Source organism: Macrobrachium nipponense, chromosome 13 (assembly GCF_015104395.2).
Source record: "Macrobrachium nipponense isolate FS-2020 chromosome 13, ASM1510439v2, whole genome shotgun sequence".
Classification (NCBI taxonomy): Eukaryota; Metazoa; Arthropoda; class Malacostraca; order Decapoda; family Palaemonidae; genus Macrobrachium; species Macrobrachium nipponense.
This window is the reverse complement of record NC_087206.1, coordinates 26,147,905-26,209,344: the sequence shown is the minus strand read 5'-3', so window position 1 is coordinate 26,209,344 and position 61,440 is coordinate 26,147,905. Positions and strand designations below refer to the sequence as shown.

Genomic DNA, 61,440 nt, shown 5'->3' with positions numbered 1-61,440 from the left:
GCCCATGCTGGCACAAGGTAGTTGAAAATTTAATCAATCAATTGTGTTACAGATGTGGAACTTTATAATGAAACTGAAAATCAAAGTAAATATAAATGAATCAGAAAGCGATCACTCAGTCATACAAAATCTTTGGCAGATGCAGTATTTCATAAAATACGAACCATAATTTTACAGGCAATTAAGAACTACGAATACTTAATGCAGTTTTCTGGAAAAGTTGCTATCCGCAAGAGGGGAGTTGGCCATCACACAGATTTATTGCTACAACTGCAAAATGCAATGCCATACCTTACTGTCATGGAAAATGGCTCACTGGTACTGAGTTGTTATACGTATGATTTGGATAACTGGGATTAAACCAAAGACTTATTAGGACCTTGAACCTGACTGCATGAAGCAAATCGGTATCTCATATGTGATTAAATAAATTTGCTTAATGAATGTCATGATACTTCAGAAATGTCGTCGAATACAAAATGGAGTGTGAAATAATGGTATTGGCAACTCCGTTTTCCAGGTGACATTATTCGTCGGTGACGTTGAGGAAAGGACAGAGGAGGCTTCTTGGGAAAGATCTCGTAGTACAGATTGAGATTTGATAATGCTCGTCCAATATAAGAAAGCAAAGAATCAGTTACCGCCTCATAGAAGCAACGATAGGAGATGGGCGATATGTTCCAACAAATATACTTAAACAATATCAAGTTGTGATAGAATGACCTGGACACACAACGATAGGGATATCATACTATCATCTCTAGACCTAAGAGTAGGGTTGTGTTTCCACTTTAGGGTTAAATACCTTAGGATAAAGCATTACGTAAAGAAAAATTGTTGGAAATGTAGTGAAATCCTTGGATCATCTAGCAATTTTCTCTCATATTTACAGCTTTCGCCTCCCATTATGTTTTATTGATGATCACTATTAGCATTTTCTGTTCATTTTTATTTCGACATGGGCGGATGCTACTGTGTACGTTGCTTTCATGGTAATAACACATCACTCTCTCCCTCTCTCGTTCAGATATGTATTCCATTAATTGACCGGACTTTGCCCATTAAAATTGGCGTTACTTTTATTCAAGCCGGTATTGCATTAACATTTGATTATGTTTTGGTGAGTTTGGGAGATGTGGCTACATGCTAAAAAAAAAACATGAGAAAATTAGCTGTTTGCAGATTATTTCATTCTTTTTCTTTTTTTCCATACTTCTAAGTTAATTTCTACCTTTTAATGTTTTTTAATGTTTCTTTATTTCTGATAATCATGAGAATGATTTTAACACCAACCATTTTAGTTAAAGTTCATAATATTTCCCATGTGCTCTCGATCAGTTTGCGGAGTTGATTTCTCATAATATGTGTGAACATGATCCCTTTTACAGTACCAACTTTTTGGAGTTATAAATCTATATTACTGCATTTTTTTTTTTTTTACGCAAAACGTGAACAGATTTTCTCTTTTTATATTTGCTGGAAGGTAGAACGAAATTAAGTGACTGCAACCATACACAACTTTATTAGTTTGGTGATTAGAATGTCGGGCTGTTGTAGTGTTGTTGGTACCAGTGGGGATTGCTCTATTGGTTCTCTTCGTAGTGGGTTAAGGGTTTCAAAACAGTCAAAACTCAAAAGCACGGATGTTTGTGTGCTCTTTACCTTGGTTGTGTGTATGTGTGACGGAGGGTCGTCTGTGTGGTGCGGAGTGGACAGTGGTGTTTATCACAGCCAAAAGCCACCTGGTTAGTGTAAAAAGCATTGAGAACCCTGAGGATTTTGTGTGAAAGGGAAGTGCCGTGGAGTACGGGGTGGAGCACAGAAACTCCATTGCCAAGTACAGTCTTTACTGTGAACAGGATTAGTAATCCAGTGATCCGCAAAGAAATCTGGGTTTAATTAAAGGTTTTCTTAAGCCAAGTACCATCGCCTTCCAGTGTTAAGATCAGACTTTATCTGCAGACAAAAGGTAAACTCGTCCGTTGGCAGGCACCGCTTCTGATTACCATACACGTCCAAATTGCATGGGTATAGTGGGCAGAGTAGTAAACTTAAAATGTACTATCGTTTTTGCATTTAGGTTGATATCCGAGATAATAACATAGTACGTAAAGCTATAATGTTAGGTTCTTAATGTGTCGCCGATATCATGTGCTTGCCATTTTAAAAGTTTTATTTCAGTGACACGTGATTTTTAAAAATTATATTGTATTCTTGAAGCCGAAATATTTTCTGTCTATATACACAGATTTCAAAGTCTTCCCCCAGAAGACCCTGTCTCTGATGAATTGTTGATCGTGTTCGGACTCGAGTCTGTCCCCGTCGGGCAACGCTCAGTCCACAGAATGGAACTAGGAGAGAGAGGTCAGTCTTGCTTTCCAAATTTTAGTTACTTAGGTGACTGTATATCTATTATACATCACGGGGAGTAACCGTGAATTATATAGATATCTTCTATGTAATTCACGGTTACTCCCGTTAAACCCTTGCGAAGATCTTTCGTGTTTACTCATATTAAAGTTTGGAGATAAAAAGTAATCATTGCTGTTATTTAGTACAGAGGAATCAATCGTATCAGTGAGGCTTTGCATTTTTTAAAAATACCTTGGAATAATTTCATTAAGCTGCTGAAATGATTTTTTTCCAGAGAACCTACAGATATTTCCTGATACGGTTTTTTTGCAGCAAGATTGTGCAGGGTGTCGCAAGAATTATAGTGAAATAGTTGAAAAGGTAACAGTGTGTTCCACCGAGGATAGTGAATTTGTTAAGTAAATCTTTGTAGGTTGCTGTTATGGATATTTGCACTGTCGTAGCTGACCGGTAAAGGGGAAAAAACTAATATGGATAATGTACGTTCTTGTAGTTTCAACGAATTTTTATTGAGCGGAGACAGATTTATTTCTTACAAATCTTTGCGGACTCTCTTGGACGATCTTTTTGTGATGTCTTGAGCAGAGTTCCCCACTGAAGCTTCAGACGAAGTTTGTTGAAGCAGAGGGATGTGCTGCCAAATCTCGTCTCTGCAAAAGGCTTGTCCTGAAGTTAACAGGCATCTCCCTGGAGGAGACAGGATAGTTTACCCTACGTCTTCGGGTGTGGTCCGTCCGGAGGCAATTGGCTGCAGGCTGCAGGAATACCTGCTGACCATTGAAGCCTTGAAGGCCCAGGTGCGCTGGCACTGGGCACAGGTCGTCGGCCACAATATTTCGCAAAAAGCAAAGCCTCACTTACACGATTGATTCCTCTGTCCAGAATGATTATTTATCTCCAAACAGGAAAGCAAGACTGACCTCTTGTCTTTCTCAGGTTCCCCTCGACGGACTGAGCGTTGCCCCTGACTGGTACAGACACAAACGCTTTCGACAGTTCAACAGACAACAGCTCTGAGGAAGACTTTAAAATCTGCCTATCAAGAGAAAATTAATATAATTTTGGTTGAAAGGATAAAATGTAAACTTTAAAAAGTCCTTAGTCACTGAAATAAATTGTTCAAATGACTAGCACAACCAATTATCGACAATCTAAGAATCTAACTTTAAAATTTGGTACCATAAATAGGACGTAATGAGTTTACAGACTGAAAAATCAATAGGGGTACTAATGAATTTTAGAACTACTAACTACTATATCTTCAACACAACTTTGTTCATCATATCTCTATGAAGAGATAACTTTTTGCATATTTAAAAGGCATCATCCACTAAAGTGATATTTCAAAAATAAATAATAAATAAAGCTGAACAGGTAGCACTACGTAATAAAGGTTCTTCACTGTCTTGTGAGGGAGATAATGTTTCTTTAGGAAGGTGTCCCTTCGACGGAGAGCGACGGAATTTCTGTTTGTAACTACGATCTGGACAAGGTGCACCTGGGCCTCAAAGGCTTCGATGGCTACCAGCAAATCTTTCATTCTGCCAACTCCTTATATGCCTGGCAAAACCAGCATACCCAGTTTTAGAGGTTGGATAGAACAGAGCCAGTGGCAGGGCTGATTGAGACTCAAAGTTGAAAAATGAATACTATCGGGAACCTTTTGTCATACAAAAATCAATAATTGAAGATTAAATTTTAGTTGAGACTAAGAATGATTATTATAATCAAAGATTTAGATACAAATAATAATAAAGACTAAGTTAAAGTGATAATTATAATAAAGATAAAAGAACCCTAGGCCTGTTTTCAACTGAGGGCTGAGCCTCGTAGTAGGCTTAAAGATCAGTCTTAAATATTATTATACAGGTATGGGTCTGTCCAGCACTTGGCCCTTTCCTATGAATTGGCATTTTTTATTCAACTTTCTGCTTTTAAAACCAAAATGTGAGGGATGATGAAATTTTCTTGGCTTTAAGAAAGGAAGGATTTGAACTTTGTCAGTGAAAAAAAAAATAACTATAAAAGAAATTTTGTTGTGGAAAGCTTTATCTCCCACTAGCTTTACTTGAAAGTAACAAATATAATAAAAGGTTGAAAATTGTGTGGAATTATCCTCCTAAAGGCAATTAAAAATTTTACAAGTTGTAACCTGCTCCTAAAAGTGACCTCAGAGAAATGGCTCATGAGGTCTGTGACAACTGCAGTATTTCATACAATATGAACAGTAAATTTACAAATTAAGAACTACAGATTCTGCAGTTTGCTGGAAAAGTTCTTATTTGCTAGAGACCCTGTGGGGGGGGGGGGGGGGGGGGGGGGGGGAGGGGGGGGGGATGTTTGCCATCAGACCTCACCTGGTACACTGTAGGCATTACTGAAGGGTCTTGGCTGCCATGTCTTATATTCCTTTTACTTTGCTTCTGTCCATATTCTCTTTCTTCCATCTGACTTCCAATTCTCTAACAATTTTTTCATGGTGGAGCTGTGGGGTTTTCCTCCTGTAAAGCCACTCAAACCACTTTACTGTCTTAACTATCATCAATGAATGACCTCATAGGTCAAAGCACTTGGCCTTTGGCCTAAATTCTATCTTCTATTCCAGTCTATCCACGAGAGGAGTTGGCCATCACACACAATAGCTTTATTTATGTTACAACTGCAAAATGCGATGCCAGACCTTATTGTCTTTGAAAATGGTACTCTGTACACACTTGCTATTTGTATGGTTTGAAAAACTAGATTAGGCCATTCGAAAAACCAACAAAACAGTAAATTACAAAAAAATCCTGTGGAAATAGCCCTTGGTCAGTTGACAAGTGGCTGAAGAAAATGGGCAATGCAAACTTCCATTATGGTAAGTTAATTTTTTCAAAGTAGTAGTTTTTATTCATAACTCGGACATGCTTTGGTAAAACAGAGGACTATTCACACATCAATAACTATTCCCAACAAGGTATTGGGCACAAAGACTAAAGCTCCTTCCCAACGAGGGGCAAATGCACGGCGGGCGGGCAGACACTGGAAAGTCCTGTCCACACTAGTGGGCAAACACTGTTTCCATATTCCGTTCCTCTATACCGAGTGACCAAGTATGGAGCCAAAATGATGTGATTGTCTGGTAACACTGCTTCAGAAGTGAGAGAAAATATAAATGGCAGGAAGTGCCTGACTAACTTGCCCGTTAGTGTAGACAGGTCACTGTCAATTTTGTGGGTGGGTGGCGATCATGAGTGTGGTCCAAGTCATAAGTTCACCTGCCTGCTTTGGCCTGTTTGACCTGGCAACACTGTTTAAAAGCAAGAGAATTACAGGCAGATACGAGTGCCCGTTGTGTCTTTTCCCCCTCGTGGAAGGAGTGTAATGCATACTCTTTAAGTTTACTATTCTGCAAATTATTGACTAGAAATCCTTGCTCATCTTTTCTAAATGTATGCAAATTTTACTGAATGTATGCATAATCCCTTATGGAATTGAATATGAAATATAGCTTGAACCAAGCACTGGAATCATAGGGATTATTCAGCGTTATAATGCATTTGGTTTGAGATGAATAGGTATGTCAATGAATTTATGAATTAAACAAAAAAATGACTTTAAAACTATGGTAACCATTTATATTTGGCAAAAACTGATATTCCTCGTGAAAATTTTCCCATTCGTCACCAAAAATACTGAGAATTGAGATATAACATCCTTATCAAATGTGGAATTATTATATAAAAGAGGTAGGTATTCTTATTTTTTTTTTATTAAGTCCTGGAATATCAATTATGATCAAAGTACACAATACCTGAAGTTTCAGGATCACTAAACAAAAGTGGCAGCCACCTACAAATTAAATACTAGAACTATTTCACATACAGTTTGACAGGAAGGAAACAATGTATAGCTAAAAAATAGTGCTTACACTACACAAGTCATTGGTTCCACTCAAGTCCAAAATAAATAAAAGTACAGAAAACATAATTGTGAGTGTAATGACCCAGTTTAAGTATTTCTAACAAAAATGATATTGTTATGATACAATAAAGTTTCATACATACTTACCTGGCAGATATATACATAGCTAAGACTCCGTCGTCCCCGACAGAAATTCAAATTTCGCGGCACACGCTGCAGGTAGGTCAGGTGATCTACCGTCCCTGCCCTGGGTGGCAGGATTAGGAACCATTCCTGTTTTCTATCATATTTTTTTCTCTTCCACCTGTCTCCTTGCGGGGAGGCTGGGTGGGCCCTAATCGTATATATCTGCCAGGTAAGTATGTATGAAACTTTATTGTATCATAACAATATCATTTTCATACAATCAACTTACCGTCAGATATATACATAGCTGATTGGCACCCTTCGGTGGAGGGTAGAGACAGCTACTATATGGAATAGACAGGTAAACAACATATGTTGTAGGTATAAATAAAACCTTGGTTCCTACCTGATAGGTGGTAGACTTCGTGGGTGTTTGCCCAGTAGTCTGCATCACCTCAAGAAACTTTAGCGAGATATGTGATCTATGGCCAAGAGTTCTTGTGGGTCTGCCGAAGGGGTCTTATCCACTTACATCGGCAGAGCCTGAAAGGACTTTGTCAATGGGTGCTGATCCACTTATATGACAATACACCTTATGAAGGAGCGCAACACCGATCCCGATCACCTGATCCTAACACGAGGGTTCGCGCTCAAATTGGAAAGAGTTATCCCCACACTCTTTCAAAAACCCAATAATTTCACTAAGTTAAAAAACTTTAACTCAAAGTTAAGATCAGTGTCGGCTCCTTATCCCAGTAACGTATCCGCAGAAACGTATAAACCAAACCGAGAAGGATCTCTCGTAGGTTAACTTGACATCCTTGTGTAAGAGAAGTCAACACAGAGTTGCCTCTACCGTACAACACAGCTAATATGTCTTATATGACATATTGGTATGTAAAGGAACAAGAATTTGCAAAAGCGCGCACTTCCTGCGCTTTAATTCTCAGCTGTTTGAAGGAATCAAGTCCACTAATGAAGTGCTTAGGAGATCTCCATGTTTCAAAGAAGACCAGGGTGGCTTTCTTGAAATGGATCTCACCCGACTGAAGCCTGAAGCCTGGCAGGAACCTGCCGCCATGGCTGGTGCTTCGCTCTTGGTTGGCGCCTAGCGCTTGTCTGGTACCTTTCGCTTGACTGGCGCCTCGCATCTGGATGACGCTTCGCGTCTTAGTTGGAGATTCGCGCCTAGAGCCTGGCTTGCGCCTGGCTGGCTGCTCGTGCCTGGCTGGCGCTTTGTGCTTGCCTGGCGCCTCGCGCCTGCCTGGAGCTTCGCGCCTGGCTGGCGCCTTGCGCCTGGCTGGCGTCTAGCTCCTGGTTGGAGTGGCGCCTTGCGCCTGCCTGGAGCTTCGCGGCTGGCTGGCACCTCGCGCCAGGTTGGCGCTTTGTGCCTGCCTGGCGCCTCGCGCCTGGCTGGCGTCTCGCGCCAGGTTGGCGCTTTGTGCCTGCCTGGCGCCTTGCGCCTGCCTGGAGCTTCTCGCCTGGCTGGCGTCTCGCGCCCGGTTGGAGTGGCGCCTTGCGCCTGCCTGGAGCTTCGCCGCTGGCTGGTACCTCTGCAATGCCTGCCTGGCGCCTCGCTCCTGCCTGGCGCCTGGCGCTCCTGGGTGGCTCCTCCCCACTTGCCGGAGCTTCGAGCTTGGTAGAGTCTCGAGGATGTCTGGCAATGTCCACATCGACACTCTTATCTGTCCTATATGTTCGCATCTCGCACATCTGTGTCAGGTTGTAGGCCCGGTCTTTCTCCTCATCAGACAACTGACATGTTCTTGGGGCTGTCTGCAGGTTTCTTCTTCCTTACTGACTGTGTCAGAAGGTCTTGAGTCGCCTTCTCAGTTAATGAACGAGAAATGTCCTTCACTACTGAGAAGGGAACAAAAAGTCAGACAAAGGCGAGTACAGAAGCGCTGCCCTCTGAGCGTGGGAGACCGCTTTGGTTAAAAAGACACTATATACTGTCCTCTTTTTAACTTTTTTAAGAAGACCTGCTCCAAACAAAGAGGAGATCCTCAACCGAGCCATCCTGAACCGCTTTGTCTATACAAGACCAAATACACAGAAGGACTTCTGGTCGAGTCCTTCAGAATCATGGGCTTTCTTGGACATCACCCCAAGGGACCAATCTAAGAAGTTTAAAAACTTCCAATACCTGAAAGAGTCCCTTGAGGAGATGGTCCAGTTCTGAAATGCCCAAAGTTTATACGGGCAGAGTTCAAACCTTGTCTACGTGAAGCGTCAACTCAAGGTCGAAAAGTCCGCTTCTGACGTAGACGGAAGAGAAATACCCATATTCTCTCCCGTCTGATATCAAATGCCTCTTTTACCAGCTAGTCTCGCTGGAGGCATGCAGAAGACCGTTCTAACTAACTCCTTCTTCAACTTCATCCAAGAGTCTAAGACTGAAGAGCCCTCTTCATCGAAATGGCGGGCTTTCATTCTAAGAAAAACGAAGATTCTTCGTCTTTGCACTCGAAAAGAAAAGAGAGCGCGGAGAAGGAGGAGAGGCAGGAGTCAAGTCGTCTCCATACTCCTTCTAGAAGCAAGGCTGTCAAAACATTATAGTTCGACAGTCCTTCTCTTCCTTGATACTCCTCCTCGAGTTTACTTCTAACTCGGGGGTCTAGATGAGTCTCCGCTGCTAATTCAGTACGTCTTCCTCTGGAGGAGACAAACTCCTAATAGGAGAGGGGCTAATGGGAATGATATTCCTTCCTCTTCCCCGCTTTAATAGTCCTGGAAGGCGCCAACAGCCCAGGCTTCTCTCCATAATGGATGACGCTTCCCCGCTTGGATGACGCTTCTAGTCAGCCAAGCGTCCTGGCTGACGCCTCCCGTTTGTGTGGACTGCTGACGTTGGATGACGCCTCGCGCCTGGAAGACGCTTCGCCTTCTCAAAAGGCGTCCTAACTGGCGCCAAAATTTTGGGGTTGGAGCCTCGCGAAAAGTCTAAAAGCAGTTTTAAATGACTATTCATGTCTTGACGACGTCTCACGTCTCTCTGGCGTACGTGTCTTCCGGTAAGATTCTCCCAATCTCGCTCTCGAAACCGAAGCCTCTGCGATATGTTTGGAAGCTTCACGTCTGCATGACACCTCTCGCTTCGAGGGGGAGACGAGGAACGGAGATTCTTGATTGGAAGCGCAACGTCCTTCTACGAGGCGCTAACGCTCCACCAACGAGGCCAGTTGCTCTTGTACTGGCAAGATAATCTTCCTTGAAGCTTTTCCCACGCCATCTTCAATCGGGGGGAGAAGTAGGAAAAGGAAGCAGTCTATAGGAAGCCTGTCGTCTTCTCACAACTCTTTCAATAAATGTTAAACATGTTAACAGTTATTATCGTCGATCGAGAAGGATCTCTTTGTTAACGCGAATAGGAGCGAAAAAGAGATTCTCGATTGCTCTATGCGATATGAGAGTGTCGTGGAACTGGCCTAAGTGAATAAAGGGTGGGGTAACGAAATCAGAACGAATCTTGCCGTTACCGAGCTTGGTGTCGAGAGGTCTACTGGAACTCCTAAGTTAATAACTCGCTTAAAACGAGAAAATCTTGGATGGTGCTCTTGGCTCACTGCGCCAGGCTGGCGCTTCTAGCGCAAATTTAAATTTGCGCCAGGCTGGCGCTTCTGGAGCATTGCGCCAGGTGGTACTTTCTGGCGCGTTGTGCCAGACTGGCGCTGTCTTCTTATTCTTTCACATGTTAATTCCGTTTCTTAGTAGGAAAAAACTTTATATACGTAGTATAGTCCATTCAGGGAAACAAGTTCTGCCCCAAAAAAAAAAAAAAAAAAAAAAAAAAAAAAAGAAAGAATAATGTTTCCCATCCGACTCATCCATCTTCTTCTGAGCAGGTACTCTATAAGCTATGCTTTCGTAAGCCTGAGAGCATTACATAATATAATGTTCTGCTGCGATAGACCTTTAATAATGTTACCTACGGTAAACCGCATTGAAAGGTTGTACTATCTCTCTTATTGAAAGCTTCTTAGCAAAAAAGGCATACAATATATTTATATTAGCTTAATATCCCCTCAATCCGAGGTTAAGACCGCGATGTAGGGGAAGAGATACGGAAAGAGATTCCCATCCCGCAGAGAGAGAGATTCGCCCGATCCGCTCATGGACTGACACTACATGGTACTGACAGTAACTGGCATAGGGCGTACTGCGTTGGTCTCAGGCTCTCAGCGAAAGCAGTCCCCGCTTACTCTTCCAGAGTTGCCAGCTACTCCAATTAATAAAAGGAATTTAATAAAATTATTATCGAACTTCAGGAAGTTCTTATTAAAGCATATTTAACGCGAACAAGACTTCGATAAATCTAGAAGCTAAGTAGGTGTAGTCTAACAATCCCTTTAAGCGTAGTCCTTCCTAGGAAAGACGTAGAAGGATACTTGTAATTGAGTTGCACAGAAAAGAAGTAACTACGGTATGTGTGATGAATTGACCGTATCGTATTCTCATACAGCAGAAACTCTACTACCTTCTACTATCTTCGTTCTTTTTGTTAATAGAACGATAGAAAGAGATACATACATATATATATATATACATACATATATACACATATATATATATATATATATATATATATATATATATATATATATATATATATATATAGTATATATATATATATATATATATATACATACATACATACACATACACATATATATATCCTTAAGGAACGAAGTTAATCAAGGAACTCTTTAAATCTTCGTGATTTCTTCATAAATCGCGGAAGAGACAGAATTCCTGTTCATCACTAGGGTTTACGGAAGAAGTAGATATTCTATCCGCCATCATACCCAAAACATCGATGAGATCTTATTAAGAAAAACTCCCAAAGCTCTTGCCTCCTCGAAGGGAAGAGCATGGAGGAAGGAGAGAGTCCGCATTGAGAGGAACTGCCTAACAAAGGAGTCTTCTGAATAATGAAAAGGGCTTCTCTTAGTATCAGAATCCTCTGACAAAAGCAACGGCCGCCTGTGCGACATCTTGCACATTTGCCAGGGGAAAGTTGTTCAAGTTAAAAATTCAAAGAGGAGTCTCGCACTGACCTCTCTCTCTAATGAAGATTTTTGAAATCTTCTGACGCCTGGCGTCTGGATCCTTGCGCCTAACGCCTAGCGTCTGGATAGTTCCGCGTGATAGAAAGGAGACTCGCTCCTGGAACGTTCCGCTTGCGTGGAAGGTCCCGTGCGCCCATAATAGATCCGAGCGCCTCTAGTCTTGTTATACGAGCCTCTTGCCAGAAAACGTTCAATGGAAGCATCCTTCTTATTGCCATTCTACTATAAGGCTCCTTAGTTAAGCGTCGTCTCTTTGAAGGCGCCTTGCGCCAAGAAAAAGTTCTGGAACGCGGCTCGCACTCAGTTGCTGGAACGCGGCTCGCGTTTATCTGTATGAAACGAGCTCGCGCTAGTCTGTTGGAACGGGCGGCTCGCGCTAGTCTGTTGGAACGCGGCTCGCTGTTGGCTGTTGGAACGCGGCTCGCGCTAGTCTGTTGGAAACGCGGCTCGCTGCTGGCTGTTGGAACGTGGTTCGGTCGCGCTAGCTTGCTGGCTGGCTCTCAGCCTCTCGCTCAGTGAGTCAGTGTTCTCTTATTCAGAGAACGAGCCAGATCGTCCGAACTTCTAACATGTACATTTCTTCTTCGTCTTTTCGGATGGAAGATGAAAGAACGAAGAACAGACGCACTTTTTAAAGGCTGCCTTGCAATGGCTATCCCTGGCAGTCTGGGACGTTTTACAGATCCTGCCGAGGGAACGCCCGATCGGTGGGGATTCTCCATAACCTCCGTAAGGCTTTCGACTTTCCTTCTCCTCTGGGCTTGTGAGTTTGGAAGAGGTCTAGGCCTGAGAGCGAGACAGAGCCGATCGAACGCACCCCCTACTAATTAGGACGCCTTTCCAATGGCGAACTTGGCAGTCTGGGACGTTCTACAGATCCTGCCGAGGGGACGCCCTGATCGGTGGGGATTCTCCATAACCTCCGTAAGGCTTTCGACTTTCCTTCTCCTCTGGGTATGTGAGCTTGGAAGAGGTCTAGCCTGGGAGCGAAACAGAGCCGAACAGAACGCACCCTCCCTGCCACTGCACTAACAGTAAAAACACTTCTTACCTTTCAATAGCTCGTATTTTGAGCTACATTCCTTTGTCTTCAAATTGCAATATGAATTTGAAGATTCTGTGAAGTAAGAAGGAGATGAGGATACCACACTACTAGTAATGTTAATGCTCTAACTGCTCGTTAGTACGAGAGCTATATAAACTTCTAAAGGAAGCGTAACTATTCTTTCCTTACATCGTCAAGAAGAAGTTAGCTCAATCAATTCTAAACATTTACTACACGTTATTATGAATAAATATTAAAATTTTCCTTCTTGCAAACTATGTGATTGTCTACCGAAAAGTTCGGTAGTTACACGTAAACCATTCTTCGAAATTTTCGAAGCCAAAGTTATCAAAACAAATTAATATGCGTATGCCGAACCAAAGATCCAGTAACTTACCCTGCAAAAGATAGCCCAGAATATCGATGGCGATGAAATCCAAAAATCAAAGTCAGGAGGAACTGCAAACGTTGTTTACGTTCCATGCGACAGAAAAAAAATATGATAGAAAACAGGAATGGTTCCTAATCCTTGCCACCCAGGGCGGCAGGACGGTAGATCACCTGACCTACCTGCAGCGTGTGCGCGAAATTTGAATTTCTGTCGGGGACGACGGAGTCTTAGCTATGTATATATGACTGAGGTAAGTTGATTGTATGAAACTTTAGGGTTTGTAACATTTCAGGTTCTAAAAAAAATTCATACACCAAGTACTTCCATGCAGAAAATACCGACTTTCCTAAAATTACGGTACAAAAAAAATATTCTGCATGCAATGTGTTTTTGATCTCAGATAATGCTAGAAAGGGTCAATACTGAAGTAGAGTTTAAGTATTATAAAAATGATCTATGTAAATATTTCAAAATATACTGAAGTGTACTTGGAATAACTACTGTCCTTATAATCTTTGGCTTCAAAACAATGCCTAGTAATTTCATAAGAGGGTTTGGAAATGACAACTGTAATGGTCATTTCAGCCTAAAATATTGAAATATAAGTTTAAATTACTTTTTCTCTAAACTTTTAAATTTTGCCTCTAACCTCTTAGAATAAGCATCAAGTTTATATGCTGCTGCTTCTAATTTTGTCACACTGTCATCAATCTGGTCAATTTGGTCAAGATATGGTTGAAGAGCAACATATTTTTCATTGAGATCTTTCAGTGCTCGACTAACGCTGCCTCCAATTTGACGCATGTCTCCATATTTAGTGATGGTGGAACGGTTCATCTGCTCCAGCAAAGTATAATCTTCTAAAACTGCTGATAATTCACCCTGAAAGTAATTATAGGAAGGAGCATAAAATCATAAACACAACAAATATCAAAATAATACAAGAAAAATACAACTTAGGTTAACAATAATTGTGGGTTCACATATTAATATGAAAGGGTTATTTTGTACCCAGTAGAATAAAACATAACGTAAAAAGTATCATTATAATTTATATATTTACACTTATTACATAGATAATTACTGAATCAACTGCAAAGAAATCTAACTATAGTGGAAATTTAATAAGGTCACTAAATCCTTTTAAAAAATTACATAGATCTACAGCCCTTGGAGGTCCAACTCATCTAACAATGAAAACTGAGGGATGCAATGATTGTAAGGATTTAATTTAATTCTGGTACTCATTAACACACCTCTGAGTTACAGAAAATTATTTAAAGCATTGTTTTAAACCAATCTAAAAAAATTTGTTGGGGAAAAATCTACAGTGTCACATATAAAATGAAATACAAAAAGTCAAGATCTCACTTCCAGAGTTACATTCTGTAAAGCAACAATTTAGCAGATTTCAGTTTTAAACTACATTCATGCTAATATTTACAATGACAATAACTAAAGACAGTGCAAACCTGTAAATAATTTGATGTGTGAGAAAACATCAAAGTTGCCAAATGGCTGAGATTGGGATCATGGGGATCAAGAGCTTCAAAGCTACTGGTGCTAGTTGATAATGTTGGACCTCTTTTTGGGGAACCAAAGTCACTCAATCGCTCGTCCTCTTCAAAGCCTCCTCTTGCAGTAACCTCTTGAGAGTCTGTATCTCCCTCTACTTTTTCTTGTGATTCCATTTTTGTATTAGGCTTATTGACTGAAATAAATCAAGGGATCATCAATGATATACAATTAATACCATGTACATTTTCAAAATAAAAAACCACTACATATTAGCTATATAATAATATATAATATGAATATTCTATGTTAATAAAAACATTGGCTATTCATTACATAAGAAAAAGTTCCTTAATCTATCAATAACAGTGATGCAGGGAGTAATCTAAAATGACACAGCTTACAAAATAACAAGGAACCCTATTTAATATCTCTGCTGACATATCATGTAAGTGTTTCAATTCCACTCTTGTACTAATAGGTATACTGTATTACCCAATTTGAGCTCATAAGTCTTCGCTATAACATTTAAGGGTTGGTGTGTTTCCCCTACCAGTATCCCAAGAATGACAACTATTCTCTCGTTGAATGCTGGCCATGGAGAGACACGCAGGTTGAATCTGAAATTTTGTGTAAACGAGAATGAAGCGTGTTGAGAGACATAACATATTGGTTTTTTCCCCAAAGAGCTCAACAATATCATACTATTATTCAAGAAACCTTAATTTCTCTGCAGTCTCTCATTTTGCCTTCTGGAATGATTGAATCTTTTGAAAATGAAAAAGTGACTGTCCCATTATGGATGCTTGTTTTTGCTATTGCTAGGCTAACTTAAGAAACTGCTGGCTATTTTAGGTTACCATGGACTAGTAAAATTTTACATGTGATCATAACAATTCAGCATTAGTATAATTAATTTTTCGTTTTTCAGGTAACTTTAAAATCTATTTCTATTACTACCAAAATGAGTCATCCACTCATTACCCAACATTTTGCAACTACAGTAAATACCAAACCCAGCAGTTCTACCTTAATTACCTAAGGAAAGATTAAAAACATTAAAGGGGGAGGGGACATTCGATTAAAATCAAACCCTTACCATACCTAGATTAGGACAGGTTAGGCTATAGAAGGCTCTGGTAGATTGTGTCCATGAAGTTACCACTCCTCGTTTTTCCACAGACTAACAGCTAGGTCATATAGGCTAGCTACCTACCCATTTTCCACCAGGAAGCGCTCCAAAATTCCTTAATGTGGGGCTAATGAGTTAGTCTAGGCTAACATTATTTCCGACCGAGATGAATAGCTTCACAATAGCTTGCAAAACGTAAAAATCTGTTGTATTAAAAAAAAAAACACAATATGAATGCTATAGTATTTCAACCTTTGTTAAGTACCTTTCCCCAAATGACACCTAGGTAGCTACCTAACTACAGTTGCGTTAGGCTGGGATGACGCCTTCTGCTGTTTTATCAAACTTTTCCTATCTTACTAAGAAAAACGCAAGCTACCTTGGTTGCCTAAGAGACGATTTTCCCCTCGATATCCAAGGGAAGATATGATAATATACGTTTGTCTTGATCTGATGAACAAAATAAAATTATTTGGTTCGTTTCTGATGTCAGTCGATCAATTTCCGAGTCATAACAGCAGCGCGAGTAGTAGTACTTGAATATCTCTTCCTCTTAAGCGGCTCCCTGATATTTTTATGTTCGCTACACAGCGCTAAATTGTCATTCTAAACTCGGTACACTACACTGGTGTCACTTGCAAAGTTATATATATATATATATATATATATATATATATATATGTGTGTATATATATATGTATATATATATATATATATATATATATATATATATATATATATATATATATATAGTGAAAATTGGAGTTTTGCTACATTTCTTATCCCTCATCTTGATATCAAATCGGACACCGTAATCCATGAGCTCATTCTGTATATTATCTTCGATCATATCAAGATTAGCGAACCCGCTATTTTCCCAAGACAATATTATACCATTTCGATATATATATATATATATATATATATATATATAATATATATATATATATATATATATAATATATATATATATATTATATATATACATATATATATATATATATATATATTATATATATATATATTTACGAGAGAGAGAGATGATCCTTATTTTCATAATTCAGATTATCCTCTACATACAGATCTTCCTAGAATATACTATCCCCAACTCATCCAAGTGCTAGATGTTCAATTAATTCTCATGGGCTTACATTATCTTTCTTGAGCTAGCATTCTGACTTATTTTTTTGTATAAAAGTCACTTTAGTATAATTTTTCTAAAAGTGTTATTACTTCACCCAACTGTGAAATGATCTTGCTAATCCTGTAGTGGAACTGTTGGCGTTCCAGAAGTTCAAACTTAGTGCAATTTTTTTTCTTTTTTTCTTTTTAAGCATGCTGGTGTGAGTATCCCTTCATAATTTGTTGGTCATTTATCTTGATTAATTTATCATGTATTTATAAAGTTTGCTTTTCTTTGTTATTTGAGTCTATTTAATCAATCAGATCCAAGGGGAATGATATAAACTAAATTCACTATTAGCAGGGAGGAAAATCCAGCAACAAAATTTTCAGGATAAAATAACTCGGATCCAGCACTAGCAGAAGTTATTTCTGTAACTTGCTTCACTAAAATTTTTTTAATTACAGCAACCTGACCAAGCTCCTGATTAAGCTTGAATCAAATGGGACTATAAAATAATACATAACATAATTATAAGGCGTAAGATCGTTGATCGATAACTCTGAAAGACAGGATTGATTTGAGATTGTATTTATCATATGCTGAACTCACTTTTAATTGTCATTCTTATCAAAATTACTTTCATTTTGAATAAAAGGAACGCTTAACTGCGGTGTCAATACTTTCTTATGCTCTGGAGTCTAGAGCCTAAGGTTCAGACTAATCACTGCGTATGTCTCTTGCAATACATCATTACGTAATTGGTAAAATAACCACGTACTCAAGTAGGGTACAACAGGTTTATGTGATCATTCAGTCTTATCGTATTTATTCAATGTGAGTGTTGGCTGTGGTACTCACTGAACGGGATTTCGTCCATGTGAAGTTGTGAACTGATATGTAATTTTTGTTGATCAAGAAAGTGAGAAGTCCCCCCCCCCCCGCCCCCCGCCCCCCGAGGTTTCGTTTCCTTATAAAAAGTATCTTTTGATTAATTTGTGGTACATGCCGTTTTGAAAATTAATTATTAAAAAAATATATTGCATATAATTTTGTATACAGACGGTATTTAAAACCTTAATGTGCAAAAGAAGTGTTTATTCTCCTCAATGCAGGATTTTCTCTCACAAAACCAATCCTCCCTCAAGTAAACACTACAACCTAGAATTATGTAAACGATCGAGACAGGCTTTCTTCACTTATATTGTCATCAGAATGGTTTTAAAACTATCCGTACTTTATCGAATAAATGACTTTCACTTAAATAATTTTAAAATGTCCATCTACTACGTTTTGTTTTGATTCTTAACGTTACATAAAACAGAAAATATTTGGGTAATCTGTAACGCTCTTTTCTGGGTTATTTACATTAGAGTCAGCTGTTGGTGTTGGGAAACGTGACGGACGGCCTTTGAACCTTTGGTGTCAATTTACTCGTCTTGCCAGCTTGTTTACTCTAAGGTTAAATGACAGGAAAGCATTTTCAAGCAGTTGCTTGGCACGCACAGTTTAAAAGATTTATTATTGTTACCAGGATGTTAATTTGGTGACTAAACCGGCATTTGCGTAGCAACAGTGAAGTGGGTTATTTTTTTCCCCCAAGGCCGACGTACGTCGCCTTGCATGTTATTGCTAGGATAGGGGTTCTGAGGCTTTTGTTTACGCGTTATTTGTAATCATTTTATTGAAATGCAAGACAATATTTTATTTACACACTTGGTCAGTAATGTTTTTCCATAAGTTAGGACTCAAACGCGCTGGATATGGAATAAAGGATGTTACCTAGCTGCAATCTGAACGCGTAGGATACCATAGACGAACTTAGTAGCTAATGGTAGGCCATTACTTTGGTACCCTTGTTCCAAACTAGCTCAGTCACCCTAACTAGGTTGGGCATAGGTAGGTAGGTAGTATTTACATAAAGCAACAGACTAGCTTCTGTAGTAGCTGGGTAGCTAGGTATACTAGTAGTAGTAGTATACCTATAACTAGTAGTACCTAGTAAACAGTTTGTTCCTGAACAAGATATGTATATACCTAAGTTACAATAAATTAGGGTATGCTAGTGTATTTTTAGCATTAGGCTAGTCATTTGGGGGTTGGTAAAGTGATACCTAACCCCTTCACTGTCAGTTTGGCAGTCTACCAACTTTATACTAGGTAGGCTAGTAGGCTACAATGCCCTATTTTCCCTTGTATAGGTAAACTTAGGCTAGCTGATGAGTTGTTATAGTTTGGCTATGCTAGATCTACCATTAAATTATAATAATGTAGGGACACCATATCAGAAAAGCACCTTGTTTTTAATTTTAAGGCTTCCCTTTTCACCTTCAAACTTGTCATCAAGACAGGCTAAAATCTGTTAGGTAATACCTAGTAATATAATATGTTAACTAGTCATCTTTTATATTAGTACAACCTCAGTTGATTATTGTCTAATGATGGGTGGATCAACCTTTGTTCTAATCTTTAGCATTTCCTGACAAAGTAGTATTCAGCTAAGCGAACATGACAGTGGCATTACTACTTAAGACCTTTTATTAAATTTAAGGAATAGTATTACATGTCTATTGGACATTGGAAATTTTGTAAGGCTTTATTTAATCATAGTTTACTTTTTTTATTATATTGTATTTAAAGTTACCTCTGCATTTATAAATGTTAGGGTATTTCAAACATTGTACTACTTACTAATCAAACCTATATCTTGTTAACAATTTTCAGATGAATTACTCGAGATTTCTTACAAGAGTTTCCAAGAACAGGCAGCCATCCCTTATTAGAGAATTAAGTAAGCATTTATATTGTTTTGTACCATACAATGCTGTTTAGATTTGTTTTTAATTATGAAAAGCTAAAATTAGAAATGGGCATTAGGGTAAATGACCGAGCGGTGACATATCAGCCACTGCTCCTGGAATGCGGCCACCTTCCTGAAAAAGTACTTGAATTCGCTGCCATGAGCATCAGTCAAGAGTTGTGCCCATCCAGGCAGCACACCAAGACCTTTACACTCTTCTCGAAGTAAGTGTTTTCTCCTACATTACGAAATAATGGTATAATTCAAACGCTTTTTTGGGAAGTGGTCGCGTTCCGAGAGAGGTGGACACTATGTTGCCGCTCGGTCATTTACCCCAGGCAGCAATAATATCAACATTTAAACCAAGCTTCATTTACTACAAGAAAGTTTTTGAATAAGCTTTTCTTCTCAGAGATTATAAAACTGCCTATTAGAAAGAGACTGGTTAGGTATATGAAAAAAAAGGGAGGAAGGCAAATTCTTCTGTAATATAGATGTATACTAGTTGTTCATATACAGAACAAACCTTTGGTCTTAATGTAAGGGAACATTCTCTAGTGCCTGCTGGAATCCGCTTAAAAATAGTACAAGGATTTTGGTGGCAACAGGAGTTTACTGAGGCAGAATGAGGAGGGCACAGCTGGCCTTCCTTAACCCATGGCAGCCTCAACACACCAGTTTCTCTTTGACTGCCTTAATAGCAGGTTGGTGCTGTTGTCCCCTCTGCTAAGAAGCCGGTTGTTTCTGTCCCTTCCTGCCCGCACTACGCCTTAATGTTCTGGTTTTTTATATTATTTTTTGTTTGTTTTGTGTTCTGTGTGATGATATGCTCTTTGTATGTTTTTTTACGTTGAGTATGCAAACCCACAAATCTAAGCTTCCCAAGCGTCAGAGAAAAGGCCCTGGGATTGGTAACAATCCTTGCATTTGTTTTCTGACTACCTTGAATTTAGATCACCATTCTACTTGTAGCAGGTGTAGATCTAACAACTTTAGCATAAGTAGCCAATAGTGTGTGTGTGTGTGTTGCTTGATCTCTTGAGCAATGGAAGAATTTTGGTAGGAAGAGGAGATATAAGAGGAAATTGGTGATGCCATCTTCAGAAGGCTTTGTGTCTCACCAAAATCTCCTCTCGTTGCTATTCTTCCCAGGAAGATTTTATTTCTTTGCATTCTTCTATTGCTTCATCCTTAGAAGATTCGAATGTGAGTTTGGGAGAACTGGTAATTGATTTGGCTACCCTGTTCTTTTGGGGGTGTAGAAGTAACCCCCCGCCCCAATGTTAGGGAGGAGGCAGCTCCCCCTTGTCCAATCTTTTTAAGAGGAGATAAGCAGAAGCTGATCGAGTGTTGGGGGTAAGTCTACTAGGGGTACCAACCCTTCCTGCCTATTGTCTCACTGCATGTCCTTATACATCCCAGTGTTATCCAGCGTGGCAGTTTCCATGTCTACTGTTTCTTTGACGTCATCTTATCTTACTAAGGCTCTTCCCTTGTCAGCCTCCAGAGTGATAGTTTCGATGACCTCATCTTAGGTGTCAAGGTCTTTCGAGGCTACCTGCTCCATTCCTTCTCCATCCATGTTGTTTCTGTCACCGGGCCTTTTACGTCTGCACCTTCTAACTCCCTCATTCAGACTATTTTTTATAGTTAAAGGTATTTTTATGAAGAAGTTCGACTGTACAGAGTTACTGGTATCTAAGAAGAGATGTTGTAGATCCCCATCCTTGTCCTTGTCTTCATCATCATCATCCTCTTCATTTTTGTCATCTGTTACGTCTATCCCCATCAGACATTGGAGGAAGAGAGATTTTGTAGTTCCTGCAGCTGTTCTTCAGTCATCCAATTAAGCCCATGGCGAAACCTGTTCTTGCTTCTTCTAGAGCTGCTACAAGCCCTCTTGCTACCTTTCGGGGGACGTGTTGCGTTCCGCTTTGTCACTGTCGAGTGTGGAAGAGGGGGCGTGGCACCCTGACATCCAGTTGTACTTGGGATCTTCCGTTTGCTCAGGGTGAGAGCTTCCCCCCCCCCACTAACCCGACTCTTGCCTCCTCAGGTATGCCTGCCGCTGTGGGTGGCGATCTCGAGCAGGTCTGGTACTCGCTTGGACTCCCAGGCACACCGAGCATTCAGGGGCTGCTGTGTCACCCGGCGGCTCAGGGTCCCAGGCCGGTGACACATGGACCAGAGACGGTCGACAACGACAACGGTGTCGACGCCTGGGTATACCGCTCCTCCCCACCTGGTCTACACCCAGCACGTGGCGATGGTGTCCCCTACAGCTGCGATCCAGGCCCCGCTGCCATGCTTGCCGAGGAAGGAGATGACCCTGCCGCCTGTTTTTGCTACCCTCGCCCCAGCCCCTGACTTTCGGTGCCCCAAGAGTTCCCCGCTCGACCTGCCGCCAGTTCCAATTGTCGCTGCCCAGGTTCCAGTTCTTGCCGTTGTCGCTCCAGCCTGTGGTGCCCCAGCTTCGTCCTGGATGGAGTGACCTGACGGTGGTCCTGAGGAAGCTGACGAAGAAGAAGAGGAAGGTGTAGTCGTCTTCGTCGTCGTCTGCAGCCGCCTCTTCCCCTTCGACTTCCAAGGCTATCACAGCCGAGGAAGAAGGTTGCCTTCTCCCCCCCCCCACCAAGAAGTCTCGCTCAGAGACCTCTAAGGGTCTGTCCCACTCCGGTGGGACAGTTGGGGCTTCCGCTGGTCCTCCTGTTCCTTCGGGAACAGGGCCCGTCCCTCCTTCCGCAAGGAAGAAGAAGACAGGGACCGGAGGGGTATCGACTACCACCAGTACCTCTTCTCCTGGCGCCAGAGGCTCTGCCTTGGCACCGGGAACCATCTCAGCCCCTCGTTTGCGAGGGGTACCGAGTGTACGGTTACCCACGGGTGACCGTGCAGCCAGGGTCCAGGCAGCTGAGCCTGCTCACTGCCAGGACCCAGGCACGGAGTGAAAGCCTGGTGGCAGTCGCTCGCATGGCGATCCCCGGTTCCCAGGGTTGACGCGACGGTCCCACCGGACTGTACGCAGGCTGAGGCGAGGAAGAGGTCCCCCCGGTCACCAGGACCAGCCTCGGCTGGACCAGGTACCGTGACGCGCCGTGAGGACGGGCCATGCTCCCACCGTGATAGTGGACTCTACCGGTCTCCTGACCGTCGCTACCGTTCTCGGTCCAGCAGTTCTCCCCAGGGAGACTGCGTGACTAGGCCTGCAGCTCGATCGTCACTGCAGGTTGGCGATCACCTGCAGCCCCCCCAGCACACCGGCTCTGCTAGTAGGCAGTGGGGGGGAGCGTCAGGTCTACCTCTCCTATCCCTTCAACCTCCTTGGGCTACACTGGGAGGAGTGAGGCGATCAGAAGTGACCGCGAGAAGTGCACTTCTCATGGTTTCACCGCGAGGGCCTACGAACCTGGCACGGTCTTGGGACTGACCAGATCGTACGCCCAAGAGGTTGGAGGAGACCAAGAGGGGCCTGCCGTGGTTCCTCCTGTGGAAGGAGGAGGATCTCGAGATGGGTTCTCCCTGGATGGACTTGATGGTCCATTGCCACAGGAAGTGATCACTCCCGAGATCCAGAGGTCGTTTGCGGAGGTCATTGCGCTGATTCGTCAGCACAACGACCTTGGGGAAGGACCGGTGCTCCCTCCATCCGAGCTTTCATCGAGGCTGGAGTCGTTCTGGGTGCCCAAGAGGGAATCCAGGATGACGGTGGGTCTGCCCCGATCAGCCTTGGCCGACGATGTATTGGGCCAGGTAAACTCTCTTGTCTCCGGACAGGATGGATCGCTTAGGTCTGGCAGGTCGGCCAAGCTGCTTCCCCCTCCTCTAGCACAATAGAGGCGGTTCTACGTGCCATCGGAGGACTCGCTGCCACCCAAACAGGTTAACCCGGAGCTAGCTAGGCTAACACCGGGGGTGTCTCTTCAACACCTGCTGGCCGAGAACCTCTGGTTCTCGCAGCAAGAGGCACTGGCTTTGGAAACGACTGCCATGGCAGCCTTCCAAGCAGTCTCCTGGCTGGACCTGTGGTCCCTCACAGTGTCCAGGGTCGCGGCCTCCTCGGGAAACATCACTCCCGAAGGAGACCCGGCTTTCGGGAGATTGTGTCAGTCTGGAGGTAGGGCTATCTCCTACCTGGCCCACCAGACGGCCAACCTGTGGGCCAACGTGGTTCTGAGATGTTGGGACACAGTCCTCACTCGAGTGAACAGGTCGGTAGGGCGTGAGGCAGTGTTGGGTCTGAGGAACGGACCGTTGCTGGGTTCACCAGGCAGTCTCGAAGGCGACTGGGGAGCCTCGAGCCACTGCGGCCAAGCCTCGGAGCTTGGCAAGCGATTCCTCTGCGGCTAAGACGACTTCCTCATCGAGGCCAAGTGGAAAGACCCAGCCTTTGACTTTTGCTATAAGGAATGACCGTCAGCCCTCCTCCCAGTCCTCTTTTTCCCGAGGAGGATCCGGGAAGAAGAAGGGAAAACACTAGGGACGGCATTCCCCCTCACCTGCTGCCGGAAGTGGGGGGTTGCCTGGCAAGCCATTGGGCAACTTGGCAGTGCTGTGGAGCTGAGACCTGGATAGTTGATGTCCTTTGGGAGGGATATGTACTACCCTTCGAGCCGCGGCCACCCCTCACCTCCAACTCGGTCCATCTGCAGATGTACGTTCCCGGTTCTGCCAGGGAAATAGCACTTAGGGAAGAGGTAGATGTCATGCTGGTGAAGTCATCGGGGGGCTAGCGCCTGGTGATAGATCTCTCTCCCTTGAACCGATTCGTTCGCCAGACTCGGTTCACGATGGAAACGACATGCTCCGTGCTCGATTCCGTCAGGGAGAATGACTTCATGCTTTCTGTGGACTTGAAGGATGCGTACGTATTTCCAGATACCCATCCACCAGTCCTCCAGGAAGTACCTCCACTTCATCCTCGACGGGATGGTGTACCAATTCAGGGCACTTTACTTCGGTCTCTCAACCGCCCCACAGGTGTTCATGCGAGTGTTCACACTGGTGCCTGCTTAGGCCCATTCGGTAGGGATACATCTTCTGAGGTATCTTGATGATTGGCTAGTCCTGGCGAGCTCCTGCTTGCAGTTGCTACAGGACAGGGATCGACTCCTCGAGTTCTGCCGCGATCTCGGGATCATGGTGAACCTTGAGAAGTCAGATCTCGAGCCCAAGCAGAGGATGAAGTACCTGGGCATTCTGATCAACTCGGTAGCAGGGCAAGTCTTCCCCGCAGACTCGCGGATCAGCAGGTTCAGGGAGGCAGCCGGACAGTTCCTGTCTCGACAGGAGCAGCCAGCTCAGCAGTGGCAGGTTGTGATTGGTCACCTGTTGTCTCTCGAGAAGTTAGTCCCTCACGGGCGTCTTCACCTGTGGTCTCTTCAGTGGAGACTAAAGGATTGTTGGTCACAGGCAAGAGACCCGCCGTACCTCTCCGTCCCTCTCACGGAGGAGGTGAGGCAGGACCTAGCCTGGTGGCTGGATGACAGGAACCTCGTAAGAGGAGTGCCTCTCCGCACTAGCCCCCCGGAGATGCTGCTGTTCTCAGACACGTTGAACGAGGGATGGGGCGCACACCTGGAGGAGTTGCTGGCTGCAGGTGTGTGGGATCATCACGATAAGCACCTTCACATCAACGTCCTGGAGCTCAAGGCAGCGTTCCTTGCTTTCCAAGAGTTCCAGGAACGAGTGATGGGACACTCAGTGGTCTTGATGAGCAACAACACCACGTTAGTGGCATACGTCAACAAACGGGGGCCTAGTGTCCCTCCCATTGCACCAGTTGATAATGCAGGTGCACGAGTGGGCTGTAGCTCACTCCTAGAGCTGTCAGCCAGATACATTCCAGGCAAGAGGAGCGTAGTGGCAGACAAACTCGGCTGGAAAGGCTCTTCGACCTGTGGGGGTGTCCAGTCGTGGATCTGTTCGCCACCCGGCACAACAGGAAACTTGAGGTTTTCTTCTCAGTTGTGCCGGACCCATGGACAGCTGCAGAGGACGCTCTTCAACACCCGTGGGACAACCTCTTCGTCTACGCCTTTCCCCCGTTCTGTCTGATTCGCAAGGTGATCAGCAGGGTGCTGGTCACCGCGAATCTTCGGATGATTCTGGTGGCACCCAATTGGCCTCAGGCCGTTTGGTATCTGGACCTGCTGGGTCTTCTCGCCGAGGCACTGAGAGAGATTCCCCTCTGGCACAACCTCTTGTGCCAACCACACATGGAACGGTACCACCAAGCGGTTCGGTCCCTGTCTCTTCACGGCTGGCTGTTATCCACCATCTCTTGCGAATGAGAGGCTTTTCTCGCCGAGCAGCAACAGAGATGGCTGGGTACCTCAGACATTCCTCTGCAGCTGTGTACCAGGGGAAGTGGTCCGTCTTCTGTGGTTGGTGTCGTGGATGAGGTCTCTCTCCACTTAGAGCACTCTTCAGCAGGTAGCGGATTTCCTCATCTTCCTTCGCCGAGAGAAGCTCCTCTCTGTCTCCACAGTTAAAGGCTACAGAGCCGCCCTGGCCCTAGTCCTTAAGCTGCGGGGAGTGGACATTTCCACCTCCATGGAAATCGCCCTCCTGATGAAGAGCTTCAAGAGGTCTTGCCCACTCAGGGAACTCAAGCCCCTGGGGTGGGACGTGACTCTCGTCCTTAGGAGTTTGACTTGAAGACCCTTCGAGCCACTCCGAGAGTCGTCAGACAGGGATCTGACCCTCAAGACTGTCTTTCTGCTGGCCCTGGCACCGGCGAAGAGAGTAGGGGAGCTACATGGTCTTTCCTTCGATGTAAAGCACACGAGAGGATGGGGATCGGTAACGCTCGATTTCGTCCCGGAGTCATTCACAATCCCCTCCCTGAAGGACTTCACCAACAATGATGCGGATGAGGTGCTGCTTTGTCCTGTGAGGGCACTACGGTGCTATCTGAGGAGAACTCGCCACCGCAGGCCTGAGTGTCGACGCCTCTTCGTTAGCACCGGGGTTACCAAGAAGGAAGTGTCCAAGAACACTTTTTCTTTCTGGCTTCGTGAGGTTATCAGGAAGGCGTACGCTTCGGATAGGAGTGACGACACCAGTACCCTTCGTCCGAGAGCCCACGAAGTCAGGGGTATTGGTCCAACCCTTGCGTTCTGCAAGAACTTCTCCGTGGCACAGATGTTGAAGGCAGGGGTTTGGGCCAACCAGACCACCTTCACATCTTTCTACCTTCGGGATATCACCCACAGGTCCTTGGACACTTTTTCTTTGGGACCCGTGGTGGCTGCTCAACAAGTTGTGTAGCTCACCCAGCTCCCTCGCCGGACAAGATAGTATTGCATCCTTGTGAGACTGCGTGAATGGAAGAGTGAATGAGAGTGTGACTGGCTTCTCTTCCTCCTCTTTTCTCTCCTCTACCTGTGGGCAGAGGGCTGCGGTCGTCACTACGCTGGACAGGAGGCCGATGCAGGTAAGCTACGCGACTGAGCTCCATCCTATCTCAACTAGTTCTTGCTTGCTATTCATAAGAGGCACGCTTGCCTCCCTCTTATGAATTTGGTCAAGAGGTCTGACCACTGATCCTGCGGTACACACCCCGATCAGTTGGGCAGAGGCTAGGGATCCCTTCCTCTGCTCTTAGACCAGGGAGGGAACCAAGGTCGGACGAACACCAGTCTGTTCATAAGACTCAGATTCCACCCACCAATAAGTGAGTCTTCCATATGTTAAAGGACCGAGGGTTTGTATTACGTGTTGGAACAAATCACAGTTTGTCGTAAATTGTATTTTTCCTAACTATACAAACCTGAGGTCCTTTACACATAGACCCACCTCATGCCACCCTTAACTCTGTTCCTGGGCCTAAAGCAAAGTGAATGTTTACCTCCCAGTCGGGCGGGACTCCCGACTATCGGACAAGCAGTTAACTACCAAACCACCTTGTTCAAAAGCTTACGACCGGTTCCAGCTGCGCTGAAGTACATTCCATATGTTAAAGGACCTCAGGCTTGTATAGTTAGGAAAAATACAATTACAACAAATTGTGATTTTTACTGTACCTCCATTCGTATTCTTTCTTCCATCTTACCTCTCAGCTTTCCTTTCATCGCTGAGTGACCTCGTAGGTTCCAGCACTTGGCCTTCAGCCTAAATAGCATATTCGATTCTATTTTATCAGGTTTGCCACAACAGTGGGGGAAGGGCAGTCAGGATGGATTTAGAAATTATCAAAAGCTGAGAAGGAAAAGATTAGGTAAAGAATAAGGAGCTTTCCTGATAATCCACCAAGCAACTTATGCTTTCTCCTCAGCCTGTCCTACACTTAAAAATTTCTCCTCAGCCTGTCCTACACTTCAAAATTTCTCCTCAGCCTGTCCTACACTTCAAAATTTCTCCTCAGCCTGTCCTACACTTCAAAATTTCTCCTCAGCCTGTCCTACACTTTGAAAAAAGAGGAACGTGAACAGAAATGAGGAAAAATAGCTGATTGAACCCTCCAGTAAGGGAACTCAAACCTAAAACCGAGGCCATGGTCCAATGGCTATGGCACAGTCCAAGGTCGGAAAACAATGCATTTTAAGTTAACCTTCCCCTCCAAGAAAGGTGCTTACCAGAGGCTAAAAGGGTCCCCCGTCCCTCCCTCCCACTTGTTGGATTTTGGAGTGTCCTAGATGAGTTCCCTACCAATACTTAAGAGTCTTTTATCCTAACTCATGTAGGCAGTTATGTTACACCCTGAAGCCACGGGTTTTGTTCTTTTCATAGCCATTCAGGAAACTTATTGGTTCGTAGGTAAGAGGGTTGGTGTCTGGCAGTACCAGACTACCCATATCTCGTTTTACCCAAAAAATATCACCCACAAGTCCTTGGACCTTTATTCAGACCTGTGGTGGCTGCACACCAGATTGTATAGTCTCCAAGCTCTCTTAAAAAAAATAATTTCATACAATCAACTTACCTGTCAGATATATACATAGCTAAGACTCCGTCGTCCCCGACAGAAATTCAAATTTCGCGGCATACGCTGCAGGTAGGTCAGGTGATCTACTGTCCTGCCCTGGGTGGCAGGATTAGGAACCATTCCTGTTTTCTATTCATATTTTTTCTGTCGCTTGGAATGTAAACAACGTTTGCAGTTCCTCCTGACTTGATTTTTGGATTTCATCGCCATCGATCTTCTGGGCTATCTTTTGCAGGGAAGTACTGGATCTTTGGTTCGGCATACGCATATTAATTTGTTTTAATAACTTTGGCTTCGAAAATCTCGAAGAATTGTTTACGTGTAACTACCGAACTTTTCGGTAGACACTCACATAGTTTGCAAGAAGGAAAATTTTAATATTTATTCATAATAACGTGTAGTAAATGTTAGAATTGATTGAGCTAACTTCCTTCTTGAGGAAGTAAGGAATAGAATAGTTACGCTTCCTTTAGAAGTTTTTATAGCTCTCGTACTAACGAGCAGTTAGAGCATTAAACAATACTAGTAGTGTTGTATCCTCATCTCCTTCTTACTTCACAGAATCTTCAAATTCATATTGCAATTTGAAGACAAGGAATGTAGCTCAAAATACGAGCTATTGAAAGGTAAGAAGTGATTTTAGTGTTAGTGCAGTGGAGGGTGCGTTCTGATCGGCTCTGTTTCGCTCCCAGGCCTAGACCTCTTCCAAGCTCACATACCCAGAGGAAAAGGAAAGTCGAAAGCCTTACGGAGGTTATGGAGAATCCCCACTGATCAGGCGTCCCCTCGGCAGGATCTGTAGAACGTCCCAGACTGCCAAGTTCGCCATTGGAAAGGCGTCCTAATTAGTAGAGGGGTGCGTTCGATCGGCTCTGTCTCGCTCTCAGGCCTAGAACCTCTTCCAAACTCACAAGCCCAGAGGAGAAGGAAAGTCGAAAGCCTTACGGAGGTTATGGAGAATCCCCACCGATCAGGCGTTTCCTCGGCAGGATCTGTAAAACGTCCCAGACTGCCAGGGATAGCCATTGGAAAGGCATCCTTTAAAAAGTGCGTTCTCTTCTTTCATTCTTCATCTACATCCGAAAAGACGAAGAATGTACATGTTTGGAGTTCGGACGATCTGGCTCGCTCTCTGAAAACTAAGAGAACACTGACTCACTGAGCGAGAGGCTGAGAGCCAGCCAGCAAGCTAGCGCGAGCCACGTTCCAACAGCCAGCAGCGAGCCGCGTTCCAACAGACTAGCGCGAGCCGCGTTCCAACAGACTAGCGCGAGCCTCGTTCATACAGATAAACGCGAGCCGCGTTCCAGCAACTGAGTGTGTTCCAGAACTTTTTTCTTGGCGCAAGGCGCCTTCAAAGAGAAAACAGACGGCTAGACTGAGGAGCCTTATAGTAGAGTGGCAATCAGAAGGATGCTTCCATTGAATGTTTACTGGCAAGAGGCTCGTATAACAAGACTAGAGGCGCTCGGATCTATCAGGGCGCACGGGACCTTCCACGCAAGCGGAACGTTCCAGGAGCGAGTCTCCTTTCTAGCGTGCGGAACATTCCAGGCGCGCGGAACTATCCAGACGCCAGGCGCTAGGCGCAAGGATCCAGACGCCAGGCGTCAGAAGATTCCAAAATCTTCATTTGAGAGAGAGGTCAGTCGCGAGACTCCTCTTTGAGTTTTTTTAACTTGAGTAACTTTCCCCTGGCAAATCTGCAAGATGTCGCACAGGCGGCCGTTGCTTTTGTCAGAAGGATTCTGATACTAAGAGAAGCCCCTTTTCATTATTCAGAAGACTCCTGTGGTTAGGCCAGTTCCTCTCAATGCGGACTCTCTCCTTCATACATGCTCTTCCCTCGTTTTGAGGAGGCAAGAGCTTTGGGAGTTTTTCTTAATAAGAATCTCATCGACGTTTGGGTATGATGGCGGATAGGAAATATCTACTTCCTTCCGTAAACCCACCCCTAGTGATGAACAGGAATTCTGTCTCTTCCGCGATTTATGAGGAAATCACGAAGATTTAAAGAGTTCCTGGATTAACTTCCTTCCTTAAGGATATATATATACTCTTTCTATCGTTCTATTAACGAAAGAACGAGATAGGAGAAGGTAGTAAGTTTCTGCTGTATGAGAATACGATACGGTCAAATCATAAACACATTTTTGTATACCGTTAGTTCTTCTTTTTCTGTGCAACTCAATTACCAGTATCCTTCTACGACTTTCCTAGGAAGGACTACGCTTAAAGGGATTGTTAAGACAACACCTACTTAGCTTCTAGATTTATCGAAGTCTTGTTTCGCTTAAATATGCTTTAATAAGATCTTCCTGAAGTTCGATAATAATTTTATAAAATTCCTTTAATTAAATGGAGTAGCTGGCAACTCTGGAAGAGTAAGCCAGACGGCTAACGGGGACTGCTTTCGCTGAGAGCCTGAGACCAACGCAGTATGCCAGTTACTGTCAGTACCATGTAGGTGTCAGTCATGAGCGGTCGGGTGTATCTCTCTCTCCTGCGGGATGGAATAACTATCCGTATCTCTCCCCTATAATCGCGGTCTTAACCTCGGATTGAGGGGATAGTTAATCTAACATAAATAAAATATTGTATGCCTTTTGCTAAGAAGCTTTCAATAAGAGAAATAGTACAACCTTTCAATGCTGTTTACCGTAGGTAACATTATTAAAGGATTCTATCGCAGCAGAACATTATATTATGTAATGCTCTCAGGCTTACGAAAGCATAGCTTATTAGAGTACCTGCTCAGAAGAAGATGGATGAGTCGGATGGGAAACATTCTCTTTGGGGCAGAACTTGTTTCCCTGAATGGACTATACTACGTATATAAAGCTTTTTCCTACTAAGAACGGAATTAACATGTGAAAGGATGTCGGGTACCATAAAGGCACAGGTGTTCTGGCACATAACATAAAAAGAATTAGAAGGAAGCGCCAGTCTGGCGCAATGCGCCAGAAGTGCCAGCCTGGCGCAATGCTCCAGAAGCACCAGCCTGGCGCAAATTTGTGCCAGAAGCGCCAGCCTGGCGCAAATTTGCGCCAGAAGCGCCAGCCTGGCACAGTGAGCCAAGAGCACCATCCAAGATTTTCTCGTTTTAGCGAGTTATTAACCTAAGAGTCCAGTAGCCTCTCGGACACCAGGCTTGGTAACGGCAAGATTCGTTCCTGATTTCGTTACCCATTTAATCACTTAGGCCAATTCCATGACTCTCATATCGCAAAAGAGCATCGAGAATCTCTTTTTCGCTCCTATTCGCGTTAACAAAGAGATCCTTCTCGATCGACGATAATAACTGTTAACATGTTTAACATTTATTGGAAAGAGTTGTGAGAACCTGCGGAAAGTCTTCTTCATAGATCTCTCAGTAAGGTAGAAGACGAACAGGCTTCCTATAGACTGCTTCCTTTTCCTCGAACCAAAAGAGGTAGCAATATACGCCATCTTTATTTTTTTTTTAGAAAGGGGAATAAACTTTAGTCTTTTTTTCCCCTAAATATAAATATTTGTAGAATTTAAGATAAAGGGCGTCAAAGAAAGAGAAGATAATATTTTATGCCTTCATTTTGGCCTTAGAGAGGTTGGATTCACAGAGGTACGTTCTTCTCACAGCATGTTTTGGAAGTCTTTTCCAAGACAGTCTGAATATTCTATCAGCATCTATTATAATGGACCTTAACAACCTCTCCACTCTGAGTCTGTCTGCGTGCAGACTGACCAGAAGTGGACATGAATGAGAGGATTTTTCAAGGTAAATGACAATAGTCATGGACAAGATATAGAATTGCTGCAGATTGTGCTAGGGGAGGGAATGAGGAAACTGTCCTCTTCCGATACCTCTGTGAACCACATAGCGGTTTTTTCTTCCCTTTCAGAGGGAAGAATCACCTTTGTATATATCTGTATCAAAGAACGCAGTAAAAGCTATACTCTGTCTCTATAAAGGATTGGAGATAGCAGAGGATTAAGATCTTCGGGATCTTATACGATACCTCAATATGACAAAAGTAGGATATCATGCACTTCTAATGGGATCTTTTTTGTGGCCACAGATTCTATGTTACCAAACAAGATGGAAACTGCTCCTCATCAAACTACTTTGAGAAATTTTTATGAGGGAATTCTTTGTTTCTCTTGGTCCCAAACGATCAGAAGACAAGTGAATTTTTTTTGTGAGCATTGGAATCTCGCATCAGATTCTATGGAGATTAGGCAAGGGCGGGTTCTTGCCAGCATAGTATGTCTGGCAAAAAAAGAACTAAAACCCCCTATTCCTGATTCAATGTTTTCAGATAGAGGTTTCGTTGTCCAGGCAGGCTACTTACGTTTTCATCTACAGTAGAATGGTTAAAACGTTTGCCTACAGAGTCTTTGGAATGCGATGACGGCTCGAAATGCTTCCCAGAAGGTGTTCAGAGGGATACAATAAGGAGCTAGAAATCAGGAGTACTCCCAATTTCAGCTCGGAGTCTCCTTCGACTTCCAAGCTTCTTCCCTTCCTTCGGACAAGGATAGGGAAGATTCTGCAACGAGAAGCCTCTTCAACAGGTAAGAAGAGATCTCGTGAGCAAGGGAAGTACTCAAGAAGGATCCTCCTCGGAGGAAGACTTATCTCTCATACTGTTAGATATCCTATCGTATACTGGATGTAGCTGACTACAATCACCTCCCCTTGCCGGAGAGGCCAAAGCTCAAAGTGGAAGAATTTCTTCCACCCTTCTCCAGTCTTGTGATTTACTATTGTGGATGTTCAGGACTTTCGGACAATGTAGCGCCAACCAGGAGCCTTATGCTAAAAACAGGACGTAAAAAACGCCAGAGGCAGACAGCCCCAAGAACACTGTCATTGTCTGATGAGGAGAAAGACCGGGCCTACAACCTGACACAGATGCGCTAGATGTGAACATATAGGACAGATAAGAGTGTCCGATGTGGACATTGCCAGACATCCTCGAGACTACCAAGCTCGAAGCTCCGGCAAGTGGGGAGGAGCCAACCAGGCGCGAGGCGCCAGGCAGGCGCGAGGTACCAGCCAGCCGCGAAGCTCCAGGCAGGCGCAAGGTGCCAGCCAGGCGCGAGGTGCCAGGCAGGCACAAAGCGCCAACCGGGCGCGAGACGCCAGCCAGGCGCGAGCAGCCAGCCAGGCTCTAGGCGCGAATCTCCAGCTAAGGCGCGAGGCGTCAACCAGATGCGAGGCGCCAGTCAAGCGAAAGGTACCAGACAAGCGCTAGGTGCCAACCAAGAGCGAAGCACCAGCCAGGCGCGAGGTTCCTGCCAGGCTTCAGGCTTCAGTCGGGAGAGATCCATTTCAAGAAAGCCCTGGTCTTCTTTGAAACATGGAGATCTCCTAAGCACTTCATAAGTGACTTGATTCCTTCAAACAGCTGAGAATTAAAAGCGCAGGAAGTGCGTGCTTTTGCAAATTCTTGTTCTTTACATAACAATATGTCATATAAGACATTTTCATACATTCAACTTACCTGTCAGATATATACATAGCTATCGACTCCGTCGTCCCCGACAGAAATTCAAATTTCGCGGCACTCGCTACAGGTAGGTCAGGTGATCTACCGCCCTGCTCTGGGTGGCAGGACTAGGAACCATTCCCGTTTTCTAATCAGATTCTCTCTGTTGCCGGTAGTATCAACATTGTTGTTACTTCCTCCTGACTGGAATTCTTTTTTCACAACGCTTTTGATCATCTTTCGACTGATTTTTGGTGACGTACTTGGATCGTTGTTTGGCATTCGCTATCGTGGACTGTTTTTTGGACTTCGCTTTGGATTTTCGTGAATATATCTGATTCTAGTGTTAGCTTCAGAGTGTGTGTGAATGAGGGCTGTAAGGTGAGGATTCCGAAAGCTTCGGTAGATCCTCACACTACATGCAGTGGTTGTAGAAAAGTTGAATGCTCAATTGAGAATACGTGTAACGAGTGTGAGAGATTGAGTGCGCAAGAATGGAAGAATCTGACTTCTTACTTGAGAAGTTAGAGAAAAGATAGAGAGAGGAAGGCGGCTTACAAAAGCCCGGAAATGTCTAGTAGTTCTGTAGCTTCTTTTTTTCTTCTCATATTATGCCCATTCTATTTCAGCCCATTCACAGTTAATCCCTCTGAATTCCGCCTCAGAAATAGCGGAACTCAGAGCTTCCCTTCAAAAAAATGCAAGAAAAAAATGGAAGCATTGGAAGGTAAGAGACGGAATGTGGTTTCTCGAAGTGAATGTGGTTTCTCGAGTGATGTTAGTGTCCCCAGTGTAGTGGAGGGGGCGTCTGGTCGTCTCTGCGACGCTCCCAGGCCTAGACCTCTTCCAAGCTCCTGGCCCAGAGGAGAAGGAAAGTCGAAAGCCTTACGGGGGTCGTGGAGAATCCCCAACGATCAGGCGTTCCTTCGGCAGAATCTTATACATCTCAGACTGCCAGGGACAGCTATAGGAAAAGCGTCCTTCGTGAGTGCTTTTCATCATCTAGTTCGCCTTCTCCGAGAAGAGGATGGAAGGAATCGAAGCTTTCACGTCCGCTGAAAAGGAATTGGAAAGAACCTGAGCTCAATTCTAGCCCCCGAGCGCTTCTCTGAAGAGGATGCGCCTTCGGTAATCAAGAAAGCTAGAAAGGAGTTAGATCCCTTGGAAGGGGAAAAGACTTTCTCGAGCGCCTTCCAGATCTCCGTCTCCTGATTCGAATGAGCCTTCGACCAGGAAAATTTTGATGAATGTACAGGAGCAAATAGCGTCTTTGGTAGGAGTACTTTCTAAAGAGCCTACTCGTAAAAAGGATGACAAGCTTCCGATTAAGAGATCCAAATACCGATCTCCTGTCGGGCGCGACGAACCCTCCAGGGGAGTTGTCTGCAACAAGCGGCCAATCTCTGGGGGGAGCGGTGCGTTAGGCAGGCGAGACGTGGGAAAGAAGTAAACTCCTGCCAAGCGTCAGGCGCCAACTAGGAGCCAGGCGCCAAGTAGGCGCAAAGAGCCTGACTTTACTGTAGATCGTTCTAGGCCCAGATCTTCATCCAAGCAACAAGAGCCAACTGGAGAAGAGAGAACTCCTGATAGGAGTATAGCGCCCGCTAAGCGCAATATACTTGCCTTTCGAAAGGCGCATTCCATGAGCGATACTCCTACCAAGCCACAGGAGTATTCGGAACTAGATGCGCCTTCCATAGGTCAGGAGTATTCGGGAAGAAATACTCCTGCCAGGCGCCTTGAGTACTCTGACCTCGATACTCCTCCCAGGCACCAGGAGTATTCTAGACTTTTTACTCCTACCAGGCGCCAGGAGTATTCGAAGCGCGATGCGCCTACCAAGCGCCAGGAGTATTCTGAGCTTAATACTCCTAACAGGCGCCAGGAGTATTTGGAGCGAGATGCGCCTTCCAGACGGCAGGAGTATTCGAAGAGTGTAACGACTGTCAGGCGCCAGGAGTATTCCAAACAGGATACTCCTACCAGGCCTCAGGAGTATTCTCAGCGAGATACTCCTGCTAAACGCCAGGCGCATTCTCCTCATGAAGAGCTTGACATCCGACAGGAGTCTAACAGGCGTAAAGCAGTGATACGTGACTCGCCTAATGATAAACGTAAGGAGAGAGTTACTCCTAACCCCTCTCCTAATAGAAGTGCTTCTTCTTCGGAAAGGAAGAAATCAAGAGAGGAGACAGAGGAGGGAAGGGAGCCTTCTCCTTCCGATCCTATTAATTTAGATGACGTCTCGGAGGACGAAGTTACTAACAGAGAAGGGCTTTCGAATTACAAAGTTCTTTCTGCTCTTCTCTTTAGAAGAATATGGAGATGCATTGACTCCAGTCCAGCTCTCCTCCTTCTCGCTCTCTGTTTTCAAGTAAGAAGGCACACAAGTCTTCATCTTTCCTGAAAATGAAGCCGGCCATATCCATGAAAAGGGCCTTACAATCTCTTGACTCCTGGATCAAGACTAAGGAGGAGTTAGGAAGGACGATCTTTTGCATGCCTCCGCTAAATTAAGGGGTAGGAGAGGCATATGGTACGAAACGGGAGAAAATATGGGATTGTCTCTGCCCGTTTCAGCTGAATCGGACTTCTCCAGTCTCGTAGACTCGTCGAGGAGACATGCCTTAAATTCAGCGAAAGCAACATGGGGTCTTTCGGAAATGGACCATCTCTCAAGGGACTTTTTTCATACCTTAGAAATATTTAACTTCCTAGATTGGTCCCTTGGGGTTATTGCTAAGAAGTCCCATGAAAAAGAACAACTAAGCCCTGAAACCTTGCATAGCATCCTTACATGCATCGATAAGGCGGTTCAAGATGGATCGGCGGAAGTGTGCTCCCTCTTCGGTGCGGGAATACTAAAGGAGAGAGCGGTTCATAGTGCCTTTCTCACTAAGGCCGTCTCCCCTTCGCAGAGATCCGCTTTGCTGTATGCGCCTCTCGTCTGAACATTTTATTCCTTCGCAGTTGGTGAGAGACATTGCCCATTCTCTAACTGAGAAAGCCACTCAAGATCTTTTAAGGCAATCCTCAAGGAAAAATAGACCTTGGCTAGTGAGGAAAAGAAAGCCTCTAGGCCAGCTCAACAACAGCAGCCCTTTCGAGGAGGCCCTCAGGCTAGATCCATCGTCAGAAGAAAGTCAACGGAAAAAAGGGGAAGATCTGCCTTCCGTCCCTTTAAGAAGGGAAAATGAGAAATCTTTCCTCCAGACACCTGTAGGAGCCAGGTTACAATTCTTTGCGGGAGCATGGAAGACATAGATCCGATCCTTGGTCGATGTCAATAATCAGAAGGGTTATTATATCCATTCAAGGACAGGCCCCCTTGACAACATCACCGAGGGAACTGTCAGCCAGATACAGGGACCCTGTTCTGATGGATACTCTTCGTCAATGGTGGAACAGATGTGGGACAAAAGAGCAATAGAGCGGTACTGGATCAAAGCTCCCGGGGTTTACAATCGCTGTTTCTCGTAGCGAAAGCCTCGGGGGGATGGAGACCGGTACTGGATGTAAGTTCGCTGAACAAATTGTGCAACACAGAAGTTCAGCATGGAAACGTCTGCCTCAGTACTTGCAGCTCTCCGTCAAGGAGATTGGATGGCGTCCCTAGATCTTCAAGACGCATATTTCCACGTCCCGATTCACCATTCGTCGAGGAAGTACCTTCGTTTCATGTTCGAGGGAAGGATCTATCAGTTCAGGGCCCTGTGTTTCGGCCTTTCTACGGCTCCCCAAGTCTTTACAGAACTTGATGAAAAATGTGTCAAAACACCTTCACATGAAAGGGATAAACGTCTCCCTATACCTGGACAAACTGCTCATCAGGGCCAGGTCTCAAAAGCAGTGTCTGGAGGACCTGTCAACAATCCTGGTAATTGACAAAGACATTATGGATTAATCGTGAACCTCGAGAAATCTCAGATGGTCCCCAGACCAGAACGTAGTCTATCTGGGGATTCAGATGGATTCTCGGGGTTTTCGAGTATTTCCTTCTCAAGAGAGAGTAAGGAAAGGCTGTGCCACAGTATTGAACTTCTTAGAGAAAGAGCGTACTTCAGCGAGGGAATGGTTGAGCCTTCTGGGGACCCTTTCCTCGCTCGAACAGTTCTTTCTCTAGAAGACTACATCTCCGTCCGCTTCAGTTCTTCCTGAGAAGCGTTGGAGTTGGAAGACAGGACAGCTCTCGACACGTTTCCAATCTCATTAGAAGTAAAGCAACAATTAAGGTGGTGGTTGACCCCCTTAGAAGAAAACAAAGGAGTATCCTTAGAAGTTCGGAACCCAAACCTGACATTGTTCTCAGACGCGTCGGAAACAGGTTGGGGTGCGACTTTAGGGTCCAAGGAAGTGTCAGGCACCTGGTCGGAAGAGCAGGTGTCCATGGCACATAAATTGCAAGAGCTCTTTGCGATTCACCTCGCGCTAAGGAGCTTCGAGCAGATAGTCAGAGACAAAGTAATACAGATAAACTCCGACAATACGACCACTCGGCCTATGTCAAGAAACAAGGAGGAACCACTCTCTCGCCCTATACAAACTGGCAAGAGATCTGCTGATTTGGGCAAATCAAAGGAACGTGGTTCTTCTAACGAGATTTGTTCAAGGGGAGAGGAACGTGAGAGCGGACAGACTGAGCAGGAGGTTCCAGGTCCTTCCTACAGAATGGACCCTCCACTCGGAAGTCTGTCAGACCCTTTGGTACTTTGGGGGAAAACCGCAGATAGACTATTCGCCACGTTTCTCTCCAAAAGGATAGATACATTTTTGCGCCCTGGCCCGGGTAGAAGATCCAGGGCTTATGCAATAGACGCCTTTCTCCTGGACTGGTCAGAGCTAGAGTGTACGCTTCCCCATTCAAGATTCTGGGAGAAGTAGTCAGAAAGTTTGTGGCCTCAAAGGGAACCAGAATGACTCTGATAGCCCCATATTGGCCATCCCGAATTTGGTTCACGGAGGTGATGGAGTGGACAGTGGACTTCCCCAGATTCTCTTCCAAACAGGATAGATCTGCTCAAACAACCCCACTTCGAGAGGTACCATCAAAATCTACCCGCTCTTGCTCTGACTGCCTTTCGACTATCGAAAGACTTGTCAGAGTGAGAGGGTTTTCTCGCAAGGCGGCAAGCGCAATTGCTAGAGCCCGCAGATCATCTACTAGGCAGAGTGTACCAATCGAAGTGGGAAGTTTTCAGAAACTGGTGCAGTCGAAGAAGCTGTCCTCTTCCAATACCTCTGTAACCAAAATTGCGGATTTCCTTCTTTTCCTGAGGGAAAAGTCACTCTTTCTGTACCAACAATTAAAGGATACAGAAGTATGCTTTCGTCAGTCTTTAGAAACAGGGGCTTAGACTTGACGAATAATAAAGATTTGCACGATCTCATCCGCTCCTTGAAACGTCGAAGTCAGTAGAGCCTAGGATTCCGAGCTGGAAACATTAGATGTGGTTCTGAAATTTCTGTCCTCGGAAAAGTTCGAACCACCTCATACGGCTTCATTCCGGGATATCACTAGAAAGTAGTATTTCTGCTATCTCTGGCTACGGCTAAAAGGGTCAGCGAGTTGCACGCCCTTGAGTCACGAGTTGGCTTCAAAGAAGATTCTGCGATTTGTCATTCCAGGACTCTTTTTCTTGCCAAAAACGAGAACCCTTCGAATCCCTGTCCTAGGAGTTTCGAGGTAAAAGGACTTATAGCCTAGTAGGCAGAGAAATAGAAAGATCACTTTGTCCAGTTAGAGCACTGAAATTCTATCTGGACAGAAAGAAGCGGTTGGGAGGCTCACAAACATGGTCTATGGTGCTCGGTGAAAGACCCCAAGAGACCTATGTCTAAAAATGCTTTGGCCTTCTTTGTGAGAAGTGTAATTACCGAGGGCTCATAAGAACTGCCCAGATGACTCTTTTAATCTATTAAGAGTAAGAGCTCATGAGGTAAGGGCAATCGCGACATCAATTGCGTTCCAGAGAAATATGTCTTACAAAAATTATTTTGGACGCAACCTATTGGAGATGCAACTCAGTATTTGCATCTCATTATTTAAAAGATGTGCGAGTGACGTATGAGAATGTTTTTTCTCTAGGTCCGTTGTGTCCAGCACATACGGTTTCTGGGTAAAGGAGAGAGCACCGATCCTTAAATTTGTGTACGTAACCCTCCTGTCGGATGGTGTTCTTGTGTTTCCTGTGCATGGGAGTGTCAGATGTCGCACTGGCGGCCTCACTTATCTTCATTAGGAAATCGAGTGACAGCTGACTATTAGAGGGGTACAAAATTTTGTTTGATTTTGTATGTATGATTTTCGAGTTTGTGGTTGTTTGCTAAGAGTTTGGGGATGACTCTTGGCAATCTTAGAACTAACACGGGTTAGGATCGGGTGATCGGGATCGGTTGTGTGCTCCTTAAAGAAGACGTGTTGTCATATAAGCGGATTAGCACCCCTTGACAAACGCCAGTGAGGCTCTGCCGAGTAAGTGGATAAGACCCCATCGACAGACCAGCTAGAACTCTTGGCCACAGATCACTATCTCGCTAAGGCTCTTGAGATGAAGCAGACTCCTGGGCAGTAGCCACGAAGTCTTCCATCTAATAAGGTAGGAACCAAGGTTTATTTATACCTACAACATATGTTTTTGTTCATGAAACTTACCTGTCAGATATATATATAGCTGTATTTTCTGAAGTCCGACAGAATTTTAAAAACTTCCGACACACGCAGTGGTCGGCCAGGTGGTTAGTACCCATTCCGGTGCTGAAAACACCTGTTTTCAGTACCTCCGTCTTAGGATTTTGGAAACTTCATTGCCGCTAAGTATCCTAATTGTCTTTTGATTTATTTACTTGGATTTGTGGGAATTGTGGCTAGGCATACGCTATCTAAAATTGATTTGAATTTGATTCATTTTTGCATAAAATATCTGAATCTAGTTAGGCTAGTTTCAGACGGGGTTGTCTGCAAAGATAGGGTGTGGCTACCGAAAGCTTCGGTAGATCCGCACTTGGTATGCACGAGGGGTATGGGTCTTGCTTCTTTGTTGAGATTTGTCATGTAAGGTAGTGTGAGGACTGATTCTATTGTTCTTAAATCCGTAAGGAAGACGTATGATTCGTATGTACGCAATTAATCAGTAAACATGTCTATTCCGTAAGGAAAGAACCGTATGATTCGTATAGCCAATTAATCAGTAACAAAAGTCAGGGTAGTGAACCTTTTGCTAACCTTCCGTAGATTTATGCCTAACCCTGTAGTATGGCCTACGGGCTAACCCTGCAGTGTTGCCTTCGGGCCCTAAGCAGTGTCTGTAGAGGAATTGCCCTTTCTCTGATACTCTTTCGATTCGTAACTTAGAATCGAAAGTGCTTGCTTTAGAGAGTAAAATGAAGTGCAGAAGTGCAGTGATACCCCTTGTGTAGTGGAGGGTGCGTCAGATCGGCCTCGTTTCGCCTCTAGGCCGGGACCTCTGGCTTGACTCCCAGGACCCGGGGAGGGAGCATGTCGAAAGCCTAAGGAGGGTTACAAGGAACCCCCACCGATCTGGCGTGCCTTCGGCAGTTTCTGATGAAAATCCCCAGACTGCCAAAGTGCGTGCGCGTGCACGAATCCTGAAAGATTGTTCTCGTCCTCCGAAGTGTCCTCCCCATGCAGGGTTGGAGCTTTCGGAAGGACTCGCGCCCTAGCTCTAAATAGAAGCTTTATAGAAGAGGACGCTTCACGTCCTCTCTCTCCTCTCTCTCTCTGTTATGCGTTTCAGTGAGAAGTAAGAAGGCGAACGTCGCCCTGAACTCGTCCGTCCGTCTTTCCACCGAGAAATACGTAAAAGAAGTATAGTAGCAGGAAGCTTTTGAGAGACGGACGGCCCGCCCCCCCGGACGCTCAAGGATGGACTCCAGGCGCGCGCGGGTGCAGGCCAAAGCGCGCGCCAGTGGACGCCAGAGCGCGCTCCAGTGGACGCCGAAGCGCGCGCCAGTGGACGCCGAGCGTGCACCAGCGCACGCCAGGTGTGTCGCCTGGCTGAACGTTTCTGTTGAACTCTTCAAGCTCTTGTTTCAGTATGGGCCTAAAGTATTTTTACCTCTACCTTCGGTGATACCTTCTACCTCACCTGCAAAGAATGTGAAGTAGGCAGTGCTTCGGAGGAAGCTTAAAGTGAACAGACAAACTTCTTCTTCGAAAACCCAGCAAGACATCGGGTTTCTGAATTCAAGAGGTCTCTGTCAATTAATATTGCTTTTCGCATAGGTGGTGGAGTTAAGGAAAGCTCAAGGGAGATCTCGTTTGCTCTACCGCAACCTTTGCCATTCTGCCAATAAATTTAAGTTGCCACTACCGCAGTCAAGACTTTGCGATAAGGCAGTTACGGGTTATGTAAGGCTCGATGTCCTGCACGTCAGGACTCTCGGCAACGTTCAGTAGGATTCTTGCAAAGGCACTCATCAAAAGGACGCTCTTCAGGAAAGCGCAAGACAGGACTTCCTTTGCCATACTGCCAATAAATTTAAGCTTTAGCAGGCATTAGTTGTGATACGGAGAGGAAGCTGGTTGGAGAGTTTCTTCCTCTTCCCAGGATAATTTTGCAAGCTTTTTAGCCCATCTGAAAGGGTTTTTCAGATGATAGATTTTGTAGTTTCTAGTCGGGACTACGCTGCCGAATTGAACATCGTCGTTCTATCCTGCCGTAAGCCCAGTCTCTTAACAGGTTATTCTTGCCCCTTCCTCCTTTGAGACGGGAATCGGAAAAAAATTAAATGCTCGACTTCCTGGATTACGTTTTGTCAATTCAGTGTCTTTCCCCCATTGACAATATACTATCGTTTGTCAAGTAAGTGGGTATCCCCATCATTGACAAAATATCTCTTTGTCCCGTAAATGGGTTAGTTCTCATTGACAAACATCTCATTAACTTGATATTGGCGTAAGCGAATAAGCTCTTATGACAAGATTCGGAAGAGCTCTCATTCGTCATTCGCAGACTCGTACAAGAAATAGACTTGTAGACTACGTCAATGAAACGCTTATGTCCAATAACATAAGAAGCTTGAGCTGACTGCTTCGATTCTCTTAAGTTTGTTCATGAAACTTGCCTGTCAGATATGTATGTAGCTGTATTTCCGAATTCAGCTATATATATGTCTGCCAGGTAAAGTATGAACAAACTTATTGTGATATAATTTCATATTTTGCCTTGCGTATTTTACTTTCTGGTTGGTTCAAGTCATATACGCTTGCTGTAGTTACCTCTTCGGATGGCAACCGAGAAGTCTATTGTCTATTTAAGGACATTTAATCGTTACTCCCTGCAGCCTTCCAGGAGTTTCCGATTTATCTTTTACCGTTGTATGGTAGTGTTCTGACGACACAAACGCATCTATATATTTAGCGTTTTCTGTTTCGCTTAAATATACCAGCTTGAGAGTCTTTTTGCTCAAAAAATAACGGACCTATTTCTTCGTAGAATAGGGTAGCTGGCAACCCAGACATAAAGTTAAGAGACGACGTTCGTAAGCGGCTGGCTGCTGCTGTGTCTGACTGTCCAAGTTCCAACCGAGCCAGTAACAGATCGTGCGCTGTCATGCGCTGTAGGTTACGTCTCTCTCTCCTGCGGGATTGACTGACAACTAACCGTATACTCGTGCTGGCGGTTACGTCTCTCCTGCGGAATTGACTGACTAACTGTGATCTCTGTCCTACAATCACGGACTTTAGCTAAGATTGAGGGGATTTCTTACGTGAATGAATAAATGTTGCATTCGTTTTGCCTTACTATGTTCAACAGAGTTATCTCTTAATCCTTTCGGTGCTCGTTACCGCACGGTATAGAACTACGAGTCTACCGCAACATTGCACTTTTATATGCTCTCTTGCTTAGGCAAAGCGCAGCCTTATTAGGGAAGTAAGCATACTCGGGGAGGGAATGGATGAGCTTGCTGGGGACCATTTCCTTCCTGAAGAAGTTTGTTTCCCCGAATAGACTGCAATTCAGACCACAGTTTTTTCCTACCGGGAAACTGAAATATTATTCAAGGTCTAGGAATGATTCTGAACATCTCTCAGTGCATCATGATAGAAAGAAGGTGCCGGACATCTGGATAGAGTTTCAGATGTCCTGGATCTTAATCTGAAAGAAGTAAATGCAATTCGGTCGTCCCTCCAGTCCTCGAAACGAGTTTTTGGAACCACAGTGGTCCACATCAACTCTGATTTTCCACAGCTCTCTATTTCTTAACAAGTATCTTCTCTCGGTCCCTGCTCGAGTTTACGAGAAAGAGCCTATTATAACAACAGGCGTAGAATGTAACGATCCTCTACAGGTTCGTTACAGGATTACAAAAGTCCGTTCGAATCGTCTCGATCGACGGCAGCAACTATTCACTTCCGAGTGGACTGTGGAATCTTTCTTTAGAAGTAAGTTGAGAGTTGTGTAGACTTCAGGGACGCCCTTTCATTCTTCTCTTCGATATGTTGAGGACGAAGAGGCTTCTTCTTCTCTGCTCCCTTATTCTCGATCCGGGATCGGTACCATTAAACATGGAAAGCCATCCTATGATATTGAACGTGGATGTTTAGTCTCTTTTCCCCTTTTTCAATCGCTTAGGAAATGTAATAAGAGGATTTATGACGTCACAGGGAGCGACAATGACGCTGATCGCCCATGTTGGCCTTCAGGATCCTGGATTCACAGAGGTCACATACTTCCTAGATCACTTTCCAAGGACCTTTCCGAGAGAGTCGGTCTACTCTAACTCGAAAGGTACCTATACCTCGCTCTGAGTCTGACTACGTTCAGACTATCGAGATGTTGACAGGAATAAGATTACCGTCTTCCATTTCCGTCTGAAGAATGGGATAGCTGCAGTCACAACTATTAAAGAATATGCAAATATGTTGTTGACGGACTTTGGGCTCAGAGATTTGCGTCTGTCAAACAACAAAGCCCTTCACGATCTTTGAGTTCTGTGGAATCTCGAAACTCGCTTCACCATCTACTTTTTGTCTCACCTGTTTTCTCGGAGTCAGGCACTCGTGCGAGATCAGGCGACATATAGTAGCCCTGAGTTTCTTGTTGACGAAGTCGGTTGCGTTTATACACCCCCGATGATCGTGTACATGAGACAGGTTGGACTGTCAGGCATTCTTCCTTCGGGACTGAATCGCCTTTTTGCTCCTCGCTCCTTTCTCCTGGCACAGAAGCTCGAGTCAGGAGTTGATTCGCTGACGACGTTGGGTTGCTGTTGATACACCCCAAGGTTTGCTTAGATTGAATCGCCCAGGCAGTCCAGACACTCATCCTTCAGCGAAGAATAGTGCCTTATGGTTCTTCAGGGGTACAGCCTTGCTGTCCTTGATTCGTCGACTGGTCAACTGGTCGGTCACCTGACTTAGTACAGACGGACTGACTGTGCATGTCCAGATCGAAGCTTCAATATGGAACTTAGACGTAGTCTGAAGTTCTTGATGTCAAAGCATTCGAACCTTCTACCTGTTAACTTCTTGCATGTGATCAGGAAGGCCTTCTTCTAACCACCCTAGATACGACAAAGAGGGTTAGTGAAATTTTAAGCCATCGTCACAAGTTTGGCTTTAGAGAAACACAAGGCGGTGTGCTCTCTAAGCCTTCCGTTGTGGCCTAAGAAATGGAAACCCGTTTTGTCCTTGGGCCAGGAGCTTGGAAGCAAGGATGGGCACAAGTTAGTGGCAGGAGCCAGAGAGAGTCCTGTGCCCTGTCGGGTCTCTCAAGTTTTATCTACATAAAACCCAAGAAAGTCGAAGTCATTCGGGCCAATCTGCAGTGTTCCGAAAAAGACCAGACTGCCCATATCGAAGAACACCCTGGCTTTAGTGTTAAGGAGTTCTTCAAAAATGCTCCTCATTGTGTTTGCACAAAGATTTGAAATCTTTTTATCTGAATGTCACGAGGTGAGGGCGCGGCCTCGGAAGCATTTCAACAGAGCATGCACTCAGCAACATTCTGAGTACCATGTTTTAGCGAAGCAACTCTGTGTTCACTTCACACTCCCTGCGAGATGTGAAGATGGCATATGAGATCTGCTGCTCGCTAGGGCCATACGTGTCTGCAGACACAATCTTGGGGGCAAGAAGTACCACTCATCCTATCCTGTAGAAATGGTAGGAAGAGCTCTTAATTTAGTTGTTGAGTCGCCGACAACGGCGACTTCTTAACTCTTAAGCCTTAGTTAAAACACCTTAACTTTGGCTAGGTTGGTCAGGTGGTGATATATATAGATATATATATATATATATATATATATATATCTATATATATATATATATATATATATTTATTTTACTTCTTAGCCCTCATGGTATGGTCAATATGGTCTAGTCACGTCGTGGTCTCGCCCCTGTTGACAGATCATCTGGAGTGCACCAGCTATAGGTCTCTACCTCGCTGGCAACTCTAGTAGCACAAGCAGACTTACGTGGCAGTAACCACGAAGCAGCTATGCTAACAGGTGGAACCAAGATGTAAATCATCTGCATGCATTTGTTCCCAAAATCCTTCTATTCTGTCCTTCCCACCTCAAAGGTGGGATTCAGCTATATATATATCTGACAGGTAAGTTTCATGAACAAAATGATATTGTTATGATACAATAAAGTTTATTTTGTTCATACTTACCTGGCAGATATATATAATCAAGTACCCACCCACCTCCCCTCAGGGACAGTGGAAATAAAAAATTATGAATAGAAAATGGGAATGGTTCCTGATACCCGCCTCCCAGCGGCGGGAATGGGTACTAACACCTGGCCGACCACTGCGTGTGTCGGAAGTTTTTTAAAATTCTGTCGGACTCAGAAAATACAGCTATATATATATCTGCCAGGTAAGTATGAACAAACTTTATTGTATCATAACAATATCATGTTTACCTGTCTAGTCAGTAAGTTAGCTGTCTCTTGCCCTCCACCAAAGGGTGTCAATCAGCTATGTATATATCTGACAGGTAAGTTGAATGTATGAAAATGATATTGTTATGATACAATAAAGTTTCATACATACTTACCTGGCAGATATATACGATTGAAGACCCACCCGGCCTCCCCGCAGGAGACAGGTGGAAGAGAGAATCTGATTAGAAAACGGGAATGGTTCCTAGTCCTGCCACCCAGAGCAGGGCGGTAGATCACCTGACCTACCTGTAGCGAGTGCCGCGAAATTTGAATTTCTGTCGGGGACGACGGAGTCGATAGCTATGTATATATCTGCCAGGTAAATATGTATGAAACTTTATTATATCATAACAATATCATATTAGCTGTGTTGTACGGTAGAGGCAACTCTGTGTTGACTTCTCATTACACAAAGGATGTCAAGTTAACCTACGAGAGATCCTTCTCTTTTGGTTTATACGTTTCTGCGGATACGTTACTGGGATAAGGAGCCGACACTGATCCTTAACTTTGAGTTAAAGTTTTTTAACTTAGTGATTATTATTGGGTTTTGAGGAAGTGTGGGGACTCTTTTCAATTTGAGCGCGAACCCTCGTGTTAGGATCAGGTGATCGGGATCGGTGTTGCGCTCCTTCATAAGGTGTATTGTCATAGAAGTGGTCCAGTACCCATTGACAAAGTCCTTTCAAGCTCTGCCGAGTAAGCGGTTCATACCCCATCGGCAGACCCACAAGAACTCTTAGCCATAGATCACATATCTCGCTAAAGTCTTGAGGTGATGCAGACTACCGGGCAACAGTCACGAAGTCTACCACCTATCAGATAGGAACCAAGGTTATTTATACCTACAACATATGTTGTTTACCTGTCTATTCCATGTTAGCTGTCTCTTACCCTCCACCAAAGGGTGTCAATCAGCTATGTATATATCTGACAGGTAAGTTGATTGTATGAAAATGATATTGTTATAATACAATAAAGTTTCATACATACTTACCTGGCAGATATATACGATTAATGGCCCACCCAGCCTCCCCGCAGGAGACAGGTGGAAGAGAAAAAATATGAATAGAAAACAGGAATGGTTCCTAATCCTGCCACCCAGGACAGGACGGTAGATCACCTGACCTACCTGCAGCGTGTGCCGCGAAATTTGAATTTCTGTCGGGGACGACAGAGTCTTAGCTATGTATATATCTGCCAGGTAAGTATGTATGAAACTTTATTGTATTATAACAATATCATTTTCTCCTAAAGTGCGTGGATGCTGTAAGGCTGGTGCTTGAATTAATGAGTAAATGGCTGTCTCTGCCTTTTTCCTATATTCCTTCCCCTTCAAGTCAGCAATCAGGCCATGTACTTAGGGCTGCTGATAAAACTGAATTCATCCATCCATTATGATCTAGATTCTAGCTGCCTTCTAACCTGTGCTTCTTCAAAGTTGCCTTAGAGTGAGAGTTCAGATACATCTCATGACTAAGAGCATGGTATTTCTTGATGGAGATGAAAGGCAATTGTTTGTATTCTTGTTGAAACAAATGACAAATTTTGAAAGTAATTAGCATTTTTCATTTGAATACAAACCAGAGCCTCTATCATATGACTACCTTGTTATCAAGTTTTAATTAACGATTCCAGCATATGTTGAGGAATATCCTACATTAAAAGTTTTGGTCTGTATACAAAAGAAAAATTCAAAATGCTGTAAAAATTTATAATTTTAGGGAAAAAGTAAAATCTACAAGGTCTGGGAAGTGCTGATTTGTTTTCTTAATGAACCCAAACTCTTTAAATAATTCCCAGAGCCAGAATATGTACAGTAGTTCCTTGCATACATTGACCATAAAAGTGGTAGAGAAAAAGTGACAAATTTATTTTAATCACCCAGCCAACCTGCTTTCCGATGCTTCCCCTGAACTTGTTTTCATGGCTGGAGGTCTGCCAAATCCACAGATGTTTCCATTTCAAGCTGCGTCAGTTACCCTAAAGGATGGCCGAGCTCTCACCATTCATCCAGATCTCATGACTGATTGTCTGCAGTATGGACCTACTCCTGGGTTAGTAGTCTTTTTTCAACTGTTATACAGGTACTCCTCATTTAACAATGTGCTCGTTTTACGACAACTCAGAGTTGTGATGACAAAATGAAGAAAGAGAAAAAACCATAAAATGAAAATAAAAACATTGCCAATGGTGGCCAAGAGAAAGGCTATTCAGTGCCAATAATTTAGCTTAGCCAGGTTTTGAAAACCTTGAGATCTGTGGCTAAAAAATAAATAAGGCTTTAATATATATACTTTGTAAAGAAAAGCTATACAGTTGAACCTCTAAATATGGGCATTCTATGGTATGGGAACTCCCCTGGTTGGCTTGATTCAGCCGCCATTAGTTCGTTGCGTGGCTGAACGGATGGTGCCATGTTGGTTTGCAACTTCAAGACAGCAAAAATTATGCCATATCTCCTTTGTTTTAGTGAGAATAATTCTTAGTAATGAAAAGAAAATGTGTGAAGTCAAATATCTTTTTTATTTTAACTTGAAAATGAATATATTTTTTTTTTAATATTTCACTTGAAAAGTTGCGACCAAGTTGATCCTTTAATCAAAACAATGAGACATTTGGCATGCATGAATTCCTTACTCTTAGTATGCTTGAAAGACTTACATGTAATACAGTTTGATAATTTTTTATGCAGCTGTGTATTTACATACGTATTTGATATGTCATCCATGAGATCAGACGATACTAGAGGTAAGAAGTGCAAGCATATATCTTTATCAATGCTAGCAAATGCTTATCCCATCAGCAAATAGTTTAGTGTTCACTTTCCACAATAGATGGTGTTGTGCTTTGTTTACATTTTGACATTCAAATGCCCCGTGATCACTGAAACTCCTTTATTATTTTTTTCATCTCCCTACCCTATACACAGTAAAAATAAATGACGAAGAAACTAATAGCGATAATTATGAAATACCAAATCTAGAATATGAAAGTCATTTAAATAATGTGCAGAATCTGAGAAAAGTTTTGTACTGTATTGACTTAGTATTGTATTGACTTACTAGTAGGCTAACTTGGGAATGTAGGCTAAATGTTTTAAATAAAGTGCACTATTTTAAAGAAAATTATACATTATGAAGTTATAAAATGATGAAGTTAAAATATATATGTAATAAAATGATAAAACGCATTGTCAGAACTTTGCCAAGTAGTAGGCTATGTCAAAGTTCTATGTATAATATATGACTGCAAATTAATTTATGGTGTTAGTCGAAATAAAGAGAATACGTAATCTGTTTAATGATGAGTTCTTTTAATGACGTGGTTGCTGGAGCGGAACCCCATCATTAAATGAGGAGTATCTGTACTATAGTTATGTTCCTTTGCATATTGTATGACAAAAAATCACTAGTAGCAAGGAAATCTTTGATATGATGTGTAACTGCACAAGTCCTGTACAGTGTTCCCCCCTGTATTCACAGGGGATGTGTACCAGAACCCCCCCCCCCCCCCCCCCCCCCCCCCCCCCCCCCCCCCCCCCCCCCCCCCCCCCCCCCCCCCCCCCACCCCCCCCCCCCAGCAAATAGCTAGAACCCGCAAATAGTTGAAGACCCTGTAAAAAGGCTTTAATTGCCTATTTTGTTAGGTGAAACTCAAGAAAAACCCACTGAAAATGTTTATAGTACTGTTTTTTTTTAATAGTTTTATCACGAAAAGTTCTATTTATCATGAAATTGATAAAAAATACCCTGAAATGTGTGGATATTTCTTAGAAAAATACAGAGAATACATGAATTTTGCACAAATAATGGTGGTACATACATGTTCCAGAGAGAAATCCGCGAGTGTGTGAGTCTGTGAATACGGGGAGTTCACTGTATAGGTAAACATTCATTGTGCATATTCAAATAGTAGTTTGTGCATTTTTTAAAACCATTTGCAAATTTTATTTAATGCATTTTAACTCTGATTTTTTCATAAGTGCTCACCCATCTTAGTATTTTAAGTATTATTTTAACATGAGTTAAGAATTAATTATGAATATTATACTAAAGTAAATGATCCCAACATATTGGTGATCAGATGTTGTCTGAAGGTATACAGTACATACTGTAAAGTAACACACACACACATATATACAGTGGTCCCCCCGTATTAGCAGGGATGCGTACCAGACACCCCCCCCCCCCATGAATAGTTAGAACCCGCAAATAGTTGGAAAACAGCCTACGTATTTTGTTAGTTAAAACTCAATAAAAACCCACTAAAAATTTCTATACTTTGTTTTTTTAATAGTTTTATGACAAAAAGTGCATTTTATGATGAAATTGATATAAAAAAACATGAATTTGTGGATATTTCTCTTAGAAAAATACCGTGAATATGCAAATTTTCCACGAAATGCTGGGAAACATTCCCGAGAGAAATCTGCGAATGTATTAGTCCGCGAATCCGAAGAACGTGAATCTGGAGGGTCCACTACAGTGTTCCCCCCGTATTCGCGTGGGATGTGTACCAGACACCCCCGCGAATAGTTAAAACCCCCGAATAGTTAAAACCACCACTAAAAATGCTTATAACTGCCTATCTTGAAAGTTCAGATGCCAAATGTATACCTTTAATAACATCCTACTTCAAATATACCTAAAATTACTAACCTATTACTGCATTAAGCTTTGAGGTTATATATTAATGTCATTTTAAAGTCATCTTAAACATTTTACCATTAAAAATATATACCTACAGCAAATAACAGAGAGAGAGAGAGAGAGAGAGAGAGAGAGAGAGAGAGAGAGAGAGAGAGAGAGAGAGAGAGAGAGAGAGAGAGAGAGAGAGAGAGAACAACTCCCAGACTCCGCTTCCTCCCCTCCACCAATTCGTATATCAAACTCATTTACTCCCCCGCCCATGTTCCTCCAAGTGGATAAAAAGACTGGGAATCGCTATTTTTTAATTAATCTTATTAATATTTGAAAAATTAGTTATAAGGGTAAATAATTTATTACACTACAAAAACAAAATAAACATACGTGAGAGAGAGAGGAGAGAGAGAGAGAGAGAATGTTATTGTTATTGTTTAATCTCATTAAACGTAATATTATTTGTAAACTATAGTCGATTCATTTAAGGTAGATTCTTGTGCCTACGAGACGTTTGTTTGGCGGCCTCTGATTGGCTGGTACCGGGAGGTAGGCCGCTCGCTCAGTGTGTCATTATTTTCGTCTGTGGCATGCAAAACTAGCAATATGTATAGGAAAGATTAGGTCATACCACAGGATTCGGTATTAACTGTGCACTAAGTTCATCTGTTCCTGAAATTAATAAGATAAAACATAAAGGAATTACGAGTAAAAATGAAGAGGGAAACATTTAATTCTTTATACCTGTTTTTACTTATCATCAGATTTTGCATCATTAACGCCTTAAAGATAAAAATAAAACTTGTGCTTTCATACAGCAAATACACCCTGAATACGCTGGTGCTTTCAGATTTTAGATGCATGTAATATATGAAGAGAAAAGTAAGAATATGTCTTATTATGTTGCATCCGTAAATGATTCAAGTTTGACGGTATTGCCGAGAGAACAGGAGCTGCAAGGCGCCCGCCATTGGGTGCTCGTCTCAGCAAGAGATTAAGTTGCCAATTAGCGATATCAGGATTTTACATATTCCGTAATTAAATATACAGAATTCCCATTATGACTGCCGAACATTTTCAATTCAATATCATATTGCATGTCTGGACATATCTGATAACGAAAAAAAAATAATAATTAGATCGATGCATCTGGTATCGTTAGACGAGCCGCCGCCGGGGGGAATTCAGTCCAGCATAGAAGTTGAATTCTGACTTGGCACTCTTCAACTCAGCCTAAGCTTTTAGTCAGGCTGTTTCTGAATGTTGTTTCTAATTTTATTTTATGAATATATTTTCAAACGAGAGGTATCAGAAACTTTTTTTGAGTAATATTAAATGATAATCTCAGTGAAGTGATAAACAACAAAGAATTAAGAAAGATTGACTTCCTTTCAGGCTGAGTCAAGAATGGATGCAATATTTTCAGACTTATTCTTCATTTTCTCTTTACATATTACCCACATCTAAAATCTGAGAGCACCAGCGTATTCAGGGTGGTTTTATTGTTTAAAAAGACAAGATATTATTTTCTCTTGATCGTATAAGTTATGCAAAATCCCATGATAAATAAAAAACAGGTATAAAGAATGAAATGTTTCTCTACCTTTACTCGTTGTAATTCCTTTGTGTTTTATCTTATTGATTTCAGGAAAAGATAATTTAGTTGTACATTTAATACCGAATCCTTTGGTATGACCAAAACTTTCCTATCTTTTGCAAAATGTGAGAAAATTGAAGTTTTCTAAGCTACAAACCTCCCGATACCAGCCAATCAGAGGCCGCCAAACGAACGTCTCGTAGGCACAAGAATCTACCTTATGTGAATCGACTATAGTACTGTATATTATTATTTTACCATAAAATGTAGTAATGTCCTTAAAGATATACTTATACATACACTTCCAGCCCAAACAGAGGGCAAGAGTTACCACTACCACATGCTAGTATCTCGTGTGGAGAGAGAGAGAGAGAGAGAGGAGAGAGAGACGAGATGAGAGAGAGCGAGAGAGAGAGAGAGTGAGTGTGAGGAGTGAGAGAGAGAGAGAGAGAGGGTTGTCCTTATTTAAAAGAGTGAATTGGATAGATTATTGTACAGTGGGGCCTCGCTCTTAGTCACGGATCAGCAATCACGGATTCAGTTAATCACGGGTTTTCCTTGGACCACTTCTCAGTCTATACCTATCACTGGTATGAATCCCTGGTAGGCTAAGCCTCGTCTGGTTCCGATAACCAACAAATGCATGAACAGATTCACATTATGATATTAAATATTAACTGACATTAAAGGTAATAAAACCATTCTCACCTTATATATTATTGGCATGTCTTCATAATATGTAGCCTATTCATGGAATAATCCCAAATCATGACATCAACTTTGTAGTTGAGTGGGCCAGCAGAAATGTAAAACATTGAGTTACACTTAACAGCACCTTTGTCATTCTTAACCTTTTAGAAACGTTAATAGTATTATTGTAATTACAGTAGTAATAACATTTAGGAAAACATTAATTTTCAATTCTAACTTCTTTATTGTTTTGGTATAGCGTAATCAAACACGGCAGTCATACAAACGATAATTGTCATATATTATCGTATTGTTGTTTGCGATCGGCGACGAAGCTTAAACGTAATAAAACCATTTTACCTTATGTATTATTGTCATAATTATATTCATAATAAAACGCATATCTTATATATTATTGGCATATCTTCATAATAAAAAGCTTCTTCAAGGAATAATTCCTTGGGGAATGCATTTTTCAAAAGACAAAAATACACTTTATATGTTTACAGCATGCAACGATTACTTTAGTTTGATGTGATTACATTAATATTACAGTATGGTACTCTAAGCAGTACAGTAACTATTTTTTTTAATCATAAATGTATATTCATTCACGAAAAAAATACGTATGACCACTGTGACGTCACCAAACCTAGTCTCGTTCGTACACAATAATTATGATAGTGGTTACACCGTTCAACAAACTACCGATGTATTTTTACGTAAGTATCCTCTAAATTCTGTCATAAATCACTTACTTTTTTGTGGAGCCCAAATACTACGTATATCCCGGAAAATTAACAAAATCGCGAATTTTATCATAGAGCAAGATTCACTAATTACAGTTTTCTTCTTCTTTTCATAACTAAATGATTTTTAGGATACACTCATTTACAAATGTTCAAATACTATGAATGTAAATAGCAAATTTTTTTTTCTCTCTCTCTCTCCTTCTCTCTCTCTTCTCTCTCTCTCTCTCTCTCTCTCTCTCTCTCTCTCTCTTATCACTTGCAGAAAAAAACTATAAATACTTGATCTATTATTATCGTAATAAAAGAAAAAAAAGGTCTTTTATTCTTTCTGTGATTTACGAAACTGCTTCAATACAACTTTTATAGTTGACTCAATGATTATCACATTATAACAGTATACAAGAGAATATCTTATCACTATCCATGTTTCATTTCTTATCACCATTAAAATATTTCAAATACAAGTTTTTCAATTTATGTATTTCTCTGATCTAAACTAGTAACAGTACGGCTCGTCCTGAGCTGGTCCTCTCTCAAGCTATTCAACAGTTACTCTCATCCCAAGCCTCTCTCTCTCTCTCTCTCTCTCTCTCCTCTCTCTCTCTCTCTCTCTCTCTCTCTTCTCTCTCTCTCTCTCTCTTCTTTCTTCTTTTCTTTTTTCTTTATCACTTGCAGAAAAAACTATAATACTAATCTATGTATCGTAAGAAAAGAACAAAAATGTCTTTTATTCTTTCTGTGATTTACGCAAAACTGCTTCAATACAACTTTCATAGTTGACTCAGTGATTATCACATTATAACAGTATACAAGAGAATATCTTATCACTATCCATGTGTCATTTCTTATCACCATAAAAATCATTTCAAATACAAATTTTCATTATGTATTCTCGAGCTAAACTAATAACAGTACGCTCGTCCTAAGCTGGTCTCTCAAGCTATTCAACAGTTTACTCATCCCAAAGCTCTCCTCTCTCTCTCTCTCTCTCTCTCTCTCTCTCTCTCTCTCTCTCTCTCTCTCTCATCACTTGCAGAAAAAGCTATAATACTGATCTATTATTATCGTAAGAAAATAACAAAAAGGTCTTTTATTCTTTCTGTGATTTACGAAACTGCTTCAATACAACTTTTTATAGTTGACTCAATGATTATCACATTATACAGTATACAAGAGAATATCTTATCACTATCCATGTTTCATTTCTTATCACCATAAAAAATATTTCAAATACAGATTTCATTATGTATTTCTCGAGCTAAGGCTAGTATCAGTACGCTCGTCTTAAGCTGGTCTCTCAAGCTATTCAACAGTTACTCTCATCCCAAGCTGCTCTCTCTCTCTCTCTCTCTCTCTCGTCTCCTCTCTCTCTCTCTCTCTCTCTCTATCTCTCTCTCTCTCTCAATAAAATATGAATTACTGAATCATAATACCATTAAACTATTATGTACAAAGTTAATGATAAAATAATTCCATTAATAAATTCATTTCTTTTGGCAACTAAATTGTTTTCCAAAATAATTCTTTCGGTTAATAAACGTCCATCAGCTGATTCTAAACGTAAACAAAAGACAAAACTAGATTTTTATTGCTGTATTTTGCTGTTTATACATTAATATTATAGTTGGGTGCTGTAATCTTTACAGTAAATCATGTTTTTTTTTATCATAAATATGTTCATTCACAAAATAGATATACTATGTACTTTTAGTTTGGTGCAGCAGCCAAATCATGAAAATGGAAAGGAATTGTTAGGTAATATACTTTTGTTTGCTGATCTGATGAAGGGGAAATTGAAGATAGGAAAGAATAACTTTGAAACTGTCTTGAATTTAGTTTAAGGTGATAGTTGAAGACATATTTGGTGCTTGAACTAAAGTAGGCAGTTATAAACATTGAAATAGTGGTCTTGGGTGGGTTAATTATTAAAGTAGGCAGTTTAAAGCAATTTTTAGGGGGGGTATCAGGATAACACGGGTATTTACTTATCACGGGGGGTTCTGGGCCCTATCCCCCGTGATTATCGAGCCCCTACTGTACTTCTTTAAAATACTATCACATGTGAATTTTGAGATTAGTTATATTATTATTATTATTATTATTATGCGAAAATATTAATAAACATACACATGTACCATAGAAATTATCTCATATATATCAGCAAAAGAGAAAGAGAGAGAGAATTTCAATGATCCGTAGATGGCAACACTCGATTTGACAGTTGGAACCCAGCCAACCAAGCTGGCTAAGTGTTCAAAAAACAAGACACAGGGTTACATAATTCTTTTTATTTATAAACTAAAATCTTGCTAATTCACTTTAGTATTTTCTGTAATGAATTTATATTATTGCTGTTTACATTAATATTGATATTTGAAAATTAGTAAATCATCATCCAAAAAAACATACATCGCTTTAAGAGAGAGAGAGAGAGAGAGAGAGAGAGAGAGAGGAGAGAGAGAGAGAGAGAGACCTTACCTTACCTTACAGACCTTACATCTTGTTCGGGTGCCCCAGGTCCCTCAGGGTGAGGCACCTCTAATTTCTTACCAGAGAGTGCTAGTACATCTTTCCGGTATATTTTGCATCTTCCAATCTTGGATGGTCTGGGATGCAGTTTAGATAATTTGTCGAGCTTATTCTTACATCTACGCTCACTCCTGATATATTCCATCAGATGAGCTGGCAACGCATTGAATAGACGCTGCATTATCGATGCTGGGGGTGGTAGTGGATTAATGTCTGTGTGCTTTCCTATTTTTCCTGGTATAGTTTTGGGGCACTATTAATCTACCTCTGCTTGCTCTTTCTGATATTTTTAGTTCCATGATATTTTCTGTTATTCCTTCTATCTGTTTCCAGGCCTGAATTATCATGTAGCGTTCTCTTCTCTTTCTAGACTATAATAATTTTAAGAATTGTAGTCTTTCCCAGTAGTCTAGGTCCTTAACTTCTTCTATTCTAGCTGTAAACGGACCTTTGTACACTCTCTATTTGTGCAATATCCTTTTGATAGTGTGGGTACCATATCATATTGCAATATTCAAGTGGACTACGAACATATGTTTTATAAAGCATAATCATGTGTTCAGCTTTCTTGTTTTGAAGTGCCGTAACAACATTCCCATTTTTGCTTTACATTTTGCCAACAGATTGCTATTTTTGTTCATTGCATCATGTTCCCTATTCATCATCACACCAAGGTCTTTAACTGCTTCCTTATTTGTGATGGTCTCATTATTAGGTCCCTTATATGCATATAGCTTTCTTTCTCTGTCTCCATAATTTATTGATTCAAATTTATCAGAGTTAAATACCATCCTATTTACCTCAGCCCAATCATGATACTTTGTTAAGGTCTCTTTGTAGAGCGTTCCTATCTTCATCACAAGTAATTTCTCTACTTATTCTTGTGTCATCTGCGAAACTACTCACTACCGAATCCTTAACATTATTGTCTATGTCTTCAATCATAATAACAAACAGTATTGCAGCTAACACGTACCTTGCGGCACACGGATATTACCCTTGGCTTTCATCCTTCCGATTTTCTCGTCGTTTGCAATAACTATCTGTTTTCTGTTGTGTAAAAATTCTTTTAACCATCTTCCTACTTTATCCACGATATTGTGTTTTCTAATTTCTTCGCTAATATATTATGGTCTACTTTATCAAAAGCTTTTGCAAAGTCTAAATAAACCACATCTGTTTCATTTCCGCTTTTCATATTTTTGAATATGTTCTCACGGTGGACTAACAGTTGGGGTTTGTGTACTTTTTCCGGGTACGAAACCATGTTGTCCTTTATTAAACAAATTATTTTTTATTAAATGTTTCATAATATTTTTCTTCATTACCCTTTCATACACTTTCATAATATGTGATGTTAGACTCACAGGCCTATAATTACTTGCCTCTAGTCTTGATCCACTTTTGAAAGTAGGGGTAATATATGCTAATTTGTGCTCATCATAAATCTTGCCTGTATCTACACTTTGTCTTAATAATATTGCAAGTGGCTTTGCGATAGAATGAACTACTTTCTTTAACAAAATAGCAGGAATTCCATCAGGCCCTGCAGCAGCTCCATTTTTAATTTCATTAATAGCCTGCACAATATCAGCTTCATTAATATCTATGTCAGCTAAATATTAACTATTTTCATCCCTTACTTCTATATCATTATCTTCATTATCTATTCTAGGGGTGAATTCTCTCTTATATCGTTCTGCCAGTATGTTGCAAATTTCCTTTTTTTTCTATTCGTTAATCTCCCTTCAATTCTCAGAGGGCCTATTTTCTATTCTTCTTTTATTCATCTTCTTCGCATATGAGTATAATAGTTTTGGGGTTTTGCTTGATATTTAATAGGGTTTTTTGGTTTTTCTTCCAAGTCCCGTTTTTCATTTTCTTTTGATTGTATAATCTTTTGTTCTGCATTTTCTATCTTACTTTTAGTTCTATCACTTTCCATGCATTTTTTTCTTTTGCAAGACCTTTTTTCCACTTTCTGATTTTCTGGAACAAGATTCCTTCTGTCTCATGGTATGCATGAATGATGTTTACTTTTCTTCTTCGGTATATATTTTTCCACTATTTTCTCCAATATTTTATATAATATCTCCGTATTTACCCTTATGTCATTCACTTACGAAAATGTTATCCCAATCTTTGTTTAATTCTTCATTAATTTCTGACCATTTTATATTTTTATTTATGTAGAAGTTGTATTTTCCATATCCTTCCCACTTTTTCATTTCTTGCTTATCTCTATTTCACTTGCTTTGGAATGAACTTTGTTTAATTCTATGACATTATTGGTCTGAAATACTCGCATTATAAACTATTATTTCTTTAACATAATTCATCTCGTTCACAAAATTACTAGGTCTAAAGTATTTTCCTTCTGTTGGCAGGTGATTTATTTGTTGAATGTTGTATTCTAGTAGCATATCTAATAGCTTTTCAAATTGCCTCATCTTCTGCACTACTATTACTCTCTTTTTTATATGTATAAGTACAACCACAATCTCCTATTTGTTCTTCCATTCTACGAAAGGAAGTTGAAGTCACCAGATAGGAGAATAGTCCAGTCCTTGTGATTTCTACATATATCATCCAATTTTTTCAATTATTAAGTCAAACTCTTTAGTATTAGGAGGTCTATATATTACTATGTTCATCAATTTTTCAGATTCAAATTCTACCGCTATTAGTTCACATTCTGAGTTACTATATTTCTCATATATTTTTCCTTGTTTTTTGTCTTTCCCATATTGCGGTTCCCTGATTCCTATTTTCTTTCTATCTGATCTATAAGTTTGGAACCCTTTTATTTGATCATCATTCCCAGTCTCTTGGGAATACCAGGTTTCACTTATATTCATATATCTATTTCTTTTCATTTTGGGTTAGTTCTTCTAAGTACTCTATTTTTCTTTTGAGTTACTCGTAACTAAACCCTGCGCATTCATCACTATGATGGTTTGCGTGTTTTCTCCTTCATTTAATACTGGTAGTAATAAGGATTTTCCCATGTCTCTTTCCTGTTCTGGTATGTTGTTCTTTTTTTCATTTCCAGAAATTCTGACATTAAAAAATCCAACTTTTCCATAATATTTGATCTTCCTTCATCATAATTATTCATTTTGTGTCTGAATCTGCAATTTTCTCCGTTTCTGCAATATCCTCTTGCATAATAAATACTAGTTATTATCTCTTGAGTAGAATTTCGGAGCTGATGCTTTGAAATTTTTTTGCTGACACCTCTGCATATCTCATTGGTGGTTTGCTTTTCTCTTTTACCTGATATTCTTGATTTCTCTCTTTATTTGTTCTTTCTTATTTTGGATTTTATTACTTGGTTGGTTATTTATTTGATTATGATTCATGGCTACAGGGTGCATTATATTTGCATTTTTTGTCGAACTTACATCCTTTTCCTCTTTAGGTTTTACATATTTTTGGATGCAGATCTCTGCAATCATCCCCATATCCATCTAAGTATGCACATTTACCATATATTTCATAGTTTGACATATCTTAGGATGTTTGTAGTAACATCTTTCTCCAAATCTGCAATTCCCTCTTTTCAAAAGGTTGCAGATTTTGTCTTTCTTGTCTATTTTTTCCTCTTTCCCGTCATTGTATAGATCTGGGTAGAGCCTCTTCGGGATTTGCTTTTCTGTTGTCATATCGTAATTTATTTCTTCGTAGGTATGCTGCTTTATTGCCTCATATGTAGTATCAATGAGTATCTGCATCCATACTTTTATCTTGTTTCTTTTTGTTTTCCTTATTTTTTTCTGTCATTTCATTTTTGTTTACTTCTCTTCCGTTTTCCTCTTCTTCTTTTTCTTCTTCTTCTTCCTCTTCCTCTTCTTCTTCATCCTCAACTATTTGTACATCAATCTTGATTTAATAACATTGGTCTATCCATGATGACCTGTTGAACAAAAAATTCTTGTATCTTTCTCAAATCTTGTATACCTCAGCACACTGTGGATGGGTCGGAATGTTGCATGCAGCACATTTTCTGATTAGGTTTTGTGGATTGACTATGCTATACCAAACCTTACACAGTTTGCATGCTTTTGGCATTCTTTTTTCCTAATGCATCAATTCGGATATTCACAAGATTCACCTTATTCATTTTCTTTGTCGGAATATGTTTGTTTATGTATATTTTCATTTATGAGTCTCTTGACCACTTGGATTTTATTTGGAACTTCTTCAATTATTTTCAAGATGTTTTCATTAGATTTGTTCCAGTTTGAAGGATTATATCCTTCTAATATATCTATGAATGCTTTTGTATCTTTTTGGTTAGGACTGTTGCTGATTTCATAGATGAGAAATGAGAGAGAGAGAGAGAGAGAGAGAGAGAGAGAGAGAGAGAGAGAGAGAGAGAGAGAGAGATTATTGTAGTATTTGTAAAATACTTTCACATATGGTTTTTGTAATTATAG

General features: G+C 42.1%; 1 protein-coding gene and 1 long non-coding RNA gene across 4 annotated transcripts; one reads left to right on the top strand and one right to left on the bottom strand.

Moving 5' to 3' along the window:
* Positions 1-13,295: 13,295 nt before the first annotated feature.
* On the bottom strand, positions 13,296-16,099 carry LOC135225696 (biogenesis of lysosome-related organelles complex 1 subunit 2-like). Of its 3 annotated transcripts, none has more exons than XM_064265047.1 (3): positions 14,976-15,036; positions 14,380-14,618; positions 13,296-13,789 (listed from the first exon to the last, which is right to left on the bottom strand). In XM_064265047.1, exons 1-3 carry the CDS (start codon positions 15,019-15,021, stop codon positions 13,520-13,522), a joined length of 555 nt encoding a protein of 184 aa, XP_064121117.1. In that variant the 5' UTR covers positions 15,022-15,036; the 3' UTR covers positions 13,296-13,519. The 3 variants fall into 3 exon arrangements, with proteins under 3 accessions (XP_064121117.1, XP_064121119.1, XP_064121118.1); XM_064265049.1 differs by lacking the exon at positions 14,976-15,036 and adding an exon at positions 15,849-16,099 and having other exon boundaries at positions 13,297-13,789; XM_064265048.1 differs by lacking the exon at positions 14,976-15,036 and adding an exon at positions 15,934-16,095 and having other exon boundaries at positions 13,298-13,789.
* Positions 16,100-17,983: 1,884 nt separating this feature from the next.
* Positions 17,984-48,846, top strand: LOC135225443 (uncharacterized). The gene is made up of 3 exons (XR_010316960.1): positions 17,984-18,138; positions 19,402-19,468; positions 48,679-48,846. It is a non-coding gene; the product is annotated as an uncharacterized LOC135225443 (long non-coding RNA).
* Positions 48,847-61,440: the final 12,594 nt, after the last annotated feature.

Coding starts and splice junctions, on each gene's coding strand:
- LOC135225696 (XM_064265047.1), bottom strand. CDS start 15,021: ATGGCCAGCATTCAACGAGAGAATAGTTGTCATTCTTGGGATACTG. Junction 14,619..14,975: donor TTGTCATTCTTGGGATACTG/GTAGGGGAAACA, acceptor GATTTATTTCAG/TCAATAAGCCTAATACAAAA. Junction 13,790..14,379: donor ACACATCAAATTATTTACAG/GTTTGCACTGTC, acceptor AATTACTTTCAG/GGTGAATTATCAGCAGTTTT.